We start from the raw sequence: 71,888 nt of genomic DNA, 5'->3' as shown, positions 1-71,888 counted from the left end.
CTTAGACATCTCTGAGATAAAAGGCTCAGCCATCTTGTGTATGGATCTCAAGGGTGACGATCCAGGCAGTGCACACTGTGGGAAGTGCTGATGTACCACCCTCCCTCCACTCTGTGATGACCCGGTGACTGTTCACCTGATTCCAGTCATAACAAAGTACACTTGAAACACTTGTACATTCTGTTTTCATATTCAAATTGTGGACACCTGGAAAAGCACGAAGCCTCTGACTTGTTTGTTTGTTTGGCTGGATTCTGCTTCAAACTTTCATCAGAATTTCAAAACCCAAGTGAAGAAAACGGGAATCACCACCTTGAACTATTTGGTTCCAATCCAAATGGAGAAACAAGGGTTTTTTTAGAGAAGCCTTTTGACATAGAAGTGATTGGGAGTGGGAGAACAAAGAAGACCCTGAGGACCAGTCACTGATGGTGCTGGAGCCAAGCAGCACAGCAAGAGACGGTGTGGGTCTCTTCAGGCTGCTCCTCTATGGCCTCTCCACCCTCTCGCCATGTGTCTAGCTTTTAAGGGACCAGGTAAAAGAGAGTGACCTAGCCTGGGCCAACCAAAGCATAGTCCCATCCACAGGGTCCAGTGCTAGGCAAGGACCTCAGAACCACAGTGGCATTCACTCCTCTTACACGGAGCTCAAAGGGAGCCCTGGGCTGATCCATCATCTCTCTAAATCTCAAGATACTCACAGATTTCAGTTCTTAAAAGATAGACCCTTGGGCAGACACTTTATATTTTATGATTAAAAAAGTCTCTTTGTAATCTTAGAATTGCAAAACACAGACCTGGATAACATTTTAAATAAGAAACACCATTGAGTTGGGCAGAAGAAGAGAGAATGTATGTTCAGTCATCCCACAGCTAATCAGTGTTTACATGCTGAGCAGTTTGTCTGCAGCAGTTGCTGGACATTTTGTGACCAATGGCCCACCCTGTGAAGTAGAATCATAAAACAATTCTCTCAATCCCCCTTAAATTATACAAATTAAACCAGATGGCTCTTAATGCCTCAGAGGTACCAACAAGACTCATTTTCATGAACTCTGATCTATTGTTCCAGATGTCTTCATCTGTGTGCCAGAGGTGTTCAGGATGGAGCAGCCAAAGGTAGAGACTCAGCAACATGTCAGCTCCCTGTCTCCACCACCACTGCACTCAGAGTGGGAAAGCTTCTTCCACGCAGGGAACTGAGGGCTCTCTCCTCGCTCCCTCCTCCTCTATCAGCTCTTTCCCCTTCTCTTTCTCCCTTTCTCTCACTCCGTGTACTCTGCAGCTGAGCTCCGTTCCCAGCCTCATCTGTCTCACTTTCTTTGAAACTGTTCAGCTTTGCCCCGCCCCCAACAAAGGACACACAGAGACTAAGAGCTAATGCTCGACTGTTTCTCAAGCCACCTTCCTGCACCGTGTTCCAAATTACGTACTTTCACTCATTCAACAGTCATTTCCAAATATACTAAGATTTCCAAAATTTCATGGGTCCCAAGAGGACTAAGTCCCAAAAGAGAAGGCAGACACTACCATTGTCAAAGAGACACAAGAAATAACTCTGGTTCCGTCACCCTCTTGGATTAGGACTACACAGTCTCTCCTCAAATGCACGCACTGTTCCACAGCCAGAATTGAAGACATGTGTGTGACTCCGGGCTTGTGCAATGTGACTACACTGCATTCTAGCAGTCTTCAAGGAAGCATGGCAGAGGAAATTACTTGACCATGAAAAGTGACCTCACTGAAAACAGAGAGAAAATGGGGACGGGTTTATAATAAGGTTTATAATAGGACGTCCAAGTAGGGCTCGGCCTATTGCTCAGCTTTGGGGTATGTGGCTAATAAAAGCAAGTGCTGGCCGGCCTGCTGTTTCTAAGTGCCACGGGCCTATGATGTCACAATTCATTATGCTCACAGGGGCTATTTGCTGCCTTATAAACTTGTAGACAAGGAAATTGTTAGTGAAGAAAAGTGGGGAGGGTTCCAAACCTAAAATGCAATCACTCATCCAGCAGTTCCCCCCAAGGACCACCAGTCCATTGTTGAGGACGTTTCCAGCCAAACGTGAAATCCTGTGTCAGAGTAATAAACCTTCCTGCCCTCGTTCTGTTTTGAAAACGTGCATCGTGTTGGAGACAGGCCTGGGATAGGGTGAAGAATATCCAGTGTGTATCTGTTTTCTCTGTTCTGGCTAAGGTGGGAGCCGGGGAGGAGAGACGGAGGAAGAGATAATCAGACCAGAAATCTCCTCATTATTGGTGGCTTTGGTGAGAAGCTACGGGGCAACCTTGAGGATGCAGGCTGTTCTTTTCTTTCTAATGCTCTTTATTACATTTCTATTTTATTTTTTTTTGAGGGGACAGAGCACATGTGTCACAACACACATGACACGGGCGGTCAGAAAACAACTTTCTGGGGTCAGGTCTCGCTTTCCACTGTGGGTTGTCTCTGAAATCAAACCCAGTTCAGCCTTCCCAGCGAGTGTCTCTACCTACTGAGCCATCTCACTAGCCCAAAGCCAACTCTTTAAAATTTGAGTTGCACTGGTGATATTAAGTACCACCACACACTAAATGCTATTCAAGACATGAAACCCCAAACTTTGCACACTGTAGGAATTCAAAGTTATTTACCAAATGAGTGAGAGGCAAGAGTTCTATCATCCTTAGACTATGGGACAGAATAGAGAAGACAAATCAGGTACAACCCTTCTGGAAAAAAAAAAAAATACATGGATGCCCCACCCATTGCAGGAGTAATCATCTTTCAAGGGCCTTGGTGGGTATCACTAAGCATCAGAAATACTGTGCAGGGGCTGAAGCATAGCTCTGTGGTAAAGTATTCACCTAATGTGCACAAGGCTTATCTTCAACCCCTAGCTCTACAAATGTATATGTGCACATGTCTGTGTGTGACATAACCATATAGAGTCCATTTACTTGGTAAAGAGCATACAGTTATATCTTCTCCTCTCCTTTGAGAAGCTGCTGCCTTATAGTCAACATCCAATTGTAGTTCCTTAAGTCAAAAAAATAAAAAATAAAGGATTTTTAATTTAAGATAATAAATGGTATCTGAATCTGTCATAAACTCATGCTCAACGTAATAGTTAATGATGAAATGCTAGGAACAATCTCATTAAACCAGGGAACAATAAAACCTCCACTATCACCAATATCATTTATGCTGTCTAGACATTCTAGCCAATGCAATAAAACATGAAACAAAAAAAAAGTAAGAGGTACAGTACTTGGCAGCATTTCCCAAGGCTTTAGAACAGTACTATTCTGGAACGAAACAGTTTCTTAGCTCTAAGGCATCCCAAAGACTTGAATAGCCTGATATTTGCTGTGATCTTCAAAGAAAGGAAACATTACCAGAAATTTTTCAACTTTTTGATTATTTAATTCATTTAAGTTTTTTCAATTCTCATCTTCTGCTGAACCTGGTAATACCAGCTTCTCAGGAGGCTGAGGCAGGAGGATTGCAAGTTCAAGTCCTGCCTGAACTACAGAGCTACTTCAATGTCAGGTAATTACACTATTTTTGACATTCAGACATTTTAATTCATTTGCTCAATAAGTTTATCTGTCTTCCATGATCTAAAACAGTTGCTACAAACAAGGAATTTAGAGTCAAAAAACCTGGGTGTGAATCCAACATTCCTGCTAAGGGACTTTGAGATAATTATTTTGTATTTCTAGAAATCAGTCTTCTCATCTGTGAAATGAAGATTTACTTTACAATGTACTATAAATATTATTAGCAAATGCATGGAAATTGCTTAATGTTGTTTTTTCACTGCTCTAGAGGTGGTGGGACCTGGAAGAAAGGACCTGGTAAATGAGGCAGACTGAAGTTCATGCAATAACCAGCTTTATTCAGAGTATCAGACAATTTATACTCTGAGGATTGAGAAGAATCAAATGAGTAAAGTTCTTATGAGTTCAAGCTGTATGTAATCGAAAAGACAAGCCACATGTGGCTGTAGCTGAAAGTTTTCCTGTGTTCCACAGCGTTAAGTCCCAAATAAACACATAGAGGCTTGTATTAATTACAAACTGTTTGGTCTGTGGCTCAGGCTCATTGCTAACTAGCTCTTTTATCTTGAATTAATCCATTTCTATCAATCTGTGTATCACCACATGTCTCATGGTTTTACCTGTGTTCCATTACATCTTGCTCCCCCAGCGACCCACAATGTCTTCCCTGACTCCGCTTTTCTTCTCGCTGTATCTTTGTTTGGATTTCCCACCTGGCTCTAATCTGTCCTGCCATAGGCCAAAGCAGCTTCTTTATTAACCAATGGTAGCAACACATATTCACAGCATACATGTAGCAAAAATTATATTTTTCCATAGAGGCATAAAAACACTTAATTGAATCTGCTACACCTGGGAGGAGCATGAAAACATTCCAAGAACAATTTCATGTTTTGAAAAACTGAGGTCACAAGATTTTTGTCTTGTTTTCCTGGTGTTTTCTCACAAGCACTCAGAATTCTCCTCACAGGACTCCATTCTTGAACTGCTTCCCAACAGTTGATCGTTTTTAAAAATTCAGATTTAACCAATCATGAAATACCACTTTTATTCTGAAATAAGGTTGAAAAAAAATGTCATAAAATAGATTCTTCCTTAACCATGGCTGTGAAGCTGTAAACTCTTACTACCACCCAAAGAAGTGGTATGATCACTTAATGCAAATAAAGCAGAATAATTCTTATCTCATGTTGCAAAATTTCACTTCTGGGGAAAAAAGTAAAGACGTTTATTGGAACTGACTTATAGTCATTAGATACTGGACAGAATATGAGCTCCTTCAATAGGATCTCAGTGATAGCTCAAATTTCTGGTGTTGGGTATGTGTATTTGTGGGCCTCCCTTTGGGGGCATTGCCTACTGTGTACGATCTCCTTGAGAGTTAGTGCTTGCCAACTAGAAGTTGAGATGGGTGTAGGAATAGCTAAGGCAAACTCAGTCACTGATTCCACGGCAGCATGCTGACTTGAGTGAATAAATAATTAATAGTTTATAAACTAAATTACTGGAGGGGTGGAGAGGCAGCTCTGTGTTTAAGAGCACTTGCTGCTCTTGCAGAGAGCCTGAGTTCTGTTTTCATAACCCACATGGCTCACAACTGTCTAGAACTGCAGCTCCAAGACATTGATGAAATGCTGGGAATATTCTCATTAAACCAGAGGAGACAAGAAAATATCCACTATCACCAATATCCTTCGCTGCCATCCAGACATCCTAGCCAATGCAGTAAAACAGGAAATGAAAAAGAATAAAACATGACGTGCATGGGCACTGCACTAAGGTGTGTGTGCCTATACATAGACACGTTGTCTATAGGCATGCACATAATTGAAAATAAATAGTTTTAAAGTTCAATTTAAGGCAGCTTGATCATAGAGTATATGCTTAGCATGCAAAAGGTCCTGGGTTTAAATCCCAAAATATCCTGATATGTCTGTGTGTATAACATTAATGGTTTTCTGAATAAGAAGTCTCTCTGTCATAACTCTTTAAAAAAATAAAACGCTACTTCTGTAAGTGACTTGATATTGCAGAAAGGGGTCTGCCATTACCTTCATTATCTTCTTCCTTCCTAAGTCTGAAAGGCATTTCTCATGATCCACCCTCAGGTCCAGGGAATTTCCTGCACAGTGAGCTCTATCTCCCAAGGTAGAAGCTTAAAATTCCCTTTCCCAGCCCTTGCAGCTGGAGATTTTACATACAACCAGACTGCCCATCAGACCAAGTCTTGCCAAAAGATGTTTGGCATATTTTGAGCAGCATGAGCAACCAGGCAGCACGTATGTCACTACAGTTTCCTTTCTGGCCAGGGTGATCTCAGGACATTAGCACAGCCTGACATCGTGGTACTGAACAGTGGTGGAAAGATGGGCGGCTCTCTGTGTTGGGTGGTACAGTTGGCTGTTTGTTCCCAATGTTGTAGACTCTTCGAAAATTGACTGTTTGGCCCTCTCAAGAATCCAGAAAAATCTAAAGATGTCTTCTTAGTAAGTATCATTTCTGCAGAGTCTAAACAGTGAGGGCTTTGTTGCTTCCAATAAGAATTCAATCTGGGAATATAAATTAGGGGTAAAGAACTTGTCTTAAATTTGAAATGGTAGATCTAGCATCAAACACACACACATACAGAAAGAGAGAGAGAGAGAGAGAGAGAGAGAGAGAGAGAGAGAGAGAGAGAAGATTTACCAGTGTACCTTAATTTTTGACCATTGGTTTTAAAGCTACTAAGTTCCCTTTAAGTATTATGTTAAGTGGAATTTGAGGTAGTCTCCCAGCATCCACATGGCAGTTTCCCACTGTCTGTAACTCCAGTTCCAGGGGTTCTGACACCTTCACAGAGACAAACATGCAGGTACACCAATGCACATAAATGAGAAATAAATAAATCATTAAAACATAAATAAATATGTAAATGTACTACATTGTGCTGAGTGCCTGCAATTCATTTGATATTAATTCGTTGAAAATTAATGAGACTTTTCTCTTTGTGTCCTATGACATGGTTGATCTCTATGAATAGTCCTTATATGCTCAAAAATATTTCTTTTTATTATTTTTTATTAAGAGATTTTCTATACGTTTTACATATCAACCACAGATTTGCCTGTCCTCCCTCCTCCCATCCCCCACCCTTCCCTCCCAACACCCCCCATTCCCACCTCCTCCAAGGTAAGGTCTCCCCTGGGGAGTCAGCAGAGTCTGGTACATTCAGTTGAGGCAGGTCCAGTCCCCTCCTCCCTGCATCAAGGCTGAGCAAAGTGTCTCAGCATAGGCCCTAGGTTCCAAAAAGCCAGCTCATGCACTAAGGACAGGTCCGGGTCTCACTGCCTGGGGGCCCCCTAAACAGTTAAAGCTCATCAACTCTCTCACTTATCCAGAGGACCTAGTCCAGTACCATGGGGGCTCCTCAGCTATTGGTCCACAGTTCATGTGTTTCCACTAGTTGGGCTAATTGTCTCTGTACTTTTTCCAATCATGTTCTCGACATCTCTTGCTCATAGAATCCCTCCTCTCTCTCCTTGATTGGACTCCTAGAGCTCCGCCTGGTATTTGGCCATGGATCTCTGCATCTGGTTCCATCAGTCAGTGGATGAGGGTTCTATGATGACAATTAAGGTATTCAGTCACCCTCTCAACCATTGCTAGTAGTCTATGGTGGAGTCATCATTGTGGATTCCTAGGAACCTCCCTAGCACTCTGCTTCTTCCTATTCCCATGGTGCCTTCATTTATCATGGTATCCCTTTCCTTGTTCTCCCACTCTGTTCCTGATCCAGCTATGACATCCTGCTCCCCTAAGCTCTCTTTCCCCCCAACCCTTACCCTCCATTACCTCCCTCACCCCCAGTTTGCTCATGTAGATCTCATCCATTTCTCCATCACTGGATGATCCCTTTGTCTTTCCCAGGGTCCTTTTTTCTAGTTAGCCTCCCTGGAGCTGTGAGTTGCAGTCTGGTTATCCTTTGTTTTACATCTAGTATCCACTTATGAGTGAGTACATACCATGTTTGTCCTTCTGGGCTTGGGTTACCTCACTCAGGATGATATTTTCTAGTTCCATCCACTTGCCTGCAAACCTCATGATGTCATTATTTTTCTCTGCTGAGTAATACTCCATTGTGTATATGTACCACGTTTTCTTCATCCATTCTTCAGTTGAGGGGCATCTAGGTTGTTTCCAGGTTCTGGCTATTACAAATAATGCTACTATGAACATAGTTGAGCATGTGTCCTTGTGGTATGATCGAGCATTCCTTGGGTACATGCCCAAGAGTATAGCTGGGTCTTGAGGAAGACTGAGTCCCGATTTTCTGAGAAACCACCATACTGATTTCCAAAGTGGCTGTACAAGTTTGCACTCCCACCAACAGTGGAGGAGTGTTCTCCTTGGTCCACATCCTCTCCAACATAAGCTGTCTCCAGTGTTTTTGATTTTAGCTATTCTGACAGGTGTAAGGTGGTGTCTGAGAGTCATTTTGATTTGCATTTCCCTGATGACTAAGGATGTTGAGCAATTCCTTAAATGTCTTTCAGCCATTGGAGCGTCTTTTGTTGAGAATTCTCTGTTTAGCTCTATAGCTCATTTTTTAATTGGACTGTTAGGTATTTTGGTGTCTAGTTTCTTGAGTTCTTTATATATTCTGGAGATCAGCCCTCTATCACATGTGGGGTTGGTGAAGATCTTTTCCCATTCTGTAGGCTGTCATTTTGTCTTGTTGACCATGTCCTTTGCCCTACAAAAGCTTCTCAGTTTCAGGAGGTCCCATTTATTAATTGTTGCTCTCAGTGTCTGTGCTACTGGTGTTATATTTAGGGAATGAGCTCCTGTGCCAACATGTTCAAGAGTACTTCCTACTTTCTCTATCAGGTTCAGAGTAACTGGATTTATGTTGAGGTCCTTGATCCACTTGGACTTAAGTTTTGTGCACAGTGACAGATATGGATCTATTTGCAGCCTTCTACATGTTGACATCCAGTTATGCCAGCACCATTTGTTGAAGATGCTTTCTTTCTTTCATTGTACAGTTTTGGCTTCTTTGTCAAAAATTAGGTGTTCATATGTGTGTGGATTAATGTCAGGGTCTTCAATTCGATTCCATTGGTCTGTATGTCAGTTTTTATGCCAGTACCAAGCTGTTTTTATTACTGTAGCTCTATAGTACAGATTGAAGTCAGGGATCGTGATGCCTCCAGAGGATGTTTTATTGTACAGGATTCTTCAAAAGAATGTTTCTATTCTATCTTCAGTATCGGTGTTTTCCTCATGGGGTTCAGCTGGCAAGCGCCATGCGACACAGAAATCACTGTTTAAAAGCAGGGCATCCTGGCTCTCCCCATCTGCTGCCTTCATCCATAAAGTGAAGCTCTTGGCCCTGTCAGGATAAGGAGCACCTCATGGACTTCCGATGGAAAATTTGAGAGTCCCTCTCTCTTGCTCTTACTCCTGTTGGTCCCAAGTTTAGACAGAATCAAGGATATAATATGAGACCAATTTCTGTCATTAAAAACAAAGAAACCCCATGTCTTTCCATGCTGCTTTCTCAATAGTATCTGTTAGCTTATCCTTCCTTATATCTGCCTATTGTATAGCCACTTCCTCAAAAGTGAAAAATCCCCACTTCAGCGAGGGCCATCAAATCCACAATAAAATTCCAAGACGCAGGAGCCTTGATAAACTTACAGGATTGTGCCAGATTGGATAAGCAGTAAACCGTTGCTAGGAGACAGACGATTCTTTACCCGCATTGCTGCTGAACGTGGGGAAGAGAACTGTAGTGATGCAGCATCCAGGAGTGACCACCCATGCTAGGGCAGCCTTTTCGGGGATGAAGCTGTCCAGTAAACTCACTGGTTTACAAGGCTGGAGTTGGATGGAAATGTCTGTTTGGTCGGTCTTTGCCCTCCATATCTGGTGTGAATAGAAACAGGCTTCCCAGGAAAAGTCATGCAGCACTACTGTAGCCATATCATGGTCAGTAAGACTCATTTCTCCATTCTGCATGTGTAGATGCATGCTTCATTCCCTAAGTAATAAGACCCATAAGCGTGACTTAAAAGGAGCTGACCTGTTCCCATCTCCGGAAGGAAATCCCGAGCTCTGCTCTTGCCCATGATGGATTAGATGAATTGTAAACTAATTTCCTTTGAACACCAACACTGGTCCAGCGCGAACTGCAGCTCAAAACCCTTCCCACACCTTAAAAAGAAGAGGGTCTTCATTCCATTGTCAGGAGACAGAACTTTTTTTTTAATCTATTTAGATGTAAACAGTGAAACACAACTCTCAGTGATGCTATTGTGCTCTTGCAGAGGACCCAGGTTCAATTCCCGACACCTACATGGTGGCTCACAGCTGTCTGCAATCCAGGTCCAGGGAATTCAGCACCTCTTCTGGCCTCCATGGGCATCAGACATGCTTGTGGTGCACAGACTTACATGCTGGCAAAACACACACATATAATAAAATAAATAAATCTTTAGAAGATATTAGATTTTTGGAACAGTTTCTAGACTGAAATGGGTTCTGTGGCCAACAAGGTAGAAAAGAAGAAAGAATGTGGGTCCTTGGTATCATCACTGAGCTCCCAGTACAATCTGATCCAGATTCCCTGTGATGCAAGTGGCATCCTTTGAGTTAGTGCTGCTTGAGTGAGGATTTCTATTGTTTGCAACCTAAATGACACCAACAGAGACATTTTTGGGTTCTGTTTTATTGAGCTGAAATTCAATACACCATTTCAATTTGGGAAGCATGACTCTGTAATCTACCTTAAGACCACAATAAAGCCCCACTTTTTTGTGTGGCATGGTCTCACTGTGCAGCTCTGGGTGGCCTGGAACTCACTATGTAGACCAGGCTGACCCCAAATTTACAGAGGCCTGGCTGCTTCTACCTTCTAAGCTGAAATAGAAGATGGCTGACCTAAAATCCCTCTTTAGCCTTATTCCACACTTGCTTTTCTTTATCTCTTTAATGGGAGTTTTGATTCTTTCTGAACCTACTCTAGGCCCTCCCCCAGCATCCTGAGCTCCAGGCCTGGGTGCACACATCAGCACAGTGCTGAACTCAGGCTCTTCATTGTGATAATCCTGAGGCCTGGCCTTCAGATTTAGTAATCAGCAAATTGCATTACATTGTTAAATGAATGATATAAGTACAATATCTTGAACAAGATTAGAAATATATGTATAGCATTTTCTAACAATATCAATCTCAATATATATAATTTGTATACCATATAAAAAATCCAATGCAAGCCGGGCGGTGGTGGCGTACGCCTTTAATCCCAGCACTCGGGAAGCAGAGCCAGGCGGATATCTGTGAGTTCGAGGCCAGCCTGGGCTACCAAGTGAGCTCCAGGAAAGGCGCAAAGCTATACAAAGAAACCCTGTCTCGAAAAACCAAAAAAAAAAAAAAAAAAATCCAATGCAATGCAAAGTGTTTAAAACTAGTAATTGTCTTTTTTTAAACAAGAACCTTAAATCTAATCTCCTTTGTTTAGCCCTTTTCCTAACCATTAACAACAACTTGTAACCAACCCTCCTAAACAATGAAAATTATCCCAGACCCAAAACCCATTAAAAGACGAAAAAAACCACCCGCCCCACACCACCTCTTTGCGAATGTGGGCATCATATTCTTAAAATTGCTTCCTGCTGGGTATGGACGAAGGTATCTTTATTCTGAGAAGAAAAATTTTGGGTTAATTGTCAAATTCTAGGGAAGGTAGCTATATCCTTCGTTGTCCAGTTTGAGCATAATGCCAAAGTTCAGGGTTTATCTCAAGTCCTTATTCAAGTAGTCTTTGAGACTGGATCATCTCAGCTAGCCCTCTCAAAATTGCTCTGAGCAGTTTGTAGTTCAAAGCTGATCTGTAGATGATGTTTGTCAGCTTAGAGGTATTATTATTGTCCATGTGGAATTATTGTTGTTGTGGGGCCCCATCTTCTTCCTTGAGACTTCAGTTGATGTTAGGCCTGGCTGTGATTTCCTGCAGAAAACTGATAAGAGACTCAAACACAAAGACATGTATAGGCAGCTAATTGAAGCCTTTTTCTATAATTAGTTAGTACTCTATATGACCATTAATATCTTAACAAAGTTTAATATATATATAAATCTTGTAAATTTTGATATAAAATTCATACTTTAATTTAATTACTCTGTGCCTTCAGAGTGTAGGAATAATGTGAGTGAAACTGAATTAGAGAAAAGCAATTCTCACACAAACACATGCCACTCATAGATGGGCTACCTCACAGGAAAGACAATGGGAGAGTCAGGCAACCATCAAAGAATTTTAACCAGCTGTGCCATGTTGAGGAAGTCTGTGGCGATATTACATGCTTGTCATAGGTTAGGTGACTGCATAGAAAAAGAAAAGCCCCCAGGCAGACCTTCTCCTCATTTATTCCTTTTTCATTTAAGTGGCACCTAGCAAGGAGAAAGACAGTCAAAGCTCCCTCATTCTTTTGACACACTTTGAACAATCCAAGATCATTCACTGGGACCTCTGAATATTTGGCTCCATCTGCATCATGTCTTCCCATAGCTGCTTCCTCTTAGTCATCAATCTTTATATCAACACCGCCTGAGGGCCAGGACCACCACCAGCATCTAACTGTCTAGCACACCACCGTCCTGTACCACCACCATAGTACTTAACTTCTCACTGTCCTGGAGCCATTTTATCTATCTGAAAGGTTGTATGTATTTCCTTGTGGATCCTCATCTTTCAAATTTAAGCTTTGAAGACAGAGTCCTTGACATCTTCCATGGGTATCCTCCCCCCCCCCCCCCCCCGTACCTAAAACACTGCCTATCTCAGGGCAAGCACTTAGAATGCATTTGTGCAACCTAAGAGCTGGTGATTAATGAGATCTCATGTGCCTGGCAGCTCTTCACCTCTAATAACACTGTCCCCACGGTCTCTGAATCCTCTAATCACGTATGTGCATGTGTACACACACACACACACACACACACACACACACACACACACACACACACATTTGTATGCATGGACTAGCCTCATTCTTTTCTGTTACAAAGGGCTTCCTTCCTCTGAGAAGCCAGAAAAGTCACATGATAGCCACTAAAAGTACCCTTAATTCCCACATTCAAGAAAAGAAAGGCAGAGGAAGACTCTCCCCTACTGCCTTTGCTAAGAAACCCAGAAAGTTACTCTGAGTGGTAGATGCTCTTCCATGTCTGCACTTGGCCAACCACTAAGGCAGTAGAGTTACATGACCATGGCTGAGTGATTGTATGCAAAGCAGAATGGAGTTCTCCTTATGGATATGAAAATGCTGTTACCTGGAGAAGAAGAAAGAAATATCAGGCAAACCCACAGAACATGACTTCTGCCTCTGTGGGCTTCAAATCCTCAAACTCAACCAGATTTGAGTGGTAAACATTCAGAAACTGTAATTGCACCTGTACTGAACATGTTCACACACTGTTCTCATCTTTACTCCTAAATAATACATTGTAGCAATGATTTACACAGTGTTTATGTTGTATTAGGTTCTGTGAGTCATCTGGATATGAGTTATAGTTAGAAGGCTGTGCATAGGCTAAATGCAAATAATGCACCTTCTAAGAGCTTGTGCATTGTAATTAAACATACTTATGGCACAATGTTGCATTGTGATAAATGAATACATTGTGATAATCAAGTCCAGATGGGATTTCCATCACCTTGCATTTTATCATTTCTTTGTAAGGAAACAACTTCTCATAAAAACTTCTCTTCAGTTGGGCATGATGGCACACACCTTTAATCCCAGCACTCAAGAGGCAGAGGTGGGTGGATCTCTGAGTTTGAGGCCAGCCTGGTCTACAGAGTAAGTTCCAGGACAGCCAAGGGTTACACAAAGAAATCCTGTCTCAGAAAAAAAAAAATTAAAAAAAAAAAAAAGCAAAACCCAAAACCTTCCCTTCTAGCTGTTTTAAAGTACAGCCTACACTATTGTCATCTGAAGCCACTTTACTATGCAATAAGTCACCAAAACTTGTTTCTCTTATCCTATTGATGCCTATTGAGCAACCTGCTCCCTTTCCTCTCCCCCCCCTCCACCCACAGTCTCTATCAATCACTGTCCCATTCTTCACTCCCCTGAGGTCACCTTTTCTAGACTCCTCCTGTGAATGAGCTTGTGTGATGCATTTGCCTGTCTGACTTATTACACATCACATAATGTCTTCCAGGTCTATCCATATGGTCACAAATAAAAGAATTTCATCCTCTAAGGATGCATAGTACTCCACTGTATATTTGTCCAATGTTATGCACTTAGGACAGTTCTACATCTCAGCCATTATGAATAATGCTGCAGTGAATGTGGGAATGCAAATATCCCTTCCACATACTGAATTTATTTCCTTTGGGAAATACCTAGAAGTGAGATTACTCTGTCTTACAGAAGCAACTGTTTTTAGTTTTCTGAGAAATTTCCATAGTGTTCTTCATAATGGTTATACTAAACTGCTCACCAATAGTGCATTGGTTCCTGGACAGCAGTTGGTGTGTCTTTTTAATGATTGTTGTTCTAGTAGAATAAGGTGGGGTCTCCTTGTGGTTTTGACATACTTCCCTGATGGTTCATGAGGTTGAGCATTTCTTCCTACACCTGTTGGCCATCTGTATGTCCTCTTTTGCAAAATATTTATTAAAGTAACTTATGCACTTTTTATTTATTAAGAAAAATTTCTGCCGGGCGGTGGTGGTGCATGCCTTTAATCCCAGCACTCAGGAGGCAGAGCCAGGCGGATCTCTGTGAGTTCAAGGCCAGCCTGAGCTACCAAGTGAGTTCCAGGAAAGGCGCAAAGCTACACAGAGAAACTCTGTCTCGAAAAACCAAAAAAAGAAAAAAAAAAAGAAAAGAAAAAAGAAAGAAAATTTTCCATTCATTTTACACACCAATCAAAGATCCTCCTCTTCCCTCCTCCCACCCCTAATTTACACACTTTTAACAGAACTGTTCATTTGGGGTTTGGTTGCTACTGTTAATATTGCTTTGCTATTGAGGCACTTGAGTTCCTTATCAGACGTATAGTTCAAAAGTATTTTCTCCCATTTTTGCAAGTTGTCTCTTGGCCCCATTGATTATTTTTTTCATTACAAAAGCTTTTGTTTGATATGATCCCATGGGTCTATTTTTGCTTTTGTTGCCTAATTTTTAGGTGACTTGAGCATCTAAGAATCTAGGTTTCTCTAGAACGTCCTGAAACTACACTCTATGAATACCAGCATGTAGAAGATTCTCTTGGTACGAAAAGGTAGTGAAATTTTTGTCTTATCATGTACCATCCTGCTCGATTTCAAAATTTATGATTATTAATAACAGTGTCAAGCTCTATTGACCTAAAGGTTTACTTTGAATCTTGCAATGACTCCATTTTTCTGGTTTCAGAGGCAAGAAGGGTGTGGCCCGCCTCTCCTTCTTTGAGAGGTTAATAGATCTGACAAGTCCTTCTGGGTCCCCAGAAAAGAGAAAGTGAATGTCATCATGAGAAAGGGCGTTGCAGGTTGCCACAGACAATCAACAATGGAGTTCAGAGTATTTGAAGCTCTTTTTCATGCATTTTTCAGAGTTAAATCAGTAGTTGTCATGTTTAAGAGTAAGGTGGGTTTGTTTACCTGGAAAGTGAATTCGATGGTGCAAGTGAACTTTTCTGCATTGTTTGAACAACATGATTTTTCTCCACTCCCATCAAATGAAATTCCAGTCAACCCAAGGCATGAAAGTAGACTGAGGATAAATTCATGACAAACCTTTTATCCTTTTCACATCACTATAAGCCCACAAATATGGACCTATGAAATTGAGTCTGAAAATACAAAACAGAACAGCCATTCTTCTTCTCCAGCCATTTATTCCACCTGCTCTCCCTGCTCCTGACATCTCTAAGCCACATTATGTTGCCCATGGGAAACCAGCTTCCCCCAGGATCTTTCCAAGAGCCTCCCAATTGCAGAAAGGTTTTCCACGGGGGGCGGGGGGAGAGAAAGCACAGAAGTTTACTCTGCATCCCTTACAACGCTCTCCCCCACCCTGCTGCAGGAGCCTTTGGCTAGCGGTGGGGGAGGGGTGCCTCAACCTGTCTGAAGTAGTAGAAGGTTCTCCAGAACGCCATCTGCCCTCCCCAACCCTTGGCTTCACTTTTCTTTCTGACTCAGGGAGAGCCCCAAATGCATTCTGTCTCCCTACTCTCTATTCCAAACTCCATGCCTTCGCTCCAATTGTCCTGCTGAAGCTCCCACACTCTATGTGCCCAGCACAGGTTTGGCAGAGTTAGTTTGTTTTTTGGGTTATCAGACAGGATTTCTCTGGGGGAGGGGTATTAGTACCTCTCTCCGCTCGCTGAATGAAAAGATGATACGGAAACAACTCATAGTTTTCCAGATTCTTAACATACTTTGAATCCAAATATTTGAAAGGAGGTGGGTGAATGTCTGTCTTTAAAGCCATGCCTGAGCAGTTAGTTAGGCACGAAGACCCTGGCCTTCATTCTAAAGAGGAAACCCAAGACTGCACAGCCAGCAAAAAAAGGAGGAAAGGAACTGAGATTTTTAAACAAGGCTATCCCTAGTAAGAGTTTACAGGAATAGTTTATTTAAGTGGCTATTAGAGGACAAAGGTGTTTACATATGTAAAATATGCATATGAGTGGAAGTCAAATGATAGTTTAACCCTCCCGAGGGAAAATCCAAAGTCAATGGACCAGCGCTTGGCCTCCCGCGGAGAAGGCAGCAATCCTGGGGTCCTGAAAGTCTTAGAAGGCTGTTGAAGCCTCAGGTGGACTCCTAGCTCCACAGTCCCTGCCGGCCCTTTCCTTAAAACATTTCTAATAGTCTGTGACCAAGGTGAAACCAAGAGGTCGCCTCCGCTCTCCCTGACGCCCCGGCCTGGGCAGCGCTGGCTGAGGTTCCTTCCCTCGTGGCCCTGGTCGACTGCCCCAAGCATCCGCTTGCTGGTGGCCACTGCCCTTCGCAGTCACAGAGAGCCGCAGCGCTCTCCCCCAAGGCTGTCAGCAGAGGAGTAACGGCTTACTTTCTCTTACTGTTCGGCTGCCATAGGTCCAAACCTGGGACGAACTGCTAACCAAGGCCAGCCTCGGCAGAGAAGGAAACGACCGTCCACTTCTAGCTTCTAGGTTGTACCCTTGATGCCCCCTGAATTTCGATCTCGCTGGCATCCACCAAGGTCACCCTCCTGTGGTAGGGTAGCTCTTGTCCACCGCTGCCGGGAGCACGTCGTGGTCTCGAGGATTTGGACACTGAGCAAGAGGCTCGTGTCTCTGAGCCTACAGCAAACCACACTGGACTGCCACAGACCACCAGGTCCCTTCTCCAAGAACTTGCTTGGCTGCGCACCTGCTTCAGCTCGGCACCCTTCCTGCCTTAGCCGACTTTCTCCCGTGCGTGCGTGTGTGCGTGTCTTCTAGACCCTAAAACAAGGTGCAGGAATCTGGTTAGGGGCTGGCACCGGAGGCAGAGCCCAGTTCTCCCTTAAGCACTTCGGGCTTCGGGAAATCCCTGCATGGATCTGCAGCCACAAGGATCTGCCCAGGTTCGTCGAAATCTGCTCCCCGTTTCAAGGCGACCTTCATCCAGCGCTGCCTACCGGCCACGGGAGGGAGGAAGCACTTAGCTTGCACAAATTCGTTTAATGGCCCCACAATAACCCTGTCTTCATATATAGAAAAATGACCCCCCCCCCGCCTCGAAAAAAAATCTGTCCAAGGGCAAGCAGCTAGCAAAATGACCAGTGCGCAGAAGACGGAAAGGAAGACACAGAACAAAACCCATTTACCGCACCCTAAGTCTTCAAGGCTGCAGATTGTAGAAGCCTAGGGGTGAGGTGGGCGGGCAGGGTGCCAGGAGATAGATGTCCTTTTATATCCTGGTAGGGGCTGGAGACTCATTAGATCCGCAAAGGGGAGGGGGGCTCCTTGGAGCTTGTGGACCTTGGGGACACCTTGCTACTCTGTTGCCTTCCGTCCCAGGGGCTGTGTCTTGCTTAAAAGGGGGAACTTCCCGCCTCAAATTGAAGAGACTGCTTTGCAAATGCCCGAGAGCCAGCAGGGTTCCTGGAGGGTCTCCCATTTAGGGAGAACTATGGGTACATTTTCTTTCCACTGCGCGCCTTCGCGCTTTCCGGGATGGGCCTCACCAGCAAAGGACTCCTATAATTCAGGCCAGCTGTGCGTGACTCCACCCGCGTGAACCATCCCAGGACCCACAGACCAAGACAGGGCAAGACCCAATGCAACTAAAGTTGCAGCGCAGGCTTTTCAGCCGGGGAATTTTTGCTTTGGAGGTGCTGCTGTCCTTCTCCATCCAGCGCAGCTGACACAACCACCATCACTCCCGTGCGACCATGCACCCACCCCTCTACCCCACGCCCTCGCGCGCGGACACACACACACACACACACACACACACACACACACACACACACACACACACACACACCAGGGCACTGTGCCCTGTTGCACGGTGCCAGTACACACCACCCGCTTGAGGTCTCGAATCTCTTCCCGGGTGCAACGAAGGAGTCAGAGCCTTCTGAGGGCTTCTTGGTCCCTCAGCCTGAACAAAACATTGTTCCTCTCCGGAATTGACTTGGCCATTGAGTTCCACCCACAGCCTAGAAACTTCATCCCATGAAGGAGGGACCTCCTTAAACACACCGATAAAAGCAAACGTGCACTTGAGAAGTTGCTAGGGGCGGGGTGGGGGAGACAATCTCGCTTAGGAATGAAACAGGGTGACTGAAAATAAACAGAGCTTTTATTGGCATGGGCCAAAAGTAACAGCATGGATGTGTATACATTTTTACAACCATTGTTTCTTTTTCATCGTCGCCACGGTGGGTGCATCATCATCCCTTAATTTTTATTATTTATATTTTACTGGAAGGGGGTTAAAAACAGAAGTTTGGAGACATTTAGCAACGGATCCAAAATCAGTAAGACCAGGTGCACTTGGCAACCTGTCACCATAGCAGAGTCATCTGCCCGCCAAAAATTTCACTGAACAGGAAGGTACGTGTGCTGTTAGTGATATAGGAAAAAATCAGCACATTAACAAATAATTACTAAATGTACTACAGAGTCATGACCTGGGCAAAAGGGGCAAGGCCAATAAACGCTTTCTCCAGTCCCTTCTCAAGTCCCCTTAGCCCCTCTAGACATCACAGTTCTCCTACAGGCACTTCCAAACTATGGGGAATGTTCTTCCCAGGCTAGTCACTGCCTAGAGATGCGTTTGAAAAATGCTGTACAGCAAGAAGGATGACCCCAAACAAAACACACACACACACACACACACACACACACACACACACCTATAGATATGTTCTCTAGAACCAACCTGATCTGTGCTGAAGAAAGTAATGTAGAATTGATTCTGGGGGGGGGGGGCACGGACAGGACAGGACTGGGCAGTCCTCTCACAGTGATAACCACCACACTCCCCTTTCAGTGAAGAGCTCTCCCCAACTCAACAGTGGGGACAAAGCCAAGAAAACCCTTGGGATTGAAGTTCCTCCAGAGGGAGCATCACAATGGAGAATTCTGTTTGTGAAATACACACAGAGAGAACATGTTCTACCCTGTTTTTGAAGTGGGGTGGGAGGGTTCTGTTTGTTTACACCCAAAATGAAGCATTTAGTCTCCAAAGAGCCTGATCTGGGGGTGTGAAGCGGAACAAGGAGGTGTGTTTTCAAAAGCATAACCTCTAGAGGTGCTTAAAATGCTTCAGCAAGAAATCAAAGTAGAGAAAAATAATTAAGGCAAAAGAGATAAAAAAAAAACTTGACACTTAGGTGTCAGGAGTGTGGGGTGGTGGGAATGGGTATCTTTGCACACTCCTATACCTCACTGATGGTGTGAATTTCTCCGAGTACAAAGGTACCAAAGAGTTTGCACCGATAAAGCTCATTTTAAGGGATTTCCTTCCTTCCTTCCTTCCTTCCTTCCTTCCTTCCTTCCTTCCTTCCTTCCTTCCATCCATCCATCCATCCTTCCTTCCAAGGAAGTGTCATTGAGGAGTAAAGCCCGGCCGGTTTGTTCTCAGACACCACCACTCAGAGAACTGCCAGTGGGCTACCTGGAACAGTGGGATGCTTGGACTCCCGGCTCAAGCCCAGCGTGCTGGCCGAGCCTACTCCCATCAGATGGTAGCCTCCACTTTGGGTCCACCCTGCCCCCAAAGGACCCTTCATGTTCCATTTCACCTTGCAGCATTTCAGCAGGACAAATTTAGGGAGCCACAGAGTTTTCCTCCATCAAAAAGTGACCTAGTCACTCAGGTCACTGAGGACAACAGGAGACCCGACCCGAGGGCTGAGGTCCAGGAAGGAAAAAGGACAGGTTTGGGGGTGGTTAGTTCATTCTTCGTTGGTTAGGTGGTTGGTTGTCCATTTGGTTTTAGGTTCACTGTTGGTTTACAAGACTGGAGGAAAGTTCCAGGAGCTCGCCGAGTAATTAGAAAACGAAGAGGCGAAGGAAGCCCTTATCACCACCACCGCTAACACACACACACACACACACACACACACACACACACACACACACACACACACACACACACACACACACCGCTTCTGTGAACCAAAAACTAAGGTAACTGAATGAACTCTTCCCGTCTACCTAGTTTATTTTCCTCTGAAAATGGACTTGGAGAACGTGCCCTATGGGGGCCAACCGAGGACGAGATAAGCTAGTACTTGAAGGCGTCTGTCCACCTAGGGGCAACACTAGCGGGACTCGGCCAGGTGAGCGGGCATTGGAACTGCCCCCTATCCGACCCTCCCGCCCTCCCCTCCCCCCAAACCCCCCACGGCTCCAGCTCCCAGCAGGTGAAGCAGAGCAGTTCGCGGTGGATCGCCGCGTGCTGCCCCGCAGGATGCGATTTCCAAGAGCCTGGCGCCACCCAGCGGAATCAAGGGGAACTCCGGGCGCCTCTTGGCCCCTAAGACTTGAAAGCACACGAAAGCAAGCAGACACTCCTCACTTCTCAGAGTATGCCAAAGGTCCACGCCCAGACTTTGGAGCTCACTCTCTCTACCAGCAAAGAACATCGTGACCAGACCCCATAAGTATGTCAGCCAGGCTATACTCTCCTCTTTGAACCCCAAGAAACAAAGTGTGTCCTCCCAAAATACAAACCAAGAAGCATTCGGAGTTAATACTACTAGGAGCAGGGGTGTAGGTTGGCAGGCACAAGACAGAGTCGTGGGGAAGGTGGGAAAGAGGATGAGGCGGTCAATAAATCATTTGGAGCGGTTTTTGGCCTCGGTCCTTGTTTCCGAAAGGTTTCGGAGCGGCTTTGACGTTGGTTACATAGTTATTCCCTTTTCAAGCGCGCCCCTCCCCACTGCAGACTTTCTGGTGTCCAAGGATTGTGTTTGAAAGGGAGGAAGCATTCTTAAAGTGGTGGGTGATGGATTGTCTAAACCCTTCTAAGATATTCTGGACGGGGGATTTTGAGGCAACTCAGCGATGAAGATCCTCTGAAGAGAAGGGGTGAGTGAACAGCGCCCACACACAATCCGCAATCCCGGGGCCAGATGCAGCAGGATACTGGAGGTGGGCGATGCCTGTTGGGAGTGGGAGGACCCGGGACAGGTGGAAACCCCTGGTATCTGAGATCCCCAGTCTTTCAGGCTGGTCTCATGGATGCATCTGGGGGCGGGGGGAGATTTGGTAGGGAAAGGAGGCTCTCAACACCCTGCTGTCAGGAGAGAGGGAAGAGGTTTAGAGTTAGGGGACACCCTCAGGCCACTTTCTCATCTTCTTTCGGATCTCATTGGTTTTCTCCGCCACTTTGCTACCTGTTGGCTTTTTTTTCCTAATCCCAGTGGAAAACCTAGCCAAAGTAGAAGACGTAATTTTGGGGCGGGGCGGGGGGGCTTAAGGATGACCAAACACGTGGGTCTGACAGACTGATAGCCCTGCCAGGACGCAGCCACTGACGCTGCACCGCCTGTCGCTGCTTCTAGGGGAGCAGCAGCCCTAAGGATGCCCCACGAGGGGTCCTCTCGGTCTGATGTGGGGCATTCTGGGGCCCTCCTGGTACTACTGGAATCGGAGGCCACCTCCTAGAAGGGATAGGTTCACGCCCCGTGTGGACTGAGTAACAGAAGGGTAGGTTGGGGGCCGAAGGGACTGCTTAGGCCCAGCTCTCCCGGACTCTACCTCTTTCTCAGCACGCCTTTCCCCTTGGGCCAGCCGCACAAGCCAGTAGCCCTGTAAGACTCGAAGGACCGCGGGGCAAGCCGAAGATGGACCCAGGGCCGGGCGAGGGTGGCAATGAGGAGGGAGAATCCCCAGAAGCAACACTTCAGAGGCGGCGTCCGGGCGCCCCGAGGTCCCTAGTCGGCCTCTGGGCGCCGAGCACGTTTTATTTATCCCTACAGAGGATGCTGGAGGACAAAAGAAATATTTGGACGTCAGAACTGATTTATATTTTTGGAAGAGCTACGTTTCCTTTTCTGAAGAGAGGCGAGCGCGCCCCATATCCTGCGCTCGGCGGGAGGACTGCAGCGAGTTTTGATGCGCCAGGAAGTTCGTTTGCGCTGAAGCTCAGGGCCCGGCGCCCCGCGGTGATCGCTGCCCTCCCAGATATTTATTTATTTGGGGGGAAGGGAAGGCAGAGGGTGAGAAGACCCAGCCAGACTAGGGAAGAAAACCGGGCCCCTGGTTAGGACCTCCAGGGCTCTTCCGTGGAAGCCCGCCCGCCTACTGCCAGCCGGCCTCTCCGCTCCGCTCCGTCGGGGGCGTCTGGGGCCAGCCTTGCAGCCTCCGGGTGTTCGATGGGTGCTTCTGTAGCAACCAGGCTCTACAGTGCATCCCGCGTGAGCCCGGGGGGCTGGCCTAGCCACCACCCTCCCCGAAGGCGGACGGAAGAGGGGGTGAGAAAACTCCCAAAAGAGGCAGGAAGGGGTGTGTGAGAATTCCCAAGAGAAGAGACGTCCAAGGTCCAAGGGCAGGGTGGTCACCCTGGAGCAGGACTCAGGGAAGGAGTGCCGTGGTCCAGGGCTCCTGACAGCGCCTGCGCTGTACACTCCTCATGCCCATGAAGCCACCAGGCTCCTACATGTTTCCAGATAATCTCAAAAGCTAGATCCTGCACCCTAAAGTCAGTAGATTTTTTTTTCTCCCAGCTGCACAAACGGACGCAGAATCAACGTGTGCACTGTACCCACACTCGCTTCCAGGATGTGAAGTGCAGCCCCCCTCGCCCCCCAGCTTTTTTTCCATCTCCCCTTGGGAGATGTGCCGGCCTATGTCCCTAACACTTCCACCCCTAAACATAGCTTGCATCCCACCTGGGGAGGGGGGAGCGGGGTACATTGTAGGCCGGTGGACTGGCTCATGGGGACATTCCCACATTTCGGAATGCATAACTCATGGAACCCTCAGTCTGGCCATCTAGAAAGGGACAGAAAGAGGCTTTTTTTTTCCCCCATGGGGGTCTGGTAATTTAGCTCTGTCTCTTCCCTCTCCAATCACCTCTGACCTGGCCATCTGGGTCATGGAGTCATGACTACAGCCAGGAGCTGTGGAGCTGATCTCTCAGGAAGGTGGTTAAAAAGGAGTCCTGCCCTGAACACACGCGCTTGCAGAGCTGAAGGATGGATCCAAATAAAATGTGGTTCTGGGCTTTCATAACAAGGTGTCTAAGGGTTCTGGACCAAGGAAAGAGAACAGACTCCAGAGGAGGTTTAAAATGGCTAGCTTCACCTTCCTGCTGAAGTCTCGCTCTCCAACCCCTGCTTCTTGCAGCAAGCACCTAACACCAAAAAGATCAACTCTGTTCCTGGCGGATTTTTCAGAGAGGCCTCCGAGGCGGCAGCCTGCAAGAGTCTCATCTCTGCCCCACCACACAGAACAGACCTGGAGCCCCATGCCAGAGCAATTAGAAAGCTATCTTGGGCGCTCACAAGCCTTCTGCTCATGGTGACTTAGTACCTAAACACAGGGTGAAAACGGTGGGGTATCCATCAACAAGGCTTTCCCCACTTAGGCTCAGGCTGAAGGAAGGGAGGGATGCAGAACAAACCAGCTCCCCCAGGACAGGTCCTAAACGCCCCGAAGCACCGATAGTGTAGATAGGTCTCTCCCATCTCTACTGGTTTAGTCTAAACCAACTCATGTAAAACCCACGAAACAAAGGAAGCATGCTAAGAAAAGATGTAAACCGCAATAATGAAGAGATTTCCTTGAATAAAATGTAGGTTACAGAACAAAAATCAGAGAAACCCAATTTTAGCTGAGTTTACATTCCCTTGCTCTGGAGCAGGGGTGGGACGGGAAGGGAACCCGCAGCCCAGATGGAGACAGATGACCAACCCCAAAGCCATGGACTGAGGACTGCTCTGAGCTGTGTATTTCTTGACTACGAAGAAGCACCACCAGGACTGGTCTAGAATCCTTTGACTGAATCATACCTGTACTTCCTCCATTTAAAAAATAAGTCAAGATTTTTGTTATTTACAGGGAATGAAAATCTGTGAAGGGCTCACACCAGAGAGGCAAGTGGATCAAGGAGACTTCCATTTTAGCCCTGCGTGGGGCTGGGGCTGGGGCTCAGGCAGAGCATCTCCCTCAGTTTGCTTCAACCCCCAACCCAGCAAAACTAAACAAACAAATAAACAAACCCTTTCTGCTCACCGGAAACGGAAACTATTGCAGGGAGGAAGACTTTGACCTATTTGTTATCAGATGTGTTCTCTGACCCAATGGATTTGGATACATCCATGGCTGAAAAAGAGAAAAGAACACTAAGTCTGGGGAGGCTAGCACCACTCCATCCCTAAGCCAGATGCATCGCTTGCCCCTAGGCAGCCCCGGCAAAGAACAGGTTAGATGTGGAATCTCCAAGACAGTGCTTTGGAGAAGTCCTCTTCCTGCCCAAATGCTTACCCACTAAGCTCCCCACCTTTCTGGACTTGGGAAGGGTCAGTGTATAGAGCCCTAGGAAGAAGTAGACTTCAAGTTTGCAGACCCTCCACTGCCCACTGCCACAGATCTGCTGCAGACTGCAAAGAGAGATTTACAGATTTAGAGAATCTTGGGACATGATTGATACCTGGATGAAAAAGGAATTCCCTTAAAGCCTCTTGTAACTTAACCAGTTGAATCAGTAGAAACTAAAAATACATCAAGGGTTTTTTTTAAAAAACTATATTTTAAAATAGGGGTTAAAAATAGGAGTATTTGTAACACTCCTAAAATCTCAGGTATCCATTATGAAAGAACCCTTTGGCTCCCAAACTGGAGCTAGTGGTATGGAAGGTTATTAAACTCTGCCATGATTTTAAAAGGTTTAGCGCCTTCAGTCTCTTACCTTTAAGGCCAGTTTTAAAGCAAGTGCCATGGGAACTGGGATTCATAGACTCCCCAGGTGCAGCAAACAGAACAGGTGCAGAGCGGAGTGAGCACAACACTAACTTCATACAAGGTTTCCCAACCTGTTGCCTGCCCACTCTTCCAATGCGTTACCCACCTCCATACACATTCACACACAAACACATTTAAGGAACACTGAAGTCTGCCGCGGAGCTCCTTTAGGCCAATACCATCCTTTACACCCAATTTCTACTTCATTTAAATAATTATTTTCAGACACTTAGAACTTGGGTTTAATGAGCACATATTTACTTCCATATTAAACCGCATCGTAAAATTAATCTAGGCAAAATGACAAAAGAGGATGAGGGGGAAACCAGCATGAAATAAATGGGGACTTGCCCCCCAACTGTTCAGTCGTCAGTCAAAAAGAAATTCTTAGAAAGTCGAAACAACTTCAACCCCCAACCCAATCAAAACATCCCTTCCGGAAAAGAGCGACTTGTTTCTTTTTTTTCTCTTGCAAATGAGCGGTCCACTCAGTTCTGCTCGGCGCTGTTTTCTTAGCTGACTCCCGGCTACAATCGGGCCATTTTCGGACACATTCCCATGTAGGTACCAGGGGTGCTCTGGAGGAAGCTGTCGACGCCTGTTCAGCTAATTTAGGTTTTCTTTGTCTAATTACTGTGGAGCTTAGGGAAAAGGAGCCGGGCTCAGGGCAGTAAACTGACACTCACGCTCTGTGTGTGGTATCCAGGCAGGGTTTGATGGAAAAAGCCTGCTTCCACTCAACTTCAGGTCACTGTCTGGGGCCAGTCCCCTCCCCCCCGCACCCGCCCTTTCCTCTGTTCCTCAGACCCACCAGCACTCTGCATTGGGAGCATTCCCCATGCACCGGGGCACTGAGAGCTGGTGCAGCCCCCCACCCCCGGGGGGAGGGCGGGCCCCACTCCCGCTCCACAAGACTCTGGCTGCATCTTTCCTGGGGTCCCTACACTCTCCTCCTTGCCCTCCCACCTTCCCAGACTCTCTGGCACACGTGGCAACCCAGTGCTTTCGGGGGCCTATGCAGAAGTGTGCACCGCAGCGCCTCGCATTTGCTCCCCTGGTGGGCATTTCTGTCTCTCTGGGCCTAGCCACCAGCTCTTGTGTGGCCAGGCCTGCTTCAGTCTCCAGCTCTCTTTGCAGCCCCTGTCCGGGGTCAGACTACATTTCCCCGCACGTGTAATCCAATAACTAACTGTCGGGTCTCATTGGAATGATTTCTCCCGAGGGCCATCTCTCTCGGAGCCTACTCTTACCGAGATGAATAAGACACAACTGGGGGAGTGTTCTCGGACGAAGTGAGCTTGACCGTGGCACGGGAGTTGGGGGGGGGGACGCCGGAAGACTGACGCTATAAACCCACTGGCAGTTGTGCGGACCTTCAGTGTTGCCGATAAGCACTGCTATCTCCTCACCTCGGGGTTTCTCTCTCTCTCTCTCTCTCTCTCTCTCTCTCTCTCTCTCTCTCTCTCTCTCTCTCTCTCTCTCCACCACCCTTTCTTCTTGAAGTGAACACGACAAGTCAGTGGAAGGTGGAAGCAAATTAAAGCGAGTCCATCCGACTCAAGTGTCCTGATTCTCTACAAGTTGCCCCGGGTTTCTCCACCCAAACCCCAGTGCTCAGCTTAAAATATGTTCATAACTACCCCGGGGCCACAGCTCAAGGGCGCCCAGTGCTTGCCCTCTACTATGAACTCTCAGAAGCCTGCAGTCCAGCCAGAGAGAGAGAGGGAGAGGGAGAGACCCAGGATTGGCACGTTACCTTGGGACGTCTGGCACCCTGGCGTGTGGCTGAGGGCGGCACTGTCTAAATGAAGTTGACAGATGGTGTCAGTTCGGGCACTGGGGATCGTGGCTAAGGAGGCTCTTCCAGGGCACCGCTGCCCCAAGACTCAGCCCCCACGGGGTCCGGCAGAGGTGGAGGAGGGGCAGGGTGGGTCCACTCGCGGGGGGGGGGGCAGGGGCGGGGATCTGGGATAGGAAATGGGCTGCTGGATGGGACAGAGAATGAATTGCTGAAGTAAGGGGTAGTCGAGCCTTGCCAAGGTTGGGAGTTCTCCTCCCAGCAGAAGGGGAAAGGGAAAGAGACCCGAGAAGAATTAGAGCGAGTAGGACCCGGGAGAGTCAGGGGAGGCGATAAGAGCCGGAGCCCGCCGCCAGGTCCGGAGGGGGAGGAGTGACGCCGGCCCAGTGCGCCCTCCCCGCGGCGGGCGGCGCGGAGCGAGGAGGGGGCAGGGCGGGGTGGGGTGAAGGGAGGGAGCGAGGGAGGGAGCGAGGCGGCCGCAGGGAGGGCGCGCCAGGGAGGAAGTCCAAGAGACAGAGAGAGGAGCACTCCTGAAAGAAGACGACAGGCTAGTCCCCGGGGTCCAGGCGAAAGTCTCGGCTCGAGGGCGCAGCTGTCCGGCTAAGGACAGCGTCGCCCGAGTGGCCCAGGAGGTGGTTGCGCAAGGCGCGGGCCGGAGGCTCGGAAGAGGGATGCGCGGGGCGTTGCCTCCGACCCGCCGCCGCCGCCGCCCGAAGCCCCAGAGGAGCTGAGGGAGGCTCCGCCGAAGAAGCACTGGCCCGGAGTGGCCCCGGCTGCGGCGCGGCCGGCGTACTAGGGCGCTCGCCCGGCTTGTGGGCCGACCCGGCTCCGGCGCCGCTGCTCCCGGTCCGGGGTCCGCCCCCCAGGCCCGGCCTAGCTCCCGGCTCCCAGATGACCACCGAGGGCGGGCCCCCGCCGCCCCCGCCGCGCCCGCCGCCTGCCCCGCTCCGCCGCGCGTGCAGCCCGGCGCCCGGCGCGCTCCAGGCCGCCTTGATGAGCCCGCCGCCCGCCACCACCCTGGAGACCACCTCGTCGTCGTCATCTTCATCCTCTGCCTCCTGTGCCTCGTCCTCTTCCAACTCGGTCAGCGCTTCGGCGGGTGCCTGCAAGAGTGCGGCGGGGGGCGGCGGCGGCGCGGGCTCCGGCAGCGGGGGCACCAAGAAGGCGACCTCGGGGCTGCGGCGGCCCGAGAAGCCGCCCTACTCGTACATCGCGCTCATCGTCATGGCCATCCAGAGCTCGCCCAGCAAGCGACTGACGCTCAGCGAGATCTACCAGTTCCTGCAAGCGCGCTTTCCCTTCTTCCGTGGCGCCTACCAGGGCTGGAAGAACTCCGTGCGCCACAACCTCTCGCTCAACGAGTGCTTCATCAAGCTACCCAAGGGCCTCGGGCGGCCCGGGAAGGGCCACTACTGGACCATCGACCCGGCCAGTGAGTTCATGTTCGAGGAGGGCTCGTTCCGCCGGCGGCCCCGCGGCTTCAGGCGGAAGTGCCAGGCGCTCAAGCCCATGTACCATCGCGTGGTGAGCGGCTTGGGCTTCGGGGCCTCGCTGCTGCCCCAGGGTTTCGACTTCCAAGCGCCTCCTTCGGCGCCTCTGGGTTGCCACGGCCAGGGCGGCTATGGTGGCCTCGACATGATGCCCGCAGGCTATGATACAGGCGCGGGGGCTCCGGGCCACGCGCATCCACATCACCTCCACCACCACCACGTCCCCCACATGTCGCCCAACCCGGGCTCCACCTATATGGCCAGCTGTCCGGTGCCCGCAGGTCCTGCGGGCGTCGGTGCAGGAGCGGGTGGCAGCGGTGGTGGCGGTGACTATGGGCCGGACAGCAGCAGCAGCCCAGTGCCCTCATCCCCGGCCATGGCGAGCGCGATAGAGTGTCACTCGCCTTACACTAGCCCTGCGGCACATTGGAGTTCGCCTGGCGCCTCACCTTACCTCAAGCAGCCTGCTCTGACGCCAAGCAGTAACCCCGCAGCCTCTGCTGGCCTGCACCCCAGCATGTCCTCCTACTCGCTGGAGCAGAGCTACTTGCACCAGAACGCCCGCGAGGATCTCTCAGGTAAAACAGGGTGCCGGGGCCCACTGGAGCCGTAGCCTAAAGGCCGGGGCTATTGCACCTTCCGCCTCCAACGCTGGGGTCTAGGGAGCTGGGATGTTGGTGGTGGCGGATTCTGCACCCTATTCTTGGTTGGGAGGAGAGAATTTGATCTCACAGCCTTCTCTGATACTCCGCGGGCCGGTTGGTGGGCTCCAGAATTCGCAGACCGGAGAAGGGTGGTGCCAAGTCCTAACCTTCTTGGCCTACATCAGGACACTGCGGACTTTCTCCCAATTAGGCCAGACTCGGCTCTGAAAGAAGGCATGTGACTTTTGGAGACCTGGGTGGAGGGATTGGGTTTGGTTCATTTTGTTCTCCCTACTCTTTTCGAAGTTCCGTTTGCCCTACGTTAGTGCCAAAGGTAGATGACAGAGCAAGTGAGGAAGAACTCTTACCTGAGAGAGAAATGAAAGGTGGCGGCAGGGAAAGGGGAAAGCCGAGTTCAAGGACATTGCCAGTGACAAGAGGCACCAAAGTCATTGCACACACACACACACACACACACACACACACACACACACACACGCACATGCACAGTGGATCTAGTTAACGACACAAGTCTGCCTGAGCATTAGGGCATGGGTGCCCTGGTGTGATACCCCTAAGAAATGTGCCTAGAGGCCACTTGTAGTGTGGCTGGTTTATGCTGTGTGGGTTGCAGATTATGAAAATTTATTGACTTGTGAAAAGTGGTGAAGGGTGGGAGGAGAGGAGGGAGCGGAGGAGAGAATTTTGTGTTTGGCTAACTTTATCTAGAGGATAGCGATAAACCCTTATTAATTCCCCTGAGGCTCCCACGGGCTGCAGATTGAAATCTGGGAGCCTGTCTGTCAAGGGCAAAACCCAAAGGAGCTGTCTCCCACACACTTCCCACCCTGATCAGAAATTCACAGGGTGATGCCTAACTTCATATATTTGTGCCTACATGTGCTACAGGGGCTTGGGGCAATGGGGAAGCCGAGAAACAGCAAAAGATCTTGGAGAAATTTCCCAAATAAGCCTTTTAACTGGGGGTCTCAGAGGTTAACCAAACAAAGACAGTCTAGGCAGGACCACACGGGAGAGGATTTTAGGCTGACTTAACCCACAGAGAACAGAGTCTTGTTCAATTTTATGGGAATTTCAACAAGTAACCAATACAGATGACCCTCTCTCATATTCCCCACCCCACCCCCACCTCCCGCCCTGCGGGCTAGCTGTCAGTCTCCCTCCTTCACACTGAACTGGAACCTATGCCTCCCTCCCCCCTTCCCTGGGCCTACTGCTCTGGCCCTGTCCTCTCTGTCCTTCCCTTTGGGTGGACCTAGCTCACCTTGAACCCAGACTCCCAGGCTTCCCAGCTGTCAGGAATCTATACTCTAGGAAGAAACAAACTAGCAAAAGCGCAGCAAAGAGATTTCTGACCCTTCTTTTAGGTCCGCACCCCATGCCACGCACTCTAGGCCGCGCACAAAACCCCCAAAAGTCCCCGGATATGGCGATTTAACCTTTAACTTGGACAGCATGAGAACTGTCCAGCCAAGAAGGCGGGCCTCAGGTCTCTGTCCCCCCACCCCCCGTGCCTTGTTGTGACCTAGCCTTTCCCCGCAAGCGATAGCTTAGGCCGATCTGGCCCTGCTGCCCTTTATACCTGGGCATTTGCCCTCCTTTCTTCCTAGAATAGTCTTCCGATTTTGTCACCTCCAGTAAAGACCTTATGAGGGGGATTTCAAAGAGCCCCCGCGTTGTAAATGGGGACCCTGCAGGGCCTGGTTCCGAATGCTGCCCACAAGACTGCGGCCCACTGAAGCTGGAAGGTCCCGCGAGGCCAGTCACAGCTGAGGCGGTGGCCCAGGGACAGCTGGCAGCCCCCAGCACACACATCGCCACGCACACAGCGCGGCCCTCCTTCCACCGCGCACCCGCACACGCCGCGCCCTCCACTTTCCAAGGCGGAGGCGGAGGCGGTGTCCTCAGGGCAGCAGTGGCAGCGGGACCCGCCGCCGGGGCCCAGAGTAGTCAGCGCTCATCGCGAAGCCCTGCGGGCCTCACCAGCCGGGTGTACGTGGTCCATCGCGGCCCATCCATCCGAGCGCCAGCGGCGACCTGGGGTGGAGGCTCGAGCTCAGGTCCTCCCTGGCCGCAGCGGTGGCGGAGCAGGACCCCGCCGTTGTCCCCCCCACCCCTGCGCCCGCGCTCACCTGGGTCGCTTCCCGGGAGCCGAGCCACGCTGAGTGGTCCCTTGTAGCCGCTGAGGTCGAGCCACATCCCGCCGATGAGCGGCCTGGTCGCTCGGCGAGTGGCCTGTGCCCCCGTAGGGCTCACGCGTCGCGGGCCGCACATAACGCTTTTCTTCCGCTTACAACCGCATTGGGGGTGACACAGTCCTGCGGCTGATGCGGATCACACCAACCGGGTGCGTGGGGAAGACCTCGCAAACTCCTACCCACGCGGCGGAGATGCGCACTGAAGCCCCGAGCCCGTTGCCCCCCCCCCGGGGGGGGGCAAGAAAGCAAAAGCAAAAGTGAGCGGCAGGTTGGTTCTGAGAGGAACCGACTCAAGCCCTGGGCAGCGGGACGCAGGCCTCCAGGCACCGTGCGAGGCCAGTACCCTCGGGGACTCCGGGCGCAGCTAGATGCCCCGGGCAAGGAGCACTTCTCGATTCCCTAAACTCCTGGCTTGTAAAGGCAAGGCCGAAAGGGTTGGGGACCTACGGAGAAGCCTGCTGCCCCAGGATGGGAAGTGGGCTGCTCCCCCCACCTCTTCCCAGGTCCCTTCTCCTTCAGGGCATTGTTTCTGTCATCCTCTGTGGACGATGGGGACAGCCCTCTGCTTCCAGCGTCTAGAGCTGAAACAGGAAAGCAGGGCTCAAAAGCAGAGGTGAAGGGGAGCTGTTGGCAGGGTGCTTGTGCCTGAATCCAGGCCTGGCAAAGAGGTCTCCGAGTCCAAGAGAGGGAACAGAACACCTCTCAAGGAGAAGTTCTTAAAAACCAAAGCAGGGCTGGCGTCTTGGGGCTTCAGGGAGCTCTGAGCTGGGGGTTTTGTTTGTTGGTTGTTTGCTTTGTTTTGTTTGTTTTTTCCTCCCCTGCCGGTTTTATAGTCATACACCCAAAGGCAACCAGCTACTTCTGCACCCTCCGTCAAAATACCACAAATTGAATTGAAATTTTAGAAGTAATATGTCCCACCATCATCTGGGTGACTTTCACTGAAACGATTTTTTTCTCTCTCCTTTCTTCTTTCAGTGGGACTCCCTCGTTACCAGCATCACTCCACTCCAGTGTGTGACAGAAAAGATTTCGTCCTCAATTTCAACGGCATTTCTTCTTTCCACCCCTCCGCTAGTGGCTCTTATTATCACCATCACCACCAGAGCGTGTGCCAAGATATTAAGCCCTGTGTTATGTGAATGGACAGAGCCCTTGAAGGCTGCTCTCCCTCTTCGGCCTTTCCTCCTCTCCCCTCCGAGAGGGGCAGCTAGGAACTACGACAGACTCACATACTGTGCACGCGGATAGCAGTAAGTAGCACGCCCGTCACTTAGACAAATGCCCAGGGGAGCCCTGCTCGCCAGATATTTGCCCACCCGTGGAAGAGGAGACTGTTGGCAAGGCAATACCCGGAGGAGGGACAGAGAGAGGAGCTGACAGTAAAACGTTACTACTTGTAAGACATAAACTTTCAGTTCTGGGTGGTCATTGCGTTCACTGATGGGGTCTGAAAAGGGGTGTGTGTGTACGTGTGTGTGTGTGTGTGTGTGTGTGTGTGTGTGTGTGCTTTTCAAACAGGCAGTGCTAAAAGCACAGTATTTCAAGAAAGCCTTGTTTAGTTACCTGGCCCAGTAGGAGATTTTGCCCACCCCCACCCCCCCACTCCCTTCGGATACAGGTGCCAAAGAACGTGGTGAAGAAATGAAGAACCAGGGAGCCTGGTTTACGAAAGCGGCTCTCAGTATTGTGACCATACAACATTTTTACAAGGTTGTTTTTCTACCACCGTATTTTAAAGATATTTTTATGATCTTCGTATACTCACACTTCGCTTGTATTTTTAAAAGGAGGGTATATTTGCACTTATGTATACTTTTACAGTTTGCCAAAAAATATTTTGATGTAAGATTTTTTTTCAATAAAATGTGTATAACAAATAGTTGTTTTAGGGACCCTTTCCTCCGCAGTCACCCTGTCATGGCCACACCTCCCAGGCAGCCTTGCAGTTCTACACTGCCCACCCCCAAGTTGTATAACTGACATGATGTGAGGTCTCTGTTTTGAATAAGCCAGGCCAGTCCTGATTGTGGGTCTTCTGGGGGAGAAGACACTTCCGTCATTCCCTTCTCTGCTTCACTCTCACTGTTTCTAGCCAAACAAAAACCAGAAGGTGAAAGAGACTTAACAACAACAACAACAACAACAACACACACACACACACACACACACACACACACACACACACCAAAACAAAAAACAAACAGAAAAAAAAACCCAAACAACAAAAGCTGGCAAGCTACTGAAAGCCCAGGGTTTGATGTGAGGAAGCCAAGCCTTGTGCCCCTTTGTTTCCTTTCCTGTGCCCAGGAGTTCTGCCCTTTTGCTCCTTCCTCTAGCTGGGAGATGTGAGGGCAGAGCAGTGAGCCACCACCCAGAGCCTCAGAGCCTCCCACCTCCCACCCAGGCTGCAGTTTGCTTGGGGTGGTGGTCAGATCAAAGAGACCTAGAGGGGGCAGACTGCAGCGTGGGGCTTTAAACTGGCACCCCTCCACAAAGGCTCCCACAGGATCGCACAGCTTCTGCGTCTCTTCTTGCTGGGTTTCCCAATCCTGAATGCTGCCCACAGAACTGGCAGGACACGGGATAAAAATGAGAAAATAGTCCAGTGGGGCGGAAGGATTTATTTCCCACCCAGAATAACTTGCCTTGGGAGCAGAGCAATGTTCACCTTTAATCATGATGCAGTGATTTTCTCTCCAACTCAGGGCTAGATTTTTGTTTTTGCTTTTGCTTCTCGAGTGGGAAATTCTCTTTCCTTTCAGTCCACCACCAGGCACTTATTGGTAACTCAGGAGAGCGGTAATTTTTTAAAATTATTATTTCAATGAATCTCAACCTGAGGTGGGTTCAAAACTCTTAGCCATATTCCTAATCCTTAAACCTCTTTCCTGTATTTAAAAAAAAATAAAAAAAAATAAGCACGGAGTTAAACACTTTTGTTTCTGTATTATCATATTTGCATTTAAATAGAGTATTTTCTCCACCACAACCCCCCCTCCCCGCTTTTTTGTCCTTTATTCTGAGTTACTCGGGGGGCCTGCTATAAATTATGAAGTCAGTCTCAGAGTTTGCTCCGACCACAGTGCTGTGTTTACATTCCTTCCAAGGCAGCCGGCATGGTCGTAATTTATATCCTAAACACTTGAACGTAACTTGTTTATACAGAGAATGACGGGACCTCAAACTCCAGGCGGGTCTGGCCAACCGCATCCGGAGAACCAGCGCGCCCCCTGGTGGAGCAAGAGACAGGTGCATGATGATCTGGGTTCCAAAAAGCGCTAAGACAAGACAAAGCTGGTGTTGATCATTTAGAACACCTCACCGTCGGGAATTAGGCTTTCCGCTTTTAGGAAGCACTTCTGATTTTCTCTATTGTATCCTTCCCGTCTACAGTTTCATCCTGAACGCTGATGGAGACTCATTAACCCTCCTGACCTTATTTACTATCTGCTAAGATCTTGACACCTCTAAGCTGCTAGAGTTCTCCTCAGCTAAGGTCACTGTTTCCTTCTGAGTCACAATGGCTTCTCTCTTAGCTTCCCCTCCCTCCAAGACACAAGCACACAGACATGTTAGCAGTCATTCTTCTTTTCATTTTTTTTTTCCCAAGTAAAGAAACGTGTTTAAATGTTTCCGGAATACTGGTGAGACATTCTAAAATAAGTGCTACAGTACTTTTCGGAGTGAAATTAAATAACTCAATGAGGGGGGGTCCGAATCTCTCAACTGTTTGTATACTTTGGGGACGGAACCCACATGCCAAACCTTTGCTCTGTCGCTGAGCTTACCAACCCACACATTTCATCAAGTGTGCCTCCAGTCTTCAGAACTTCTGCTCACCGGCAGAATAAAACGATATGCAAAAGGATATCTGAATATTTTGTGAAGGAATGACTGGCTTTTGGTGTGTCTGTTTTTAGTTAGAGCTGTGTAAACCGAGAAGGAAGGGAACAGGTGAAGAAGGCCATGCCAGGGCTGGGCGGAGGTTGTTAGTGAGCCCCACACGGTTACCTAGTTAATCCTTTCTGTTTCCCCATGAGGTGGGGGCAGTGAGTTTCACCAGCACAGCAAATACCCGAGATGATGAGCGAGCTGAGCAGCTCACAGAGAGCAAAGGGTGATCTGACTCACACTTTGGAAATTTTAGTCGGTGGGTTTGGCAGGTGGTTTTTAGGCCTGAATGATGGAGCGCATCATGATGGAAGCGTCTGGTAGCACAAACTCTTCCCCTCAGATCTGGGGAGTTAGAAAGAAAGGAAAGGATGGAGCCCCACAACCTACCTAGTTAAGCTCCCCAATGATCTGAAGCCCCCCCCCCACTTAAGCCCACTACCTATAGGCTCTACACCTCTACTAACATCAGAGACAGCACACAGGCCTTCAGAAGCCACTCCAGATGCTAACTATAGCATGGAAATCTTGGTCCAGTTTACAGATAATCCTTAGACCATGTGTTGAGGGATCTGGCCCACACCCATGTATTTTCCAGAACTTTCCAGGAAAGCTTTTTTGTCTGGCACTGCAGACACAGGCAAGGTGGTGGTCTTCTTTCAGAAGCAGTGGTTCTCAGACCCCCATGGAATCTCAAAATGGCCTGGAGGGCTTGTTAAAAAAGGGCTGATGGGATTCAGTGGGTCCGGACAGAGCTCAAGAAGTGGTATTTCTCATAAGCTCAGAGATGCTGAAGGTATACAGGGACTACACTCCAAAGCCTACAGTGCTAAAAAAGACACTTTGGATGAGATACTTTTATAGGTTTGCCTGGTCTGTGTTGAGGCTAACCTATTAATTAAGTGAGCAGAGATCTAAGAAGTTAGGGTTTTTAAAACAGTTTTTCTACCCCAAATATCTCTCTCATTGGTTACTAGAAAACACAAGGTCAAATTTTGAAACTTATACCAAAAAATAAGGTCTTCTCATTTTTAGCCAAATGTACGAGTTCTTGTTTTAGTCAACAAATGTTGAAAAAAAGAAAGAAAGAAAGGAAGGAAGGAAGGAAGGAAGGAAGGAAGGAAGGAAGGAAGGAAGGAAGGAAGGAAAAGTCCAGTGACATTTCTACAGCCCCCTGCCTTAAAACAAAAAATCTCAGTACTCAACACAGAACACAATGTTGGACAGACTCCTCCAAACAGAAGAAGGCTAAGAAAAGAAATTCTTCCATTCTCTGTACAAACTCCTGAGCGTGTACTAGAGAGAAGATGAAGCAGGCTGGGCTCTCTGACAGCGAGCCATGAAGAGCCCTAGGCACAGAGGGGTCAGGCCAGAGCAAGGCTGGAGGAGGAGAGAAGGAAAGCAGGAAGGGGCAGGGGAGGGGGAAGGAGGGGAGAAAAGAAGAGGGAGACATGAAGAAAAATGAGAGGAGAAAGGGAGAAGAAAAGGAAGGGAGAGAACACAGAGGAAGGAGAAGAGAGGGACAGGGACAAAGTGTGTGTGTGTGGGGGGGGGAGAAGGTGAAGGGAGAGGGAGGGAAAAGAACGGTCTGGATTGGGACCGAGGCTCCAGCCCATAGGAAGAGCAGCCGCGAATACCTACTCCTGTCCCCTGAGGCTCCGCTATGTCTGGTCTCCAGCACCAACCCTTTGGCTGAAAGGCCAGCACACTTGTTTCGGTGGGCTTCTGCCTGGATTCTGGGAGGGGAGTTTTCTAGCTGGGCATGCTCAGATTCTCTGAACAGCTGCAGCAGGTTCTAGAAATTTTATAAGAACATTTCCTTTAGGAAGAGGGCTTCTGGTTTTGTGGGGGGATTGGTCTATCAGGATATGACGCTGCATGGCATAAAGTGGAGTGGTGTGCTTTCTCAAAAGAAAACCTGCAGATTCGGGGTTTATTAATTACTGTGCATCATGCGGATTAATTCAGAAAGGCAGCAGCTTATTTAGGATGGAAATATATTATAATATATTTTATCAGAACGGAAATGCATTTTACCCAACCTGCTTCTGGTGAAATAGAATCGTAGCAAGGGAAAATACCACAGATGTAGACCTGGGGCCCGGGAAGTCCACAGCACCCAGACGGCAAGATCACTGGGGAAAGAACGAAGGCTCTGGAAGCTCTTCTGGAGTTCAGAGCGCGCCAAGGCCCCAGCAAGCCAAGCAGTAACTATGGAGCTTGCCACTCTCTAAAGGCCTTGTGGGATGGATGGTATGGATCCTGTCCATGCAGGCCTGGGTCACCAGGTCTCTTGCCATAAATGCTTGTGAGACAACAGCTGAGTTCTGAGGGGGCAGTTGAGAGCTAATGCCCCAGACTGCTCTATTCCCATAAAGGCCTACCACAAGCTCAAAACTGCTTTTTAATGGGCCAAGTCTGACCAGAATATAGGGTGAAGAACAATTTCTTCTTCTTCTTCTTCTTCTTCTTCTTCTTCTTCTTCTTCTTCTTCTTCTTCTTCTTCTTCTTCTTTCTCTCTCTCTCTCTCTCTCTCTCTCTCTCTCTCTCTCTCTCTCTCTCTCTCTTTCCTGGTGGTCATTAGCTACCGTTCTGGTCCCTCCTGCTACTCACTCTTAAGTAGCTCCAGCCAGCACCAAGCATGATGGGACCATCAGGGGACAGTGTGGCCAGACCAGCCGAGCCAGGGGACCAGTGATGGCCAACCCGCTCAGCCACTCTTGCAGAAGAAGGAAAGTGGAACACTTTGCTCTGAGAACAGAATTGCTCCGTAGGGTTGAAGCATAAGCTCGTTGGGTTCCAAAGTCATCAAGTAACCTAACATTCACCCTCGGGGGTGGCAGCATCCTGATGACACGTCTATGTTCACAGATGGCGAGCAGGCTGTGTAAGCTTCAAGAAACTGGGAGCAGTAAAGTGGTACCCATAGCTATGGCACCCTGAGGGCCTCCTATCCTTTTTTGGTCATCTCATCTGGTGAGGATTGGCCTCCATTTTTTTTTTTTTTTAAAGAAACTCCTTGGGATGATCAGAATCTTATTGATATTTTTCTAAGTCCTTCAAAGATGGCCATCGACAGATGAGGAAACCTCATATGCTAAGAGTCCCAGGAGGTCTCCTGATTATGAGATGGCCTTGCATATGTGTACACCTACCTGTCAAGATATTACATGATCAGATACCCACCAATATCCAACTCACGACAGTCAGTCCAGCCAAGGCTGGATTGGCTTCTGCACAGCCACACCCAGCAGCCCAGGCATGTTGCTCCATCAGTCCATAGACAGACATATTTTGCTTTAGGGTAAATTCTGCAGAGAAGGAAGGACTATCCCAGCAGGCAGCTAGCTATGACTGCTCTTAATACATTTCTAAGACTTTGCAAAAGCCTTGTGGGGGGTCAAGGAGATACACTAATTTGCATCCAGGACATAGGCTAGTTGGACAATGGGCTCAATGGCCTGGCCTCACCTTCTCCTGAACATGCCAGGTGTCAATATGCTGATTGGTATGAAGGCCAAGACTGTAGAGACCCTAAAGTGTAAAACAGATGCAAAGTCTACAACCTTAATTCTCGAAGATAGATCTTGTCTGTCCTGGGAATCAGGACAACAAAGGTAACCAGGTAGGATACTCCAAACCAAGCACGCCAAAGCTACCACTAAAAGAAAATGCACCCTGGTAGGCACACTCTCACATGCTAACACACAGAGATAAGCACACTGGGATGCTCATGCACACACAAACACACTCATACATGTACTCAGATGCAGTCGTATAAATACTTAATACACAGGGACTTGTGTATACACAAAGATACACCTATACACACAGACTTATAGACATACCTGGACATGTGTATATATAAACACACTCATACACAGATGTACACACATACCTGGACATTTGTGCATGTGGTTGTGCACCAACGGTCATCCATGCACATACTCAAAGAAGTACATAGTTAGGTACTTGTACATATTCAGAGCTGTAACCATATATACACCCACACCTTGACTCTTGTGCACACACAGATACACTCAAACAAAGACATGCAGACACATCGGAACATTGATGCCCTTACAGAGACACATCCACACGTGTTACTCACAGGAAGGCATACAGACGTATCTACCTTTTGTTCTGGTTCTGGGCCCACCACAATGGATGGAATCCTCTGAAACTATGTGCTAAAAAGTAAAAACTTCAAAATAAAATGAAATATAGGAATTTGCTGGAGGCCAGAAGTCCTAAGTCTCAGGTTCAGCAGGGACATCCCTTCTCAGAGCTGGAGGGGAAGGTCTGATGAAGGTCCCTCCTTGACATGAGAGGCCATCTTCTCCCTGGGCCCTCACATGACCTCCTGATCTGCATGCCTCTTCCATACCCCAAAGCTCCCTTTTTATGAGGGGCCAATCAGGTTAGACTGGGCCTGCCTTAGGCACCTGCCTGAAGGACGTCACTGCCTCAGTGAAGATGTAGTCTTCAAATGAGATCATTGGCGGTTTGGACTCTGTATTAGAGTTCTCCACAGGAACAGGACGGTGGGAAAGGGACTTATACAAACAAAGGCTGGGTAGGGCCACAATGGAGGACATTAGAGAACCAGGGAAAACAGTTGCTGAGTCCTAAAAGCTGAAAGTCTTGGAACAAGAGGAACCCATGAGGACCAGAGATTAGCTAAGTGCATGAAAGTGCTTGCTGCTCTTACAGAGGGCCACAGTTCAGTTCTCAGCACCCATGTCAGGATGCTTACAACTGCCTGTTAACTCCAGCTCCAGGGATCTTATGCCCTCTTCTGGCCTCCAAAGGTACCCATTACTCTTACACACACACACACACACACACACACAATTTTTAAAAATGAACCTTTTTGAAAAAAGAGAGACCGATGATGCATGCCCAATTGGAGGTTGAAGGCCTGAAAGCCCGTGGAAGAGTTACTATTCGAGCCCATGTTCAGAGGCTGAGGAGCCTAGAGCTTGATCCATCATTGATGGGAGTAGGGGAAAAGTTCTCACTTGGAGTCCAGCATGTGAACCTGCAAGCTTCTACCTCTACTGTTGTCCCTTGGGCCACCAACATCTGGGAAGGTGCTGCCCACACTGTGAGGGGGTGTTCAGTTCACTGGCCCACGTGCCAGCCATCTCTGAAAACATCCTCACACACACATCAAAAGCACTTCCCAGGAGTCTCTCAATCCAGTCAAACTGATAGAGTCGAAGACTCTAGCTTACTATTATTATTTTTGGAAGTGTATGTGGGAGAGGAACTTGATCGAACCTGTAACCATTGTTCATCAGGTCTGCAGAAATCAGAGGTAGTCCTGGTCTCCAGGATTCTCCACACAGGCTGCCTGTGCTGCTCTATGATTGTTTCTAGAGAAGCAAGTCCAATGAAGGATGGTGGTGAAGGGACGGCTCACTTCCACCTCTTCCCTTGAACCCTCGGTGTCTGCATGATAGACTATTTCCTCCAAGGCAAAAGCTCTCTAATGCAAACGTGGGTTCAGGACCCTCTCGGGTGCACTCTTGGAGGGAAAAGGCTGGAGTTCCTCTCCATGTAGTGCTAGAAGGGGCCAGGCTGTCTGCCGCATGGACGGCTTCAGCTCCCAAGGGGAAGGAGATCAGATCTTGGCAATGATGTTCCATTTTCTGAACTGGGAAACTCCATGAACAGGAGTGGTGAGGATGCCCCCCTCAGCTCTCCCCCGCACTCCTGCAGCATTGTGCACATCTTAAAAGAGATGCCCTGAGCACCAGGGTCTGCTAACTAGCCATGTGCCACACCCTGGGTCAGTTATTAAAATGTCTCATGCCGGGCGGTGGTGGTGGTGGTGGTGGTGGTGGTGCACGCCTTTAATTCCAGCACTCAGGAGGCAGAGCCTGGCAGATCTCTGTGAGTTCGAGGCCAGCCTGGTCTACAGAGTGAGGTCCAGGACAGGCACCAAAACTACACAGAGAAACCTTGTTTCAAAAAAACAAATAAAATAAAATAAAATAAAATATCTCATAAGGTATATCTCACTTTTTTTTTTTTTAACGTATACTGACTTGCTAATGGTCACAATTCACAACTGGGGTTCCTGAAACTCCAACTTGAATCCCCACACATCTGAGTCAGGCACCTTGGGAGATGAACTGGATGACAACCACAAAGTACACGGTGTGGAAGCTACTCTAGAAAGACACACATGCCCATGTTCACCCTGGCAGTTCCAAGATACAGTGGGCCTGTGTTAGGGTGTTAGTGTCAAAGGCCCAAATTATAATCTATATCACAGAGGAACAGAATGGACCACAGCAAATGCAATGTGCTTGCCTCCAGGATGCCTATGCTTTCTCCCGAGGAAGCCAGCTGCTCCAGGTAATAGGTTCCCCCCCCCATAAAGCTTCTCCCCCCTGATGCAGTAAGCCAGAACAGGAAGCCAAACTGAAAAGGTATAACAACAGGCATTTGAATAAAGCAACTTCTAGGCAGATTCTCCAGTCCCAGAGATCAAGGCCAGAGAAGCCACATGCCCGAACTAAAGCAGGGAGATTTTATAGGTTGTAGGTGAGGGGTGATGATGTCTGCCACAAGCTGGGTTTGTACCCACTCGTGGTCAAAAACTGAGTGCTGAGGTGGGGACTTGAGTGGGGGCAACTTCAGACGAGGAAGCCGCAGTGGACACCAAGAATGCAGAACTGGGCTTTGGGGTGCCTTTGCTTGGTTCGGAGACTTTCTGAACAGGCTGGGTTTGGAGTGGGGTGGGGGATCAGACCTTTCTAGACTGTGCAGGGACAAGCCAGAGGCTCCAACCCAGCATCAGGTTCCCTCAAGCTATGCTAATCAGTATGAGTGGTAGCAAAGCATATCTAGGTTTGGGCTGGCTAGTTTTATGTCAACTTGACACAAACTAGAGTCATCTGAGAGAAGGGAGCCTCAACTGACAAAATGCCTCCATAAAATTGTGTGGACAAGCCTGCAGAGCATTTTCTTAATTAGTAATTGATGTGAGAGGGCCCAGTCCATTGTGAATGGTGCCACCCTGGGCTGGTGGTCCTGGGTTCTATAAGAAAGCAGGCTGAGCAAGCTGTGAGGAACAAGCCAGTAAGTAACACTCCCCCATGGCCTCTGCATCAGCTCCTGCCTCCATCTGTCCTTCTGGGTTGAGTTCTTGCCTTGGCTTCCTTCAGTAGATTGTGACTCTGGGTATGCAAGCCAAATAAACCCTTTCCTCCCCAAGTTGTTTTTGATCACAGTGTTTGATCACAGCAATGGTAACCCTACCTAAGACAAGGCCCTAGCCTTTGCTTCTAAAGGTAAAGGCTAGTGGGCTAGGAGCCCCCAGGGAGCAGAGGCTGAATTTACTGTTAGGACACAAGCCACAACAACCGGAGGGAAGATAAACAGATCTGACTTGGCCAGGAGGACTCAATATGGATTCCTGGGTATGGAGGACAGGGGCAGAGGCAGAACATGGACGGACCTGGGTCCAGCCTATGAGCATGGCCCCAACCCTGCTTCCCTATGAGAATTCCCCAGCTCCCATGATTAGATTCCCCACAACCACGCTCCAGCTCCTTTGTTTCTCAGATCAGAGCAGAGGGTGAGTCACTGAGGGTTTTTAATTTGGAAAACAAGGTCACAGAAGAAAGAAAGAAACCACAATTCTATTAACAATTATGTGCATAACAAGGACAGGGTTACAACTTTCCTTTTTCCTCCCCAAATTCAGTGCCAACATTAGAGGAGGCTTTTCAAAACTTCTGAGCAGGCTCAAGTCTCCTGGAACAAACAAGAGGTGACTTGGGAGTGGGGAGCAGGTGGGGGTAGGGCATGGATAGTTTGACTCTAGTATTTGCCGCCATTGGCCCCCAGGTGAAACCATTAAACCTGATTGAACTTACCAGGTTTTTAGGATGAGCTGGGCTATAAAGACACTCTCTGGGGAACCGGCATTAAGAACCCAAATCAAGCACCCCACATGAATGAGAACAAATATGATGAGTTGAAATCCTCATAGCCACTCTGGATTGTTACTTTGCACCCTAAGAAAACAGGAACCAGAGGTCAAGGCCCTCAGGGAAGGGTGATTGAGGACCACCCTGTGTCCTGGACTTTGCAGTTTTGAAAATCAGCCCAGAAGCTCTGAGCAGCGGGGCAGATTGCTTTGCTTTCCTGTCCCCTCTGACTTCGTGGTAGGGCTGCACTGTCACTACCTTGTTTGACATTGGACTGCCTCAACAGATAGGGCCGGGGTGGGAGGTCCTGACTGGCTTGGAGCTGTGTGAATGGCTACCACATTTCCTTCTCCCTAGAAGCCTGGGCCTGTGAGAGAGAGAGACCCACACTGTAGCCACAGCCCCGTGGGGTCCCCAGCTCTACTGCGGCCACCACTTCCTGGGACCCAATCCTCCTCTCCATGGTATTGTATTCCCACCCTCAGCACCGCGAAAAGCCCAGAGCCAGCCCAGACATCCCTTTACACACCTATGTGCCTGCGACTCAGCTCAGCAGTGGTTGTCAGGAATCATCTGTGAGAACAGAAGCTTCCCCTGTCCCTGGAAAAATCACCAGGACGTTATTAACTTCCGAGGCCAGACACATGTTTTCCATAGATTTCAAGTGCTAGTGGCCACCGCAGAGGAACACGGCCTTTGAGGATGAAGAGCGTGTAATTAAGACATAATCTCTCCCGCTTTGTAATATATGAAGCAGTAAATGGCTGCTGAGGTGGAGCCGGCATGTCAGCTTCCCTGTGTCCTGAAATATCCACAAGCTGCACACCTTCCCCTCCAGGCTTTCTTTGAAGGTTGTTGCAGCCTTGCAGCCCAGAGCAGCTGCAGACACGAAGCCAAAAGCTTCCCTTCTGGGTCCCTGTGCTTGGTGTTGCTTGATGGAGATTTACACTCAGGACCACCTGGGAGCCCAGCTGCATTGACAGCAGACCCCGGGCAAAGCAGGCAGCAGCGCTCATTCCCAGATAGCAAGGGGCCTTTGCTTTGGCTGGGGCCAGGGCTGGTGGTCAGGGGGTTTTGATTGTATAAACATACAGCTTTCCATCAGAGCTCCCTTCATCAGGTGCAAGCCAGAAAAAGGCCTCGTGTGGTGTTTTCAGAACTCTGCCTTTGATAGAACTCAAAAGCTTACACTTCGTGGATCTTTCCATGAGAGAGAAAGAAGCTCCCAACAATTTTACATTTGTCTGTGCAGAGCTAACAAGGGCTGTGGCTGATCACCCAAGAATATGGACTGTGGTCAGCCATTTAAGAATATGGCTTCGGCAATTTAGAGTCTCTATATTGAGATTCTTGCTAGATAACATAACCTTAAACCCTGGGGCAAAACCAATTTTTAAAAACTTTTAAGTTGTTCTGTTTTTTCAGATGAGTCTTACCATATTGGCCAGGCTGGCTTTAAATGTTAGGCCCAAGCAATCCTCCTGCCTCAGGCTCCCCACTGGGTGGCATGTGGCTGTACCTGTCTGAAGTTAATGTCTAGGAAAGAATGTCACAACTCCCAAGACATGCAACCCATCCACTCAATCATCCACCACACCTCACTTACCGACCCACAGAAGCAGATATTTGGGAAGGATGGCTCAGTACAGCACTCCCGTTCTGAGTGGCACATGAGCAGGAATCTGTGGTAAGTGAAGCTGACGTGGAAGAGTCTTCTTCGGGTCATATTCACTCCACTGAGAGCATAGTCCAGGTACCAGCTGTCTTCTGGCTAATGGAATTCAGATCAGGTAAGTCACTGTCACCTGTCAATCCTAGCTGTGATCCAAGAAATTCTGAACCAATTCCCCTCCAGTCCAGCTCCAAAAACTAGAAACATACAACTTGTTTGTACAGCTCACACATTACATCCCTTCGTCTCCCCTGCCCCCCAACTTCTTTTGTCTTGTGAAATACATCTCTGTAGCCACCTCAAACCTCTTTCCTATCTTAGAGAGCTTGAATGCTGATCTTTAGAGTTTTAAATTTGTCCCTTTGTAGGTAGGGGGTAGGGTGGGGAAGTGTGCATGTACCCATGTGAACTTGTGTGTGGAGGCCAGAAGGCAACTTCAGATGCCTTGCTGGACTGCTGTCCACCTTAGTTTTGAGACAAGGTCTCTTACTGAACCCGGAGCTCACTGATTCTGCTGGGCTGGCAGGCCAGCATGCCCCAGGACCTGCCTGTCTCTAATGCCCAGCACTAGGGTTACATGGGATACTACAGGAGCAGAAATGACTCAAAGGCAGCTGCCTGGCTTTTCATGTGGGTGCTGAGGATCTGAACCCAGGTCCTCAAGCCTGCAGGGCAAGCACTTTACCAACTGAGCTTTCTCTCTAGCCCTCTTGACTGTATTCTATTTTTAATGAACACATAATGGCACATAGTAGATATGTAATGTCTTACACACACAAATACATATTGTGCAGCTAAATAAGCCTGCCTCCTCCCAGCATCCTTTTTCCCTTACAAAATGATCCTGTGTCAGCGTGGGCATGCCTGTGTTTCATCTCTTTTTGAGACAATGTGTGTATAGACCAGCATTTGGATGTGCTCCTAGACTCACAGTTGGATTGCGCCTTGTCTGAAGTCATCTTAACGTGCAAATGTCCTAGGTTGACAATGCGTTCGGCCCACCAAACTCACTGCAGATCCTAGCTGAGCGGCACAGCTGCAGTGGAGACCTGGCAGTTTTCCTCTCCAGATCCTGGAGCCAACAGGAAGCTGTCACTCACTGCCACTGCCTGGCATCAAGGGAGAGATGCAAATGCAAGCCTGCAACTATGGTTTCTACCAAATGCATATCATCTATGCCGCAGTGAAGTCAAAGCCCAGACAGCCCAACCACTGTAAGTGGGAATCATCTCCAAGTAAATGGAGCTAACTTTTTTGTGTGCTATAATTTCAACATGCACTAAAATAAAGAGTAGCTCCCTCCAGCTTTGCGGCTGATTTTCTCTTGATTCTCATGTGGCTGCTGGTAAGACCCCCAAGGACCTTGTTGAATAAAGGGGTGATGTTTCTTGAACACAAATCACCTTCCTCCTGTGTAGGAAGGGGCGACACTTCTGCCTGAACTGCGGCCTGCATATGTGTTGACACTGTTCTTACAGAGAGGGGCACACATGTCTATTCTCTCCAGAGAAGGGACCAACAACTGACCAAAGTAAGGATACATCAAAGTTGGACTGACTGGGTGACCCAGTGAATTTTATTAGGATGGCTTACAGAAGCATGGCAAGGGGTTGCTTACGGGAGCAAAAATGACTGAAAGACAGCTGTGACAACAAAGCCCACTCAAGCATGGGTCACAGTTCATGACACCTGGAAACCTGGAGCACACTGCTCAGCCCAGAGCAGCTCAATAGGGTAGAGGGTATCTCTCCCAGGAATCCCAGCTGGGCTCTCCTTCTTCCAGACAGTTCCTGCTGGTCTGAGCCTCGTTATGTAGCTCAGCTAATCTAGGTGTGTCCCTCTACAGGTCTTAGAATTTATATATGCTTGTGGGGGGAGGGAGCCTAGCAAATCTGGTCAGTAAAGCTACTAAGTTGTTTACTTCCTGAGCTCAATGAGCTTCCTGGCAGGATGGAATGTTTCACCTTGTGTAGACAGATGTTTCTTTCCCACCAGCCAGTTCCAAATAACCAACTCAGAGGCCAAATGTGAATTATAAATACTCAGCAGATAGCTCAGGCTTGTTGCTAGCTAACTCTTACATTTAAATTAACCCCTATTTCTTATGTATTGCTTTGCCATGTGCTTGGTATCTTTTCTCAGTACAGCATGCCCATCTTACTTCTCTGTGTCTCCTTGCTACTCTTCTGACTCTCTGCCCTTCCTCCTCCCTTCATTCTCTCTGTGTCAGGCTGTCTCACCCAATCTCTTCTTGCTCTGCTATTGGCCAATCAGTTATTATTTTTTTATTAACAATGAGCATAATCCACAACAATCTTCCTTAGAACATCCTGTGTCATAAGGAGTTTCTCTCCAAGGTAGAAGTTTTTAATCCCTGAGACTGTTACATAACAACACTAAGGGGAAAAAAAGGAACATGAATCAAAGAAATTTAGGTGCCAAGGAACTTGCCATGGGGAAGATGTTTCCAGCAACCACCTTTTGGAAAGTTTGGCTGGCCTTTCAGAGAGTGGAGGAAGTCAATACAGAGACCCTTGCAGCCTGCCTGTTCCTCAGCTGCCTTTGGGCTTCCCAGTCCAACCAGAGCAGTCACTGTGGTGCCCTGTGGTGGAAGGGGAGTGTGCGCTGAAGGGAAACCTCAAGCCGTGGTGTAGAGCTTCAAACACAGTTCTGTGGCTTTGGGTTTTCTTACAAGAATCAGAAAAAAAAATACACTTTATTTATGTGTACATTCAGAAACCATTGAATTTCAGTATAAAATGGCAATCTGGGGAGGGTGACACATCAAACTAAGTCTGTGAGGCTAGTAGACAAGCCCTGCATCATGGTGGTACCATTCAGCTGGGCTGGGTCCCATCTCTGGCTTTGGGAGAGCACAGAATTCAGACCTCCTCGTTGAGTGCCCAGCATCCAAGGCCCTGCCAGTTGGCTGCCTGGAAGTGGAGACAGAAATGCTGCTAACACAAGCTGACCTGTTTACCTTACCACAGACCCTCCATGGGCAGGAGCTGACTGGGAGGTGGAATGGGAACAGCAAGCAGACCCCAGGCCCACTAGCAGGACAGCCTGTCCACACGTGTGATCTCACCAAGGCCTCCCTTAACCTTTAGCGGAGAGGCCTCAGGCATTGCATAGAAAGAAGGAGTTGAGGCTGAGAAAAATGAAGTGGCTTACCCAGCCATGAGACAGCTTACCAAAGGGCCAGGAAAGGTCAGGGTTTACTTATCCAGGGCTTAGATTTCCAAAGCGAGTCCATTGCCTCGGGAATCCAGAGGGGATAAGGTTTTCCTGGTGTCTGAATCCCGTTTGCAATCTGATGAGCCATTCTCGACAAAGTCAAGAGATCTCAAAACGGGCCCAGGAGCTGGCTTAGGAACTGAATTATACTTGCCTTATAATCACAATGGCCTGGATTCTATCCTCAGACCCCATGTTCAAAAAACAAAACAAACGAAAACCAAGTATGGCTGTGTGTGCTTGTAATCCAAGCTCTAGGGGAGACAGAGGTGGATCCCTGGGACTTGCTGGCTGCCCAGTCCCACTTGGTAAGTTCCAGGCTATGAGAGACCCTTTTTAAAAAGGTGCATGACTCCAAGGTTGTCTTCTGGCCTACACACACACACACACACACACACACACACACACACACACACACACCAGAAAGCCTAGTGGTTCTCCACCAGGCATGATATTGTGTGTAGGGAATGTAGGGAATATTTGTCAGTGTTGAGAAGATTTTGGGTGTAAGACCAGGAGGAAGAATATTAAAGTCCATAGAGGCCCCACAGTATATCAGGCAGCTCTCTATAATAAAGGGCCACTTGTCTCCAAGTGCCTTTTGATAAAAGCTGAGATGCTCTGGTCTATTGGGGTAAAACAAACAAACTTTATACATAACTCCTTTTAAGCAGTATCATAAACCAGGTGTGGTGGCACACACCTTTAACCCCAGAACTTGAGAGGCAGGGACAGGAGAATATCTGAGTTCAAGGCCAGCCTGGTCTACATGGTAGGTTCCAGACCAGCTAAGGCTTCATAGTAAAACCCTGTCTCCAAACAAACAAACAAAAAGTGTCATGCATCTTTAAGGGAACCAGGGCCTCCGGAACTACATCATGTTCCCCATCTGTTTCTCTTGGTAAAAGGTATACTGTTGTTGGGGCCTACCCTTTGTTTAGGCCTACCATATTGCCTAAATACGTGTGCCATGGCTCCTCAATCCAAGTCTTTGTTTTCCATGGTTTCAGTTATCCACAGTCAACCACAAACTGAAAAGACTAAATGGAAAATTCCAGAAATAAATAATTCATGTTTTAAATTGCAAAGCATTTCTGAATAGCAGGATGAAATCTCCCATGGCCCTCTTCCCTCCTGCCTGGGATCTGAATGACCCCCTCGTCCATCATATCCAGGTTGTGGACACTACCCACCCAGAAGTCACTTAACATCTTGGTTACCAGATGGGTGGCTCTACAGCGATTCTATGCAAGCAACTTCATCTTATTTAACAAGAGATATGAAAGAGTAGTGGGGTTGGCAACTTTATCACAACACATTTTCCTAATTGTTTCTTTTTGTAGTGGTCGTTGTTCTTATCCTCTTAATGTACCTAACTGATAAATTTATATTAAGCCTGCATATTTAAGAAAAACAATATGCAATGGTCAGTACCATCTGCACTTTCAGAAATCTTGAGCATGGGGAGAGTGGATTCTCAATAACATCTTTAAACATCCCCTGTCTCACCTGAAGTTGATACACATGACCTGAACTGTCACAAGAACGTAAAGGAAGAATCTGCATGGTTCAGCAAGAAAAGAGACAGGGTACACATGCAGGGCACTTCCTGTGCCCTGAGCACAAGGACTTTGAAAACACTGAATCTTCCAGTGGCAACAGTTGTTTGGAGCTCCTGATGAAGTGATGTTCCCAGAGTTCCCCGGGTTTATGATGGGATGTTAACATCCTTTCTCAGTGGCAGCTAGTTCATCGTCATTCCATACCATCCCAGATGGAGGGGGCTCTAGCTGCAGAGGCCCATGGGGAGCTCAAGAGCAGTCCCAGCCCAGGGACAGCTCTTCCTCCCCAGATGAAAAAGGAGATGTTTGTGATGTGGTGGTTCCCAGCTCCACTGCTCTGGGGCATTCCTACATCTGGCAATACCAGAAACCACAAGCCAAACACAGAATAATTCAAGTCTTAACAAAGGAACAGTCTAGAAGGCCTCCAGCCCATGAACCTACTATCATTTCATTTCTCTTCCTCAGACTATCCCCTTCTAACATCTTCAATTATGGAAGGACAATTTAGCCACCAAACATATAGACATATTAATCCCTTATACCAATAGGTTAAGTTTCTCTACAGGTATTTTTCTTCATCATTAAACAAAAGTTCTGAAACCTCGATTATAATTTGAAAAAACAAAACAAAACCAGAAAACGGATTAACCATAATGCCACACTTCCAGGGACCGGAACAATAGACACAGAGGTGTGAAGAGCCGGCAAGTCTGCCAGGCTGGGCTGATGAAAGCCTCAGTCACAGCAGCTGTGTGTGCGTGTGTACAAGTAGGCTGATTTCCCAGAGACCCAGACTTCATGTAGAATCTCCTCATTTTCAAATATCGGTTCACTTTTTTTAAGCTTTGCACTGGCTACATAAAACACATCTGCAGGTTAAGGACAAACAACAGGCCACCCTTTTGAAAGCTGGGCTATGGAGTTCAGCCTCAAAGCAAGATGAATGGCAGAAATGGCCACAGGTTTGAATGTTTTACAGTTTGAATAACCTGCACACACTGAAAGGAATGTCCTCAATACTATTTATTAATGGCCCTGTCTCTGAACTTACCAAGAGATTGGAAAAAGGATAATGTTACAGAAGGAAGGATGTCAGCGAATCAAAACTCCTCATTGTGCACTTTACCAGGAAGACATCTCAACTGCCAGAGATGCATGCATGTAATTAAAACCTTTAACGAGAAGATCTGAAGATTAGAAGATTCTCAGGCAAGTAGTGACGTCACTATGATGCCATGGGGTCAGGACTTCTGGTGCCAACCCAAGTGGAAGGAACATCTTGAAAGGATTAGTGAGTATTAAGAATAGCAAACTCCTCTTTCCAATGCTCATGCCATAGGAACTGGAATTCCCATTTACAGAAGTGGCGCTGGGTAGCTGCCGCCTCACACTATCATTCTGCAAAGAACTTCCCAGCGTCACTAGAGAGCATCTGCCGTAACACAGGGTTCTTACTTTATTCTCCATAAATCAAGCTCATTCATGGGCTAAAGTTCAGCTGTTCCTTTTTCTTCCCCATAGAGTCTCATTATGAAGCCTAGGTTGGCTTCGAACTCATGACCCTCCTGACACAGCCCACTAAGTACTGAGATCATAACTCTGGCCACATGCCCAGCTAGTTTATGTGCTTTTTACTTTGGGCATCTATGCCACAGAGCCCAGGGATATAGAAATGAGCTGAGCACTCACTAACTGCATGGATTCCTAGGGAAATGGTGAAATTAACATGGGTACCCAAGGATCCATGGAACTGTGAAGCAGTAAAGAGTTCAGTGAAGGCCCCAAGCAGCCTACAGTAGCATGTACATGGGAGAGGCCTACAGTAGATGTACATGGGAGAAGCCTACAGTAGCATGTAAATGGGAGAAGCCTATAGTAGCATGCACATGGGAGAAGCCTACAGTAGCCTGTACATGGGAGAGGCCTACAGTAGCATGTACATGGGAGAGGCATACAGTAGCATGCACATGGGAGAAGCCTACAGTAGCCTGTACATGGGAGAGGCCTACAGTAGCCTGTACATGGGAGAGGCCTACAGTAGCATATACATGGGAGAGGGGGAATCAAGGTAATTGGCTCTTGGAGCTGTGGAGTGCCTGGCTCTGGAAAAGCATGCGGTTTCCTCAGCGAAATGTGAAGGTGTGGCAGCACCATTAATTATCTAGATGCTGTTAGCAAAAACATGCCCACGAAAATAGTCACCTGTTTCCACACTGGGGCAGGCTAGGAGACCTGACGCAGAGGATATCAGGGATAGTCACTTTCTCCATTAAGGACAGACTGAGGATGAAGAGGGAGAATGACAGGCACTCACGGTGCTGGCCCTGGTGAGCCCTAGCAAAGACTGGGCTAGCCCTGAAAGGGGCCTTGGAGGTTACATTGCTTCTTCCAGTTTCTAGGATGCCCCCTTTCAAGCTCTATGCTGAAGTCACCCGTGTTTCTTCCAAAGCGTTCTGTAACTTCTCTGTGTTTTCTTTATGAACAGAGGAAATGGCTGTACAGGTGAGGGAGAGCCTTCAGAAACAGCTCGCTGCGTGTTCCCTGGGTTTATCTGCCGGTCACAACGCAGCCTGTCAGGAATACCAGGAGACATGCAGACGGCAGCTCCAGGTCCTGGTTCACTCCTCCATGCCCACACCCACAGCCCAGGCCATGGATGGCAGGAGGCTGAGAAGGTCCTGTCACCGGCTGGAGGTGTGGGTCCTTCCCACCTTCTCAACAGTTCCAACGAAGCTGGCTAGAAGCAGCTTCAAGATGGGGACCAGAAAGCCTGTGAAGGAGCCCTGGTGAGATACCTCGGCCAGGTGCTTTTCCTATCACAGGGCAAATGTTCAACACCTCTAGTTAAGATTGCAATTTGCTGCCGAAGATCAGCTGCCTAGTCACATCCCTGTTCTGATTCTTCATCAAAAGCAAAGAGTGGGTCATGTCCCGTCTGAATGTCTTCCTGGTTGCCAAAGTGCAGGACAGAGCTCATTTCCGGAGCCTTGAGAGCAGGAGTCTCTTTTGTAAGGATAGTGACCGGGCTGCGAGTTAGCTTTGTAGCTGGGTGTTTGCCTAGCTCAGGTAAAGGCCTGGATTCCACATAGTTCCCAGTACTACAGAGAGAAAGGCAGGAAGTAGGGAGGAAGAGAAGGGAGAAAAGGAAGGAAGAAGGCACAATCAGGGTAGGGTGGGGGAGGGAGGTAAGAGGAGAGGGGAGGAGAGGAGAAGGGAGGGGAAAGGAAACGATAGGGCTGAGGCCCTCGCTTGGAATCTCAAGCCCGGAGTAAAGTGGTGTGTGATTAAAAGTCTCATTTGACAGTGAGATTTGAGGCTGCTCCAGACTCACCAGGATCCTTGGCAAACGTGACTGTAGAAAGCATCCACTTAACTCCACATTCAATTTGTCTCCGGTCACACATAGCAATAGTGTAACCTGTTTGATGGTTACAGTTAGCAAAAACATGCATGTGCTAGATGGTACAGTAAAGATTTGATTTCCCCCTCTCCCCCCAAGCCTTTTCTGGTAGGTTTTTATAGAAAAGGAAACAAGACTTAGCAAGAGCAATCACACTTAGCCCAGAATCACACATAGAGGAAATATCCACACCGAGTGGCTGCTCAGTCTACATCAGGAAGGCCAGGTCTACGACGCTCCAAGGCCACTCTGTCCACCTGCCCCATGCCTTGCTGTTTGTTGAATGCTTGTGTAGCAGGAACTTCTGGTCACTGTACACAAAAACATGCCACACAGCCGCTTTGTTGGCCGAGAAAGGGCCAGGGTCTGGAGCCATACCCCACAGCGTGCGTGGGCGCCTCTGAATGGCTGCATCCCTCCCAGAGAGGTAGCCAGGTCAGCCGACCGCGGCCTCCAGAGGTAACCCAAGAAGCCCTAGCTGTTGAGTGGACCGTGAAGAAAAGCCACTCTCCAATTTCTGCTCCATGTGGCTTCTCCTGGTTGGAAAAACCAAGGCTGTTGGTGTCACCCTCTGCCAAAGAGCGGAGCTGGAGCCCTGGGGGAGGGACCACCCGCAGGAGGCCTAATCAGCGGCAGGCTTCCCAGCAATAAGGACACGGGGGCACCATGATGAGACAGTCACCACCGTGAAATGCCTCCCACCCTCCTCTAGGAGACCACAAGCGCAGCACAAGGGCTTCGGCAGATTCCGCGGCTCCAGTCCTGTGGTACAGAGGTAACTCCAGGAGGCCTGGTTCCCCACCAGGAGGCCTGGGTCCGGAGTCCCTTTACAGAACCCAGCTGGGGCCACTGCCAGCCACACACACAGACTCCAGGTTTCTTGACACAACTGGCCACTGTTCCGGAACCACATTAAAGGCCACGTCCTTCTGAAGACCTATTCCTTAGGGGTGGTATCTTCGGCTGACTTCTACATAGGAAATAACAAAGGCTCGGAGAAGGGGTGAATTTATCTGTGCCCCAGAGCATAACTGGTAGAATTTGGCTCCCGTCCTGGTCCATCACATACAAACAGATAACAACATGTAGAGAACTGCACTGTCGAAGAAAGGACCACTGGGGTATGGCTCAGTGGTATGTGGCTGCTTGGCAACCGTGCCTCAGCTCTTCAGCATCACAGACAAAGGCAGGTCAAATCTACAGCAGCGATCTGCCGCGGCCTTGGTGGGTGCTCCTGCTCAATTCTGGGCATTCTGCAGCGGAGGGGATTTAGAAGTGGGGGAACAAAAGCAGGTCAAATCTACAGCAGCGATCTGCCGCGGCCTTGGTGGGTGGGTGCTGGGCATTCTGCAGCGGAGGGGATTTGGAAGTCAGGGATGGGAGTCTGGGCATCTGAAAGACCTGTGTTTTAGGAATCTTTGTCTTGGTCTTTGCCTCTTTTAACCACCCCTGGTCCTATGGAAGCACCCTCTGCCCACGTTGGGGAGTGTACAGGCGAGTCCTCTCCTGGGCATGCTGGACCTGGGCCTGTCTTCATGTACAACTCCTGGTCTTCCTAGGTGAGTTTGTAGCCCTCTCCCTGCAACGGCACCTCCTGTTGTGTGTCCATCAAGAGCCTCTGCCTTCTCTGAGATTCCACAATCTCAACCTTTTCACTGATTTCCCTCCTCACTGGGGCCCTCACTCCTCAGCCTCCCTCTGCTCAGGAGCCACACCTTGCCTTCATCCTCCTGCGACTGTCCCCTCGGCTCTCACCTCAGCCAGGACCAGAGCTCTGTATTCTGTGCACTGTGTCCTGTCCTGTGTCATCAGGGCTGTGAAGGGCTCTCGGTGGCTTGTGTGCTTCTGGCCTCAATTGGACAGGAATACCTTACAATCTGAACTGCAGGAAGGTGTCTGGCACTTAAGTTCCCACCCAGTGCTGAAGGATCAATAGCAAGGTAGACACAGATGTTAAACTACCAAAGTTGGTGTCTACAAAAGTATTTCTTTGCAAATCCTTTTGCATTTCTTCCAGTTTGATAAGGTTTCTGTGTTGTGTTGTTTTGTTTTTTTCTGCCCAGTAGGCATGCTGTGAGGCTGAAGCAGGGCGACTTGTCAGCCAACTAACTTTCTAGAGGCACAGGAAGCCTCCATGAGGATCCAGGACCAACCAGAAAGCACTGAGGCTGTCCCCAAGGTGCCAGGCGTCCAGCCCACAGTGGTCTCAAAGCCCTTTCCTGCTCCTGCAGGACCCTTTCCTCTGACACATACCTCGGGCATCCCTCATGTAAACCGGAGACACTATTTTCAACATTCCCTTCCGCTAAGTCACAAGCTCCCCTGTGCAGTTTTATATGAAGCTGTCTGGAGGGCTTGCCCTGTAAAGATTGTCAAATTTTTCTTTGTAGGGGTAGATGGTAAATAGTTTCATGTTGCAAAAAAGTAGCCTTAGATAATACATAAATAAATGGCCTGGTTGTGTTCCAGTAAATTTTGTTTACAACCGTGGGTTGGCCAACCCCTGCTCTAGGGTGTTGAGTTTTGATTGGATCCTTGAAGTGAACCAGAGAAAATTGCTGGCTAGAGGACTTCTGATGCCCAGGGGGTGTTTGGGGTTCACATATCTCCATATGACAATGCACACATATCTCCATATGACAATGCACACATATCTCCATATGACAATGCAAATACTCAGGATATGAAGTAAACAACAGGTAACATGACAATAATGCTTGTACTTTTAACGGGTAACATTTATTGAACACTTACTGGATGCGATGGTTTGAATGTCCCTGTCCCTCCTCTTTCCCCTCCCCCGTCAAGACAGTCCCATCACAACTGGGTTGAGAGGTGGGACCTTTCAGAAGTGATTAGGTTATAAAGGCTCTGAGCTCATAAATAACCTAATGAACACACACACACACACACACACACACACACACACACACACACCCTATTCCTGTCCCCCACCGACTGTCTTTCTCCGCCTCTCTGTCTTTCTGCTTGTTGTGATGTCTTCTTCAGTGCTTATGAGCCAGATGTGGTCCCTGGATCTTGGACTTGTGTAGCTTCTGTAACAACCAAACGAACTCCCACCCTCCCCACGTCAGGTGCCATGGTACAGCGGCTCAAAACAAGCGAACACTCCAGGAAAGGACTCAGGAAGAAAGTTGTCCTTTAACTTGCAAAATACCCACCTGAAATGCCCACGACAGTCATCACTCCCATTACAGACAAAACTGGAATCCAAGAGAGGGCAGCTGGCCCGGGGGCTGCAACTTAATTGGTGAGTGCCTGCCCGGCATGCATGAGGCCCCGAGTTCAGTCCTCAGCACCCCATAAACCAGGCGTGGTGCTTCATGCCTGCCATTCCAGCTCTCAAGAGGTAGAGGCAGAGAGATGAGAAGTTCAAGGTCATTTGAAGCCAATCTGGTTTAGAGACCCTGTCTTAGAACAGCAACAAACAAGAAAGAAGGTGGGGAGGCTGTCTGGGGTGAACACAGAGAAAACAAAAGAAAAAGAAGAGGCTGGCTTGCTGGATTGCGGAGTGGGGGCTGCAGGCAGGTGAGCGAAGCCCTCCCTCAGACTGTCCCAGTGTCTGACAGAAACCAGGTGGGCTTCCTGCCCTGCCCTTCATCCTTCGGCATCTAGAACCTTCTGAGGGCAACATGCTCATGGGTACTTAGCTACCGTATATAAAACAGCAAAGCACCATTCACCTTTCCATATCCCGTAAAGGACCTCTAGGTGGCTCTTACGACCTATTGCCCGGGATACCTTCACAGTAGGCTTTAGAGATAACGATGTTTATCTTGATAAACAACTCTGCATGTTTAGTTTCGGAATATTTGGGGTAAGATGCTAGTTGAGTCTGGGGGGGGGGGTGTGTGAGGCTGGCTGACTCTGGGGGATGGAGATGGAGGTTAGCTGTATATACTTTCTCACAGTTCTGGGAATTTTTTAGCAATCGCTGAGGTCTAGGTCAGCTGGCTAGAGGCTGGGCCAGCCTAAGGGGATCTTGCCTCCAGTCCTGGAGTCACTTGTCAGGAGATCCAAGAAGACAGAGGAAGGGATGGAAGTTCAAGGCACCCAGGACCCAGACTTTGAAAATGGGGAGATTCTACCTGTGCTACAGTTTACAGGTGAAGCGAGGGCTGCCGGGCACTGTGGCCAGGGTCAGTCTACAGCATGAGGCTGATGTTTGGAAGCTGTGGAAAGACTGTCAGAAACCTTCATTGGCTGCAAGGATGTCCTGGCTATATGACCCCAAAGCCCAGCCTGCTACTCCCTCTTAGCACCTAGTGGTTGCCACGTGCCTTCCCACAGTGAATGCTGCCCAGGCCATTTCCTTAGCTGTCAGCCAATCAAAGACCTTCTCTTGGACCAGAACTCTGAGGAGCTATTGTTCTTTAAATGACTTTGGAGGTTCTGCCAGCTAGCATTTTGCTGTTTTTTTTTTTGGGGGGGGGGGCTGTTGTGACCTTCAGTGTGCCACAGGAGTGTGTGGACACTTGTATTACATCCGGTGAGTCCTCACTATGTAGGAAAACTGAAGTTTGCCCTCAGCCAGATGGAAGAAAATAGACCAGGTGTCTTCGCTGCCCTCTAGTGACAATGTTGTTATTTAGCAGGATTCAATTTAAATGTGGATTGTCAAATTAGAATAGAGAAATTGGGTTAATTTAGGTTAAAACACTTTTCATTTTGAGGCACTAGAGAAAAGAGGTTGATGGTCCCTATTTCTTTCTCTTTCGTGGGTAGCGGTGTGTGTGGGGGTGCTTTGAGACAGGGTCTCTATGCAGACACAGCTCACCAGGAACTCACTATGTAGTCCAGGCGGGCCTTGAACTCACAGAGATCCTTTTGCTTTTGTCTCCCAAGTGCTAGGATTAAAGGCCTGTGCCACTGTGCTTAGCCTATAGTACTGGCTGCTCTTCCAGAGGACCTGGGTTCAATTTCCAACACCCACACTGTGGCTCACAACTGTCTGCAACATGAGTTCCAGAAGATCTGATGCCCTCTTCTGGCCTCCATGGGCACCAGGCACCAAGCATGTGCAGGAGAAAAATATCATACACACAATAAAAAAAAATATAAATAAGGTAGTCCCTTATTTCCCTTAGAGCCCAACTACTGATGTTGGACCCCAGTTCTGGCACTCAAGAGCTGTGTGATCCTGGGAATGCTACTTGCCCTCTCTGAACCGAGTCAGCAATACTTGCTTTGTAAGGCAGCTGTACCCATTAATGACCTGGCTATATGGAAGTATCTGGGACAGTGTGCACACAGTTTTAATGATAAATACCATCGTTAGGACAATTCTTTCTTCAAAAAGTTGTAGCTTTCCTCTTTGGGGCTGGAGCAATGGTTCTGCTACCCAGCTCAAGGCAGACTGAGCTCTGTCGCTTGGCCCTCAGACAGCTGTCCCCAGTTCTGGTTACCTGGCTCCTCTCTGAATGCTGTTTGGAATGCCTGTCTGACTGGATTGCTTAACAGTTTTGTTTCACTTTTTTTTTTCTGCCCGTGCGCAGTATCATTCGGTCCACACGGAAACGTCTTGTGTATGTTTTGCACAGAAAAGACTCTCTTTAAAATGACAGGTTTTCACTTGGGGCTTTTAAAACCCAGGGCTTAGCCCTCTCCTGGGCAAAACAAGCTGAGCTTCTGACAACACAGGTTTTCCCTTTAACCCCATGCTGTCTCTAACCGTGCGCACGTCAAGAATTGGGTGCCAGCAGACAGAATCCTCTGAGACAGTGCCTTGGGCAGGTGTGTGGAACAGCAGCTCAAGCCACACACCGACAAGCCAATATTCACTCTCTTCGTCACTCAAATGACCCTTATGATGAACAGCTCTTCTGATGACCACAGGACAAAAATGCTGTTTCTCTGAGAAATGCCAAAAGCCCATAAAATTCTTACAACAGGGAAACGAAACTTTCTATGGGTCTCAGAAAAATGGAAGTCACGTTAGTGACCTCGTCTGTCTCAAGTTGGCTCCTAAGAAAGGCATGGAAGTTGGGTGTGAAGGTCTGCATGTTAGCTTTTGCCCGGGACACTGTACATGGGTGGCAGTTGGCCAGCCCCATCTTCAAGCCCCATCCCAGCTGCTGGCTGAGAGGCCCCATGCATGAGCCTCCCTGACATCCTTCTCCATACCCAGCGACCCGAAACTGGTATGCTCACCACCACACTTTGCCTTGAAAAGCCATCAAAAGATACCTTGAAGTCACCCCTCTCAGGCTCTCCCCACGCACTCTGCACCCCGAGGACATGGCTGGTGGGATTGTAAACTGCTGCAGCCACCAGGGAAGGCAGGGTGGCCCTTCAAAAGGCTTAACACAGAATTACCACGTGATCCAGCCATCCAGCTTGGGGTACACATACAAGATAATTGAAAGCAGAGACTCAAAGACATGCTTGCACATCCAGCTAAGGGGTAGAAATGATACAGAGGCTCATTTATGGATGACCGTTACAAGTGGGTGTGTATACATGCAAAGGAATAGTGAAATGCCACTTGGTGCTAAAACAGAAGGATTCCTGACAAAACCAGCACACAGAAAACCCTGAGGTTCATTAAACAAGCGCGTCACAAAGGATAATACCCTGCATTGTACTTACTCGAGGTACCTAGGTATCTGTACTATCATACATATAGTAGAGGGGTGGGCAGCGGTTGAGCGAGGAGGCCGGGGGTGGGGTGGGGGTGGGGTCAGTGTTCCATTGGCTCAGGAAAAGGGAAACAGTCCCAGAGATGGGCGGCAGTGATGGCTGCACACCAACATGACACACTGCTGTCACCAAGCTGTGCTAAGATGCTGACCACTGTCCTTCTGGAAGTCTGTGCTGAAGGGAAGGGACAGCCCCCTCCAGCTAGCTGGGGGCACATGGACCAGGTGAGCCTGGGGGTGCGGGGGAGTCTGCCTGCTGCTTCTCGGTCCTGTGCAACAGCCGACTTATTTTCTGGGAGGCTGACAGAGGAACCAGAGCCACAGAAGACGCCGAGAAAAGTAGTCGGAACACACTGGGCCAACGGAATTCAAGAGCTTGTAGATCTTAAGAGCCTGCTTAAAGTTTCAGTTGAGGAAGCCAGGAATGCAGTCTCTGAGTTCTGTGAAAAGATAGTGCTGGGGTGGGATGGACAGAATAATCTTTTTTAGAAAGTTGTGCAGGGGTTTTGTGGAGCAGTAGCTGGAAGAGGTTTCCTTTTGTGGCACAACATCGCCACCTCATGGACAGCATTTGTATGACACAAAGTTCTTCTTGACTGCCGTGAGCCTTGAATGCCCTGCCTCAAAAGCTGTTTCTTTTCAGAGAATTCGTACAGGGCAGTCTCATAGTTGCAAAATAAATATTTGGGGCAACATTGGATCCTCATGTTGCCTTGATTTCCCCCAAGGCTGGAACATCTTTTCCAGTACTTGAATATCAGGATAGGGTGTGGGTACCATTTTGTGGCCTTGTTTCCATCTAATCTGAAACAAAAGAGAGGGGAGGAAGATGGGGAGTAGGAAGGATGAGGAGGGGGAAGAAGGAGAGGGAGGAGGAAAAAGAGGCCACAGCCCTCTTCCGACCCCAGCTTCCATGTCATCTCCTGCCTATCTCTGTTCCCCGTCTCTCGCAGATGTTCCGTAGCACTGTTATGATCTCACTGCCCACTTCTCTCTAGGACTCCCTCTGTCTACCCAAGCACTGGCCCTGCGGCCGTCTTGGTCCTTGACTTGCCTGAGGCAGCCCACCAGCCACTCCTTTCTGGAACCCCAGCCTCCCTGTCTTCAGCCCCCTCCTCTCCCAGGTCCCTCACACCTCTCTTGGCCCTCATAGCTCCAGGCTCCTCTGCTGTTTCATATTTCCAACTAACAAGTCCCGGGCAGGACCTAGCATCAGGTTTCATCCCGGCATGAAGCTGGGGTCTTCTCTGGCTCATGACTTAAAATGCAGGGCACACTAGTGACTCCCCAACTTGCAGCTCTCACAGCTGCTGTGTGGACATCTCTGTTCTAATAGACAGCTGCCACCACATGCAGGTACCCCAAACCTAACTCCCACAGTCCCGAGAAGCTTGATACCCCACAAACAGCTCTCCTGCTAGCACAGCCAGAATGTTTCCTGCCTTAGTAGTTTTCTCTCCTTTCTCCTGTGGTGATGATCATCCAAGTTGCTCTGTTTCTCACCTCAACTATCCACAGAGCTTCCTCTGGGTGTCCAGTCTGTTCTCAGCCTGGCAGCTGGGACATACCACATCTCTGCACAGTGCCTTCACGGTCCTCCACTGGGGGAATCCAGGCCTCTGTTTTACCTGCGGGGGGGGGGGGGGCACAGGCGAATACAGCTGCTTCCCTTAGCAATGGCTCCCAGACCCGACCCTCTCCAGCTGCTACGCAGTGAAGTCCAGTAGGACCCCCTTGCCACCCATGACCACCAGGCCTCAGAGCAACTGTCCCTGCCCATTTCACTCGTCATATCCTTTTCTACATAATCACAGCTGCCATATTGCTGGCATGATGCAAGCTCCTCTCTCCCAGCCCGGAACCACCCTGTCAGGAGGCTGACACTTTCACTTGGTTTTGCTCACAGCTGCAGCTTCAGAGTCTGGCATGTGGTGAAGGCTCCAACAGCAGCTGGCAAGTTCAAGGGCACAGTGGGGTGAGGGGGAGCACGTGGCCCGTGAAGTCAGGTTACAGGTTTGAGTCCCACATTTATTTTTTACTAGACAAAGACCTTGGAAACACAGCACCAAAAACATAAGAGATCAAAATCCATCATTCAGAGTCTATCAAAATTAAAAGTGTCTGCTCTCCAAAAAGCGCTGCTTGAAAACTACAAAGACAAGCCACAGACAGGGAGAAAATTTGTGAGTGACATGTCTGATTAAGGACGGGTATCTGGTATAGAGAAGGAATTCTCAGGACTGGTTCTGCTTTTATACATTTTAGAAAATAAGACTCAACAGTCAGGGAAAGTCTCCTGAGGCTAAAAAGAGGTATTAACAGAAGTGTGAGGACACTTTGGGGATGAGGAACTTATTTCTCGCAGTGACTGAAGTTTCACGGTCCTAATCTGTGGCAGGAGCTTAAGCTGCCTAGTTCTCCATTCCCCCTGCGTTCACTCCAGTGGTGCATTCTCTTGGCCAGAGTGTGTGTGGTGTCTCACGGTGGATGTATGTCATCTGCACTTTGCTGGTGACCCGAGCTGTTGGACAGCTTTTCATTTCTTGAGCTTTTATCCTTTTAGGTAAAAACTTAAAAATGTCACGGTGCTTTAGGCATGAACAAGCTGGCCTGTCTTCTAGTTTGCACAGGTTTGGACTTAGTCATGTTCTACAGAATCAGACAAATTCTGGGCTGATTTCATGGGTGTCCACCACCCCCAGTAGCACAGGGGCGTGAGCACCCTTCAATGGCCTACTGTCCCCATCTGAAAATCCCTTATCATTTCTGAGGACCCCATGTTTTCATGTTACACTGGACCCCACAAATTTATGTCACTATGCCTGCCTCAAACCTAGCCCCACAGATTTGATTCATTAATTCAGGTTTATTTATGTTGATTGATATTAGGAAAAAGGGAGCCACGGCGAAATTTTGAGTAAATCAAGTTGAATAGTTTCCAACTTGTCAGGAACACATGCAGTCTTGGTTGGGATCAGGAACTAATGGTACTTCTTCTGGTTGGTAGCAAGTCCCTGCCATCACCACACAGGTTTCCATGGGCTTGTCACACTACACTTTCTGCTGTTATGACAAACTTCACATAAAGTACTTCACAGGCCTTGGGTAAAGCACTTTACAGTTTCCCATGATGTTGCTGGTTGGCTGACTTGGAGCAACAACGTTCTGAACTGCTGTCTCCAGGCCAACCCTCAGAGTAGGGCGGCTTCTAGCTCTGCAGTTTACATGTCGGCTCCTTCCTTCCCTCTCTCTGAGCCTCACATTCATCAAGGTGTCCAGGGTAACCTTTCCAGGGATAGGTTTATTAGTCAGGGTTCTCTAGAGGAATAGAACCAATAAAATGAATATATAATATATATTTACATATATATATATATATATATATATATATATATATATATATGTATATATGGCTTTTATTAGATCGGCGTACAGGCTGTGGTCTAGCTAGTCCAACAATGGCTGTCTACCAACAGAAGGTTCAAACGTTCAGAAGTTGCCCAGTCCACAAGACTGGAAGTCTCAGCTCTTCTTCAGTATACACTGGAATCCCAAAGAAGCAGGCTTTAATGGCATGGATTTACCCGTGAGAGCCAGGGCAAGTAGGCAAAAAGAGCAAGCTTTTGTCTTCCACATCCTCTATATAGGCTGCCAGCTGAAGGTGTGGCCCAGATTAAAGGTGGGTCTTCCCTACTGGATCGTGGTGGTGCACGCCTTTAATCCCAGCACAGAGGTAGGTAGATCTCTGTGAGTTCCAGGCCAGCCTGGTCTACAAAGTGAGTTCCAGGACAGCCAAGGCTACACAGAGAAGCTTTGTCTCAAAAAAAAGAAAAAGAAAAAGAAAAAGGTGGATCTTCCTGCCTCAAAAGATCTGTATTTAAGGTGTACCATCCCACCTTAAATGATCCAGATTCAAAGTAGATATTCCCACTTTAAATGATTTAATTGAGAAATTTCTCCTAATAGTGGGAACAGGGGCTGTCTCCGACTTTCATACTGGCTTTTGGGACACTACTCCCCATACTGAGTCACCTGACCCAGCCTTAATGGGGAGGGCCTTAGTCTTACTGCAACTTGATATATCACGTTTTGTTGATACTCATGGGAGACCTGTCCTTTCCTAAACAGAAATGGAGGGGGAGTGGACTGGGGGGTGGGAACAGAAGAGGGGGTGGGGGAGGAACTGGGAGGAGAGGAGGGGGGAACTGCAGCCAGGATGTAAAATAAATAAATAAATACATTTATAAAAAAGAAGAAAAAAAATCACTTAAGGTGTAGCCAACTGCTTAGGTTAGTTAATTCCATAAGTAGTCAAGTTGACAACCAAGAACAGCCACCAAAGCCCTTGTCAAGTTGACACACAGTCATATCTCCTTATGACATGCTCAACTTCCAAATGAAAACAATAAACAGGTCATAATTATGCCTCTGTAACTATCTCCCGTATAAATTTTAGAATAGGTGGCAATGTCCCTTGAGGGAGGTTCTTTTGGTATCTCAAAACGTAAATATGATGACCACTGATATTCTCTTAATCAATGTTATGTTGCAGGATGGAGAAATCGAGGAAAGGAAACACAAGCATCTGTATAAACACATTCTTAGCAAAACATGACTGAAATACTCTTGTCAGTTACAATCGTCATTTTCACAACTGGCCACGTGGCCTTAGCTGGGATTTATAACTACCTTCCTCTGCTACCCAGTCTGTATTTGACAGCACACGAGGTTCGTGTCCCTCCACCAGACTGGTTGGTGAACAATTTGGCTTTTCGGTGCAGTGTGGAGTTACTACATCAGATCGTTTCTTTCTGCTCAGAGGTGGGTTATCCTCTTTTCAGAAGGATCACAGGATCCCCAGCACAAAGAAATGAGAGAAATCTACATCTTGTGGAGACTGACCACTATTCAGACACCTCTGTATGGCTCGAGGTGGCCCATTTTAGGGATAATAAAAAGGATGCATTTTGCCTCTGGACAGACAATTCTCCATTTTTCCTCCTGAAGGTCCCAGACAACATTTTCATTTTGAAGGTTCCAAAAGATGTTTCAATAGTACAAAGAGCTCACAACAAGCATCCTCAGGGACGGCACTTCTTCACTTGTGCTGGTATTTCCTGGGGGAACATGAGATGCCACTGTACAGTACACAGAGGCTGTGCAAATTTTGACCCCACTGATTTCTCACTGGCTCCCATTTCCTAGTCCGAACAGCTGGTGGATTTGATGGCCCATTGTCCTTCGCCAGTCCCATGAGTCAACAAAGCCAACTGCGATTTCTTTCTTTTGTCCTTAATGAGCTGTCTGCTGGGTAATTTTTGAATTGACTGTTCAATATACTTTCTACATTTTCATTTATATATTTTTCTTTTTCTTAGTGAGTTCTTTACTTCACAATAAAGTTAATCCATTGCCATGCAAATTGCAGATATTTCCACAAATTAAGTTTTCAACATGTTTATTTCTTATACAGTGGTGTTTCATTTGTACATCCTCAAATAGAGGGAGTTAGGGATTTCTGACCTCCTCCAGCCAAAATTATATTACTATTCACTCAAATTTCCTTACAATATTTTCACTTCTATAGTTACAATGTGCAGGCAAAGTGATGGGCAGCCATTGTGCTGATCCAGGCTCTTGGCATTGGGCTCCACAGACCAGACAAGACAAAGCCAAAATGGAGCTTCCCATGTCAGATACCACAGAAGCAGACTAAATGTTGAGCAGGAAGACAGCACCCTGCAGACCAGTCTCGACACAGGAGAGTGTAGGTCAAGGACTCTCCCTCCGCATTGGCCTCCCAGAAGAGACCCGTGACAGCCTGGTCAGCCTTCACCAACCTGCTCTACTCCCAGTGCCCTGCTTCCGGGTCCCCCCTGTTCTCCCAGCACTCAGGAGGACTTCCTACTGGGCTTTATAGAAGCAGAAACTTCTAAAACGTCACAGAAAAAAACAACATTTTGACCTACAGCTCTGTTTGTTGTCATTTTGACCTTCACCCATAATTACTCAACTGGATTTTACTTCCATCTGAGGTCTGAATTAGCCAGCCACCACAACTAAAATTAGATAATTAATTTTTTTTTAACTCGAAGAGGCATAATGTACTTTAGATGTGTTTTCTATTTAAATATTAAGTTCAATAAAATTGACTTTAGGTGGATAGAGGCTGGTTTTGCTTTGTTTTTATGGTGCTGGGGAAGGAACCCAGGGTTCTGCTCATGCCATGAAAGTGTTCTATCAGTGGCCTGCATCTCCAGCTCCCCCAGCAAGGATTTTGAGTCACCATCATTGAAACGATGCTGAGCGGTCTCGATACCCCCCAGACTCCTTCTCATGATCCCTTTGAGGTCATTCCCACCCACTCCCTCTCCAGGTCAGCCTGCTAATCTCTTCTTCGTCCCTATTTGCCTTTTCCAGAATAAAGAAGGAGTGACCTGATGTGCAGTTTTGGGGTATGGCATCTGACTGAATCAGCTTCACAGTACTATAAGGGGGTACCTGGAATAATAAAACACAAAGAGAAAAGACTTCTTACGCTTTACAGTTGTGCTGGCTGGTATTTATGTCAACTTGACACGGGCTAGGGTCATCTGGAAATATGGAACCTCAACTGAGAAAAAATGTCATCAGATAGCATTTTCCTGATTAATAATTAACGTGGGAGAGCCTCACCTGTGCCTCCCCTGGGCAGGTGGGCCCAAGTTCTATAAGAAAGCAGACTGAGCAAGCCATGGGGAGGAAAATCAGTAAGCAGCTCTCCTCCATGGCTTCTGCTTCAGCTTCTGCCTCCAGGTTCCTCCTCTGAGTTCCTGCCCTGAGTTTCCTCAAGGATGCACTGTGACCTGGAAGTGTGAGCTGAAATAAACCCTTTCCTTACCAGGTTGCTTTTGGTCACAGTGTTTTATCACAGCCATAGGAACCCTAACTAAGACAACAATTTTGGTGGTTCCAGCCCCAAATTGGGTGACACATCACTTCTGTAGTGGGGATATGGGTAGAAATTGTGTGTGCGGGGGTGTAGTAGAACAAAACACCCACTTTGTGACCAGGAGGAAGAAGAGAATAGATCAAGGGTCCCACAATCCCTCAAGAACACATTCTCAGGAACCTCTCACAGCTTCAGCACTGAAAGAGAAGGGGAAGAGGAGGAGGAGGAGGAAGAGAAAGGGGAGAGAAGGAGAGAGAGGGAAGGAGGGAGGGAGGGAGGGAGGGAGAGAGAGAGAGAGAGAGAGAGAGAGAGAGAGAGAGAGAGAGAGAGAGAACACCTCACTGGGCTGTACCACTTCCCACAATGGCACTCTAGGGACCAAGTCATTAGTATATGGACCTTTGGAGCCACTCTATATCTAACCTATAGCAGCCTCCTTCACTGGGCATTCACAGACACAGCCATGACGTGGATAGGCATCACCAGCCTGTCGTGGCTGACTAAGATTCTAACGTAGCACAATTTTTTCCTTTGTACACCAATAGAAGGGCATGGGAGGTGTTTTCTCTCATTATGACCAAAGCTGCCGTGAAGTTCTGCCTATAAATTTTTATTATAAGAGCATGTGTTTTCCTCTGTCTTGGGTGTGCCCCCGGGGAGGGGGAATCAGTGGCTTATATCATATGGCAAGTAGTCTCACCTGTATAGGAGGAGGCAGCCTCTGTTTTCAAAGCTGTCAGATCCTTCTGCATTTCCTCCTGGAAGGCAGCGAGTTCCTGTTGCTAGAGTTTTCCTTGGCTCTTGATTTTCTGTTACTGCATTGTTCTGGGGTTTTCTTCACTTATTCAGACAACCATGGTGTTTCACTTTGGTGGTAATTTGCATTTCCCTAATGGCTTGCAGTATTGATCATCCTTTTATGTGTTTATCTGCAGTTTCTTAGATCTTTGGTGAGGAATCCCTTCCAATCTGTGCCAAATGTCATTAGGTTGAATTTTTTTTCATTTTTGAGTGGACAGACTGTTTTTGTTTTTGTTATACACCATGAGATCTGTGAGATTCTATTTCTGGATTTTCTGTCCCAGCCCATGAATCCACTTGTCTGTTGCTGGGCCAGGACCACACTGTTTTTTATTGCTGTAACTGTTTTAGTGTTGTAAGAGCATATTTCATTGGTCTAGGTCAAGAATTCCCTTCTTTTTCAAAATGGTGCTCAGTTATTTTTAAATATTTTTTTTCAGCTCAACATCAGCACAATTTTTGTTAAGTTCTCCCCAAATACTGGTGGGACATTAACCCATTGTGATACTAAATTAACTAGAATAATTTAGGGGGGATGACCCGTCATGGTACTTCTTTCCAGCACAAGGACAGACAGACCATACTTTGTATTAAAGTCTGCATTCCTGTTAGATGGCTGGCTTCCTCTTGGTGTTCAGACATGCACAGGAGCCCTGATTAAAACAGAAGTGAGAACAGGACACACTTGGCAGGACTAAGGTCGGGCTGGAGACTCCACAGTCAATGGTGGTTTGTACATCTGCCTATTTCAGCTACTGGTTCTTACAGCATTAAGGTTGAGGATTGGAACAGCAAAAGGCCCCAGTACAGTGAAGGCGCCACCTCTGGATGCAGCCCATAACTCTTGGCAGTGAATAGACTCCCTTTCAGCTCATTTTTCACCAAAGGAGAGCTGACCACCGGCAGAAGGGAGCCACGTTGCTACTGTGGATAGGAAGCCACCCAACATTTGCGACCAACTGAACATTTTTTGAGATTTCAGTGTAAATATGGTCCCATGTGGACACCTTTTGGAAGGATCTACTTCTCCTGTTCTGCAGGAGAATTTGAGGGAAGAAAACACAGGCCCCCCAGCATGCTCTGCAGGGGTGTTTGAACTCCTTCCACTGTACTCAAAGGGACAGGGCCCTTCCCAGCTTCCTCTGCCCAGCAGTCACTGCACAGTCTGCACCTCACTTTCAAGACACTGCCTTCTGCTAACTGCTATTCTGAAAGCAGGAAGTGACTCTTACCTACCGGAATGCAAGTCTCTCTATCAATGTCCAACGATGTCAATGCCTCAGGGATTTTTTTAAAAAGATTTATTTATTTATTTTATGTATGTATTTTATTTTATGTATTTTAAGTGCTCTATTGACTTTATGCCAGAAGAGGGCATCAAATCCTACTAGAGATGGCTGTGAGTCACCATGTGGTTGCGGGGAGTTGAACTCAGAACCTCTGGAAGAATAGCCGGTGCTGTTCACCGCTGAGCCGTCTCTCCGGCCCCCTCGCCCTTTTTAAATCCATTCTTCTCTCATACATTACATCCTGACCACAGTTCACCCTCCCTCCACTCCTCCCTATAGTGAAATCACTGCCAACCCACAGAAATAGCCTAATGATTATAGGAATTTATTGGGGGGTTAAACTCATGATACAGGAAACTCACAATACAGGAAACAGGGATTGAAGCACGGTCCAGCACTGTTCTCTAGAGAGCTCTGTCCTGATCTGCACCAGCATCCAAGACCAAAAGGTAGTGAAGAGGGGCAAGCATGTACACATCTTGGGTCTTAAAGGGACCTGTCTCAGCCACACCCCAGGGGCAGGTCATAGGCAGGTGTGGCAGTTACTTGTTGCCACACTAGGGGCAGTACTTTGAGGTCAAAGCTGGAACAGCTACCCAGTACACCTCCCAGCCCTCCCCACCTCCCTTTCCCCCAGATCCACTCTTCCTTTCTTTCCCTTCAGAAGGATATCAACCAAACATAGCATAATAAGTTACAATAAGACTAGGCACAAACTCTCATATCAAGGCTGGACAAGGCAACCCAATAGGAGGAAAAGGGTCCCAAGCACAGACAAAAGAAACAAAGACATCCCCTACTCCCACTATTAGCACAAGAGTACTGAGCTACACAACCTTAGCATATATGCAGAGGACCTAGTTCAGATCCATACAGGCGCCATCATTTTCTTCAATCTGTGTGATCCCCTATGAGCCTTGCCTAGTTGATTCTGTGGGCCATGTTCTCATGGTGTCCTCAACCCCCTGGCTCCTACAATCCTTCCTCTACCTCTTCTGTGGGGTTCCCTGAGCTCCACGTAATGTTTGACTGTGGGTCTCTGCATCTGCTCCCATCAGTTGCTGGAGGAAGCCTCTCTGAAGACAACTGGACTAAGCATCAATCTGTGAGTATAGCGGAATATCATTAGAAATCATTTCATTGACTTTTTTTGGTCACTTACATTTGGTTCTATCCTAGATCTCTGAGCTATCCAGCCTCTGGTTCCTGGTCATCCAGGCAGTGTTGGGCATGGGCTCCCTCTCATGGCATGGGCCATGTCAAGTTGGACCAGTCATTGGTTGGCCAATCCCACACATTCTGCACCACCATTACCCCAGCATATCTTGCAGTTGTAGGTTGAAGGTTTTGTGGCTGGATTAATGTTCCCATCCCACCACTAGAAGCCTTGCCTGGTTACAAAAGTTGCTGGTTGAGGCTCTGTATCCATTACCATGTGTCTTCAATAGGGTCACTGGTAGACTCCAGGGAGTTTCCACGGCACCAGGTTTGCTTCTTTGAAGAAGGTTGGTCCAGTGACTTTTGCTTGCTGGAGACTTCCAGGAACAGTTTAAGTAAGAATTACAGCAGAATTTGGGCAACTGTCTCAACCACAGCTTTCTTATGAAGAAACCCCAAGTTGCATAGCTTAAGCAAGAAGAAAGTGTATGTGTTCCTCTATCTATCTATCTATCTATCTATCTATCTATCTATCTATCTATCTGTCTGTCTGTCTATCTATCTATCTATCTATCTATCTATCTATCTATCTATCTATCTATCTATCTATCTGGTATCATAGTCAGCTCCACAATGGTCAGGAATCAGGCTCCTTCTCCTGGACTGCATTGCCCTCCTTCAGGTATCTCACTTGTTTCCATGGTCTGATGTGAGACCATGGTGATATCCCAGTCATTGTGGATGAACACGCATTTGTTATCCCACACTTTCTAAGGGTCAGGAATCTGGACTTGGCAGAATGAGTCCCACTGCCTCCAGGTCCCTTAGGAACTTTCAAAGATGTTGTCAGTGCGATCCATTCTCATATGAAGGAGAAGACAGGATAAGCTTTGTGCAGGACCCAGAACAGAAGGCCCCAGCCCCTCCTGACTGTGGAACAGAGGCCACCTTTAGTCCCTTCACCCCTGGATATAAGCATAGAAAGGCTCTGTTTTTCTCATATTGAAAGAAAGAAAGAGAGAAAGAGAGAAAGAAAGAAAGAAAGAAAGAAAGAAAGAAAGAAAGAAAGGAAGGAAGGAAGGAAGGAAGGAAGGAAGGAAGAAAGAAAGAAAGAAAGAAAGAAAGAAAGAAAGAAAGAAAGAAAGAAAGAAAGAAAGAAAGAAGGAAGGAAGGAACCACACTGATCTAAGGCACAGCAGGCCCACAATTAATTCAGTTACATAGCCATTTCTAGACTGTGAAGGAGATTGAGGAAATACCACTTTCCCTCTACATATTTACACACCCAACTAAAGATGCTCTGAGATTCTGAGGAAGAGAGAAAGATGCTAAGGGGTGAGTGGCAGTCCTACTTAGCCAGAGACAGTCATAGGCTGGAATTGGACTGGGCCAAGATGAAGAAGTCACAAAAGAATCCCCACATCTCAGTGGCCAACTGAAAAATACTGAGCACTTGCAGAGAGTATTGCCGATACTGGACACTTCTCAGACTACTCGCTCTTTGGATAGCTTGCTATTACAGGCTGCTTCATACAGACCAACAGTGTGATGCTTCGTGTGCTTCATCCCCACCAGCAGGGAAGATGTACCAGCACTGGCTTCCAAGAGTTCCTACCCAGAAATAGTCTCAAGTGTTTCCATTCGGATTTCACTGGCCAGAGTGAATGGCATGCCACATCTAACCACATTCAAGCATACTGCACACTTTTACCCGTGTACTTAGAAGAAAAAGAGGGCCACAAGAATGGCCTATAACAGAATGTGATACTATGTGGGGCTTCAGTTTAGCCCTGTTACAACAGAACATGCTTGGGGTGTAGGGGAACAGGACAGCTTGGCACCCACAGTGGCCCTAGACCTGGGCTCCCGTCCCAGCCTGAATGCTGGCTGATGCTGCCACTGGGGGTTCCCAGGTTTGGATTTGAGAGTATTCATTCATTTAGAGCCAAGCTCAGTTTTCAGTCTGAATGAGTTTGTGAATTTGGAACTCATCCCAAAGCAGGAACAAAAAGGATCACAGATAAATTATGTTGTTTACCCATCAAGATAGACCACCCACTTCTTAATTACTCGGGTGCTTTGGTGACTTATTAAGTAACTTAGTCAGAAAGCCTTACACACAGCGCACTTCACATGAAAAGTCCTGGCAGAAGAAAGCCAACATAAACACCAACATTTTTTTTGTATTTTCTGCCACAGCTGTTGTTTATCAGCATGGGACTCAATCAT

General features: G+C 48.0%; 1 protein-coding gene across 1 annotated transcript; it reads left to right on the top strand.

Moving 5' to 3' along the window:
• Positions 1-27,226: 27,226 nt before the first annotated feature.
• Foxf2 (forkhead box F2) lies at positions 27,227-33,238 on the top strand. Its single transcript, XM_028881138.2, has 2 exons — positions 27,227-28,822; positions 32,086-33,238. Exons 1-2 carry the CDS (start codon positions 27,646-27,648, stop codon positions 32,247-32,249), a joined length of 1,341 nt encoding a protein of 446 aa, XP_028736971.1. The 5' UTR covers positions 27,227-27,645; the 3' UTR covers positions 32,250-33,238.
• The last annotated feature ends 38,650 nt before the right edge of the window (positions 33,239-71,888 follow it).

Source organism: Peromyscus leucopus, chromosome 5 (assembly GCF_004664715.2).
Source record: "Peromyscus leucopus breed LL Stock chromosome 5, UCI_PerLeu_2.1, whole genome shotgun sequence".
Taxonomy (NCBI): Eukaryota; Metazoa; Chordata; class Mammalia; order Rodentia; family Cricetidae; genus Peromyscus; species Peromyscus leucopus.
Note: the sequence above shows the minus strand (reverse complement) of the source record. Positions and strands in the feature narration are given on the sequence as shown.

Excerpts from the sequence above, each read along its gene's own strand:
- Foxf2 (XM_028881138.2), top strand. The coding sequence starts at position 27,646 with ATGACCACCGAGGGCGGGCCCCCGCCGCCCCCGCCGCGCCCGCCGCCT. Across the intron at positions 28,823-32,085 it reads CGCCCGCGAGGATCTCTCAG|TGGGACTCCCTCGTTACCAG; the intron begins GTAAAACAGGGT and ends TTCTTCTTTCAG.